Source organism: Lytechinus variegatus, chromosome 19 (genome assembly GCF_018143015.1).
Source record: "Lytechinus variegatus isolate NC3 chromosome 19, Lvar_3.0, whole genome shotgun sequence".
NCBI classification, from domain to species: Eukaryota; Metazoa; Echinodermata; class Echinoidea; order Temnopleuroida; family Toxopneustidae; genus Lytechinus; species Lytechinus variegatus.
The window spans coordinates 22,385,529-22,457,617 of record NC_054758.1 but is presented as its reverse complement, the minus strand read 5'-3'; the positions used below and the strand labels follow the sequence as shown (position 1 = coordinate 22,457,617).

General features: G+C 36.5%; 5 protein-coding genes across 6 annotated transcripts in view; 3 read left to right on the top strand and 2 right to left on the bottom strand.

The window, feature by feature from the left end:
• The window catches only part of LOC121405884 (snaclec 27-like), a 6,248-nt gene extending 4,538 nt beyond the window's left edge, over nucleotides 1-1,710 (top strand). Inside the window, exon 2 of the mRNA XM_041596872.1 lies at nucleotides 828-1,710. Coding sequence (XP_041452806.1) covers nucleotides 828-980 — 153 coding nt within the window. The 3' untranslated portion in view covers nucleotides 981-1,710. The remainder of the gene's footprint in view (nucleotides 1-827) is intronic.
• Nucleotides 1,711-17,851: 16,141 nt separating this feature from the next.
• On the bottom strand, nucleotides 17,852-19,575 carry LOC121406034 (27 kDa primary mesenchyme-specific spicule protein-like). Its single transcript, XM_041597039.1, has one exon. The coding sequence runs from the start codon at nucleotides 19,423-19,425 to the stop codon at nucleotides 18,337-18,339; it is 1,089 nt and encodes a 362-aa protein (XP_041452973.1). The 5' UTR covers nucleotides 19,426-19,575; the 3' UTR covers nucleotides 17,852-18,336.
• A 16,850-nt stretch (nucleotides 19,576-36,425) lies between these two features.
• On the bottom strand, nucleotides 36,426-41,767 carry LOC121406030 (uncharacterized S-adenosylmethionine-dependent methyltransferase Rv2258c-like). Its single transcript, XM_041597035.1, has 4 exons — nucleotides 41,543-41,767; nucleotides 39,410-39,621; nucleotides 38,310-38,432; nucleotides 36,426-37,570 (listed from the first exon to the last, which is right to left on the bottom strand). The coding sequence occupies exons 1-4, from the start codon at nucleotides 41,731-41,733 to the stop codon at nucleotides 37,008-37,010; spliced, it is 1,089 nt and encodes a 362-aa protein (XP_041452969.1). The 5' UTR covers nucleotides 41,734-41,767; the 3' UTR covers nucleotides 36,426-37,007.
• Nucleotides 41,768-52,125: 10,358 nt separating this feature from the next.
• Nucleotides 52,126-58,478, top strand: LOC121406248. 2 transcript variants are annotated; one of them, XM_041597268.1, is made up of 2 exons: nucleotides 52,126-52,948; nucleotides 56,748-58,478. In XM_041597268.1, the coding sequence occupies exon 2, from the start codon at nucleotides 56,758-56,760 to the stop codon at nucleotides 57,676-57,678; it is 921 nt and encodes a 306-aa protein (XP_041453202.1). In that variant the 5' UTR covers nucleotides 52,126-52,948; nucleotides 56,748-56,757; the 3' UTR covers nucleotides 57,679-58,478. The 2 variants fall into 2 exon arrangements, with proteins under 2 accessions (XP_041453202.1, XP_041453201.1); XM_041597267.1 differs by having other exon boundaries at nucleotides 52,127-52,948; nucleotides 56,455-58,476.
• A 5,706-nt stretch (nucleotides 58,479-64,184) lies between these two features.
• LOC121405964 lies at nucleotides 64,185-69,405 on the top strand. Its single transcript, XM_041596961.1, has 2 exons — nucleotides 64,185-64,340; nucleotides 66,804-69,405. Exon 2 carries the CDS (start codon nucleotides 66,843-66,845, stop codon nucleotides 68,994-68,996), a length of 2,154 nt encoding a protein of 717 aa, XP_041452895.1. The 5' UTR covers nucleotides 64,185-64,340; nucleotides 66,804-66,842; the 3' UTR covers nucleotides 68,997-69,405.
• The last annotated feature ends 2,684 nt before the right edge of the window (nucleotides 69,406-72,089 follow it).

The window sequence follows — 72,089 nt, the reverse complement described above, 5'->3', positions numbered from 1 at the left end:
CTTTCCATATAGCAATCAACGTCTTTTGTATGTGAAATATCACAATATGTGTAGGGTTAAAAAAAACCATGCAACCCCTTAATATTTTCTGCTACCTCATCATAGGATTTGTTATAGGAAAATCTATTTGAAGTTAAAACACCTGGTTTGCGTTAAATGCATTTGCTTGGTCACGCTTCTTTTTCGATAAGAGATTAAGGAGAGATTCTTAATCTGTCAGGATATGCAGTGGAATAAAGGTCCAAACCAGGAAATGATATACTGATAATCCTTTAAAGAAACCAAAATATTGATTAAAACTTGCAATACAAGCAAAAATAATTTATAGCTGTATTATTTTGCCTTGTAAACATCATTAGTACATTTTTGTAAAGCGAATCCATGAAAAAAAGCGCATATTTTTGGGAAACGCAAATATATGTGTGAATCCATGTCAAAGATAACTTGATATTGTTTATTGATTTAAATAAATGCGGTGCTTTATTTTATATTCAATCTTCACGAATCACATAAAAGTGGGCTCTATGCGTAAGTTGCATTTTCTATCTTAAAAATAGTTAACATAAAGAAACGGAACTGCATATAATACAAATATACTATACTTAGTTGCATTAATAGTTTTGGTTTCAGGATAGCGTGCATCCGTTCTTATTGGGCTTCCCTGCAATGTTTTAGCATCTTCCTTGCCATCAACTGTGTGAGCGGGATGAAGAACCTCAGTTGGGCCTAATATTAAACGACTTTCATGCCCATGTTCGTTATTGGCAAACCTATTATTATACAACGTTTATTACAATTTCCACATTTTTTATATCTTTTATATACAGGCTGGTAATCCCGTACGAGGACCCAATATGTGCACTGTAGCCTTCCAAAACAGATGGGCAACAAGGAATTGTAACATGAGGAGACAGTTCATCTGTGAGATGGGCGGCGAAGCTCCCCCTCCCGCCTTTTTAGTCAACCAAGAAACACCATAAATTTACCGCGGGACATCATCTTCTTCATCATCACACACCGGGCCCGTTTTCCTCGTATCCGATGGACTCTATAAGCCTTCCGAAGGACTTGAATGGGAGCCAGTAAATAAAAAACTGTTTGTACTTTATAAGACCGGTCAAAAAATTATATACTGTTTGGGGTTGATAAACCGGCCATTCCTTAACGCAAACATGATACAAGTGATTCTGTGCCAATCTCTTCACTGTAAAATAAATAGTTTTCTACCTTTACGTACCTTTTCTATCTATGTTTTTTTGTAATGTCTTGTTTCCGTCATTCTTTTTTATTTTTGAAGGAAACAACGCCTCAAGTAATAATTGTAAATTTGATTTTAGTAGCACATGTATCTTGCCGGGTTTTTTTTAAATATAGTTTTCTTGTCATTTCTGGGAAATATGTATTTACGATCAACGCAATTACAGTGTGTTCCTTTTTAATCTATCTTTGACTGGGTAATTGTCTAAATAAGAGTGTTCATGAGAAACAAATGATAAAATACCGATTTGAGGTAATTGACACCTCATCAAATAATACAAAACAAATATTACAATTTTCGTTGGAAGCTGGGTTTCGGAATTTTCATTTTGTTGGGTTCCTTATTTTAGAAAATACAAATTTATAATAGACTGTTTATAGAAAGACTGTATATTTGGTCGTTTTGATATATGTTTTTATCTGTTTTATATTAATAAAATGATTTCGATTTTACTTTTATTTTTGGTGAACAGTGTCGTGTAGTGTCATTTCATCCCCAATTTTATTTCCATCTCGCCTATTTTGGGGGGAAGATGAATAATCGATATGATCGAGCCTCAGAGTGAGTCAAAATCAGTGGTTTATGATGTGTGCTGAGGGATATTTCCCGACAAAGTATAGCAGCTTCCTGTGCTATGACGTAGTCATACGAATGAACCTTACTCCAGACCGATCAAAAATACTGCGTTATTTTGAATGGCATATTATCGATTCTTGTCTGGACTAATTTCGTTCGTGTGACTGTATCAATATGGTTTCATGACTTGGGATCTCAAAAGGGCATGACTGCGGTTTTTTTAATAGAAAAAATGATTTATCATACTTCATAGTGCGTAAGAAATTTGCATATCCACTGACATATATGAAGTATGTTTTCATCTGCCATTTTTACCTATGCTATTTCCATCTCTGTCATTTTTATTTGGTACTTTCCAAAATGATAGCAACGTCGTGCTATTTCTACGAGACAATCTCCCTGAAGAATCAAACAAAGTATGAAAAAGTCATTCCACCACAAATTCAGACTCACTCACTCATAGTCCTCACCTTTCTTTCTCTCTCTCTCGCACTCTCTCACACACACACACACAATAATGATAATAATAATAATAACAATAATAATGATAACAATATAACATTGGTAGGGCGATTGAAACAGACGTTTCTTAGCGTTAAGTTTTCTGCCTTTCAATTAAATTACCGGGGAAAACAAAATAAGGAAAAACATCCTGAAAATTTCATAAAGACCCCATAAAACAGTGTTACATTTACTCATATCCATAAAGTCTCATTCGTTCTGTCCTTTGTTGATAAATATTGACAAACTGTCCCATATTTTAAATTCAAATTTGCATGCCTGGTTTGGAAGCAGATAATAATAATAATAATCCGCTTTTATATAGCGCTTAATCCATCGGAACGACGTTTCTAAGCGCTTTACAGATATATTATTACCCCGGTCATCGGATTCAATCAGTCATTCCCGCACACAATGTGTGCACATCCTCCACTCCCTGGGGAGTATTCCAGTCAGTCGCCTGTGAGGCGCACACAATACTGGACAAGCTACAATGACTTTCACATCCTACCGGGTACCCATTTAGCACCTGGGTCGAGAGTGGCAAAGTGTGGATTAACGCCTTGCCAAAGGACGCCAGACCGCGGTGGGATTCGAACACACGACCCTCTGTTTACAAGGCGAGAGTCAGAACCACTACACCACGGCTCCTCCAGATATGTTGATCCCTTCACAAGTTTATGAAGATGAGGGTAGATGTGGTTGGTGATGGGTGTGGGAGAGGTGATGTGACTTGTGTGTGAGAGAGGGTGTGTGGGTGTATGGGAGAGGTGATGTGACTTGTGTGTGTGAGAGAGGGTGTATGGGAGAGGTGATGTGACTTGTGTGTGAGAGAGGGTGTGTGGGAGAGGTGATGTGACTTGTGTGTGTGAGGGTGTGTGGGTGTATGGGAGAGGTGATGTGACTTGTGTGTGAGAGAGGGTGTGTGGGAGAGGTGATGTGACTTGTGTGTGAGAGAGGGTGTGGGTGTGTGGGAGAGGTGATGTGACTTGTGTGTGTGAGGGTGTGTGGGTGTATGGGAGAGGTGATGTGACTTGTGTGTGTGAGAGTGTGTGGGTGTATGGGAGAGGTGATGTGACTTGTGTGTGAGAGAGGGTGTGTGGGTGTATGGGAGAGGTGATGTGACTTGTGTGTGAGAGAGGGTGTGGGTGTGTGGGAGAGGTGATGTGACTTGTGTGTGAGAGAGGGTGTGTGGGAGAGGTGATGTGACTTGTGTGTGAGAGAGGGTGTGTGGGTGTGTGGGAGAGGTGATGTGACTTGTGTGTGAGAGAGGGTGTGTGGGTGTATGGGAGAGGTGATGTGACTTGTGTGTGAGAGAGGGTGTGTGGGAGAGGTGATGTGACTTGTGTGTGAGAGAGGGTGTGTGGGAGAGGTGATGTGACTTGTGTGTGAGAGAGGGTGTGTGGGAGAGGTGATGTGACTTGTGTGTGAGAGAGGGTGTGTGGGAGAGGTGATGTGACTTGTGTGTGAGAGAGGGTGTGTGGGAGAGGTGATGTGACTTGTGTGTGAGAGAGGGTGTATGGGAGAGGTGATGTGACTTGTGTGTGAGAGAGGGTGTGTGGGAGAGGTGATGTGACTTGTGTGTGAGAGAGGGTGTGTGGGAGAGGTGATGTGACTTGTGTGTGAGAGAGGGTGTGTGGGAGAGGTGATGTGACTTGTGTGTGAGAGAGGGTGTGTGGGAGAGGTGATGTGACTTGTGTGTGAGAGAGGGTGTGTGGGTGTATGGGAGAGGTGATGTGACTTGTGTGTGAGAGAGGGTGTGTGGGAGAGGTGATGTGACTTGTGTGTGAGAGAGGGTGTGGGTGTGTGGGAGAGGTGATGTGACTTGTGTGTGTGAGGGTGTGTGGGTGTATGGGAGAGGTGATGTGACTTGTGTGTGTGAGGGTGTGTGGGTGTATGGGAGAGGTGATGTGACTTGTGTGTGAGAGAGGGTGTGGGTCCGGGATGTGTGCGAGGGTTTGGAGGAGGTTGTATGTCTGTGTCTGGAAGAATGGGTAGGTGTCGAACTTTCTGCCTACACACAAGTTATTACTTTTTCACACTTTGTTTGATTCTTCTCCCAGCAATATGGCGCAATTGAGATTTTATACCATCGTCTGGAGACTACCTTGTAGTCAGTCATGCATGCGATGATCCGTATGAAAATGATAAAAAAATGAGAGGGAAAATAGTTATATCAGCATGATCAGGACACACATGTATCAATAAACCAATGTTCATGCTTTAGTAACTTCAATCTCATTGGACATTTTTTTCTGACTCACTCGGTGATTCGCGCACTTAAAAGTGTTAAGGTTTGGGCACCAACACCAGAAAGGACAAGCTGTTACACCAGTGAGTGACACTATTGCCATGTTTACATAGTGACTCGACTCGGGGGCTCTCCACGCGAGTCGTGCTCAACACCGCAATGTGATCCCGTTTATACTGAAACAAAAAGGTGAGTTCGACACGGCTCATGGATCCCACTCATCGCGTTTACACAGAATAAACTTGCCGTGTCGAGCACGGCTCGCGTGTCGAACCCCGAGCCGAGTCACTGAGTAAACACGATGTATGTTTTACACTGCGGTCACACTGACTTCATACAGTCATTTAACTCCACACTGTGGTACGCATTAAACAACAACAAGCAAGAAATCACGTAGGCCTATATTCTGTCAGAGCAAATTGATAAGAAAAGATACATTCAATCATAAATGCATAAAAACATAAAGTAGTAGCATCCTCCCTCCTATCTCTTAAAATAGAAGTACTTGGCAACTGATATCTCTCACAGCAGGATAAGGGTGAGGTTAAAAAGTTTCAATCAGGAAGGGAAGGATATGACATATGCTCTGACCTTTCTGCTATATGTAGTCCCACCTTGTTAAAATTTATGTATGCCCTTCAAATCTACACCTTAGTCCCATATACAGGATAATCATTTAACATATTACTAGATGTTCTGGAGACGCGGTTTTTAGTTCAGTTTGAACCAGGGAAAGTTGATGTGTTCAGCATCTCTATGTGTAAAAAGCCAAATCTATTAATTTTTCGTTAGGAGAACATTTTGGCAATTGAAGTTTAGTGTAAAAAAGTCATACACTGCAGAACTACATCGACTGCACGAATTAATAATAATAATAGTCATTTATATAGCACCATCTATCTTATAAATATTCTATTCCGAGGCGCGTTGTTATTATCATTATTACCCCCGGCTTTAGCTCGAGCTGCCTCTCAGCACTCATGCATTCAAGGAATTGATCCTGCCGGGTACCCATTCACCTCACCTGGGTCGAGTGCAGCACAATAAAGATGAATTTCGTGCTGAAGGAAATTACGCCATGGCTTGGATTCGAACCCACGACCCTCTGTTTCAAAGTCAGAAGACTTATCCACTGGGCCACAACGAATACGAATTCGTATTCATCTTACCACGCAAATGTAAAAGTTTAACAATTGATAATTACATCAGAGAGGTATGGTTACTTTCATAAAGACGGATGCATGCATTATAATGGATGCCGGCGATCACTCCAAATATAGTCTGTTTCTCTCTCGTTTCGGAAAGGCGGAAAATTGCCAAAGTGTCTAAAAATACATAAAACTAACTTTTGCCAAAGAGGCGAGCCAACTTAATCTAAGAATAGACTGTGATGTAAGCTGCCCATTTAAAAAGGGAAATTCATCGTCAAAATTTAGGACATTTTTCTGGCAGTAAAATCATCAAGGAGAGTGTCAAAGTGAAGGTAATAAGCCATTTTTTTAGTTTAAAATTGACATTGCAATCTTTTAAAGGAAATCAAAAGATTTCAAAAAGAAATTAAAACAAAATGAATCATGTCGATTTGCCTTCACTTTTGAGACATCTTTCTATTACATATTTATTTTCTTTTGGAAAAATCGTCATTCTGTGATATCTAGTTGAGATCTGTTAAAAAAACGTGAATGAATTATTTATTTTTTCTCATTTTTCCTTTGATGTGCCACTTGTAGCCATGAGCAATCATCGCTTTAATGCGATGGTCCGGGATGGAAGTATTTATAACTCCATGAATAGAGTAGAATTCACTGAGAAAATGCCGAAAATTTCATCCAAATCGGATAACAAATAACAGAGTTATAGAATTTTAAAGTTTAGCAATATTTTGTGAAAACAGTCGTCATGAATATTCATTAGGTGCGCTGGTGGTGTCACATCCCCACTTGTTCTTTTGTATTCTATTATATGAAATTAGGTTTATTCAGATTTTTTCCTCAAAAAAATTGAAAAATTTGATTGACAACTGATTTAGTGCATTAGATATCTATTGCAGTGACTTATTTCAATATAAGGGAGACATATTATTCACACAAGTATGAAATAATGAACAAAATATGATTTTATGTAATATCATAAGAAAACGGAAAATGGGGATGTGACATTATCAGCCCACCTAATGAATATTCATGACGACTTATTTCACAAAATATTGCTAAACTTTAAACTTCAATAACCTAGATATTTGTTATCAGATTTTGATGAGATTTTCCGCATTTTGCTCAGTGAATTCTACTCTATGTAATAAGATATAGATATTTTCAGCCCGGACCATCCCTTTAACTTCACCATAACCCCTTAACCACCTTAAACGTTTGACGTATTTCGTATAATTTGACAGGTTGGGCCGAAAATTCACTAAATGTCAACTGCAAATGAGTAACTGGAGTTGTTTGGCTTGGTTTAGGGGGCATGGGGTTATCTTCAATAACGGAGACGGGGCAGGAAGTTCCGGAGACTCGTAGGGGAAGGATGAGGTTTATTTAGGGTATATCACGTGGGGGAAGTAAGAGGTCATAAAAGATGACAATTTTGTGACCCTCTAATCATTCGAATGTCACTACTGTACCCCCTTTACTTTGACCCAATTGTTAGAATAATATTCATTCATTTCAATATGAATGATTGCAAAATACTTTGAAATTAGTCAAGACATGAATATTATAGTAATTGAGGCTTGTAATAATATCAATGAAATAAAAAAAACCTAGATAAAGGTCATTAAAAAAAATCTGCGAAAAAAAAAAACGAGTCAGATATTATCCATTTGTCCTAGTCGATATTTCTTAAACGGAATTAATTTTTGATTTAGGGCCTATTCAATTTATAATTGGCTTCTTCATCTGTTTAAAGTGTAGGCTATTCACAAAAAATGTCATGGTAAAAGTCAATAATCCACAGTAGTTTTATACAATGCTTTATATTCTCTAGCATTATGTTCTCTTTTTTGCAACGATGATTCTAAAAAGTAAGACATCAATCTGGAAGTGGAAATTTGAGCGAATCGAGCAAAAATTAATATTTTGAAGAATTGAACCGACATTCACTCGATGAAAAGTGAGTTTCATTTGTTTATACAGTCAGTTTCACTTTTTTGAAAGTAAATTTGTATGAAACTTTTGTGTGTTCAATGTGAAGTCATTTTTTGAATATATATTCAAAAAATCGTATCACGATTACCCATTTGTCGCAGTTGATTTTTTTACAACGGAAATAAGTTTACTATACTTAAGTCATAATTGGCTTTGCATCTCTTCAAAAGTGTGATTTGATATTTATTTGAAAATATTCATTTCATTTCAAAATATTTCTTCCTTCCATCATCTTAGATGCATTATACATAACGTATTTTTTGAGGTCCTATTCACAAGCTCTGCTTTACTTTACACACCGGATATGGATTCCTCGTAAAAATACTTATACTAATTCATTTTAGAGTGAGCTTAATGTTTGATTTTTAATTGAATTTTTGGAATTGACAATTGAACAAAAATTCTAATAACACAATGTCTGCATTCCTCTGCATGCGTTGGATTGGTAAGTCATTAGAGCTTTCAACGCCCTTGCGTCACTGTTAAAGATAGATTTCGTTGAAAACCGACGAAAGATTCCTAATGATATCTCAGGTCCCAATGCGAATCTATTGTCTTTCAATCTGAACCTACTCACGAGTATTACTCATAGGCGTGATGCGCAGTATGGTGTCTCCACTGTGCCAAACCGCGGGTAAATGATTGATTTTTTTTTCTTTCGAAACTTTTTATTGATCAAACAATCGGTACGTACAACAATAATCATGATCTTGACCATGGTCATAAAATGTCAACCTCAAAGACAAGTATTCCATAGCACACAAAATACATTTCATACTCCTCTATAAATGAGACTAGATTTATTTGTGTTTCCTAATATATAAATTGTTTTTAAAACAAAGATTTGTTTTCAATATTGTTGTTATTGAAATATCATATTTATATCTGCAAATTCAATAATAGTCTCCCTAATATTGTTAAATTTAAATCCTTTGTTAAGAAACAGAAAGAAATAGAATATTTTTTAGCAAGGAAGAATCACAAACTGTCTACTCATTTTAAGAAATGGCGTTTTGAGATTTGAACCCCCTTGTAATTTTATAGGACCATCTTTCGATCATAGTAGAATGTAACATGTACTTGTATGTTTATCCCCTACCCTTGATTATAACTTTTACTGTATGTCTTGATGTCCTTCATGCCTGAAAAAAAAAGATTTGTTTTCAATTTTTTTTCTTTTAAAATCGTTACCAGAATTAACATTGTAGAAATATGATGAATACATTGTGAGTCAGATCAAAATGATGACGCTCACTCGAGACTTTATTTATCCTTCATTCTTAAAAAAAAAATCTACAATTTACAGCAGAGGAGAACGTAGAACTGTAGTTGATATTTAACCCCCCTAGACGTTTCGGCATGGGACATTTACGGCCTTTGCCAGCGTCATAAGCTTTAATTTATCAATTCCATAATCGATTAAAATTGTGATATATGACATTATAGGCAATGATTCAACAATTAAAAAAAATGCATTTTTCATGCAATTCACCACTTTCAATCTTTTATTTGTTAGAGGGAACATGGAAGAAACACTTGAATCATAAGATATTTCTCTCAAATCAATTTAGAATCGGAAAACAGTAAATAACAGTCATTTAGCCCCCTAATTTAACGGTTTCATCTGACGAATAGAAAATACATACTGTGTTTTTTCTGTGATTATTTTTAAGTCCCTCTTTTTACTTTATATTCTCCTCTCTCAATTCCCTCTTCGCCATTTCTACCTTGTCATTTTCCCCTGCAACATGAGTCATGTAATAATCTGTTGAACTTATATTGAAAACATTGCCAAGATCTAGGGTTCGACATGTTACCTTGCTATCGAGGGGGGTAACCTAGAGAGTCAAGGCGGGGCACATATGACCTCCATTCGTCAAGTATTGCTCAGCAGCAAACAAAAGGAGACCTGTCTTGAGAAAGTTTCGTTCCATTGATTATCAAAACTCCATACACTCTTAGATACTGTCCCCTTCGCCGCCAAACTTCGCCGGCGAATTTCACCGGAAAAATGCTCCATGTGTCCAACCAACATTTTTCTTTGGGCATTTGTATTAATCACGTGTGATGAAAATTTTGCCCATTCTAAAGTAATTGTTGCTTATCTTTTAACCTTACTGGATAATATGCTTCCCGTATTTGGTAAAATACTGCCCTCAATTGGTTGGACACATTACCGTAGTGCTGGTTAAAATTTTACCCAATCCTTTTTTTTACAGTGTAAATATATTTTCGGGAAATGATAATTATCCTCACCCTTGCAAAAAACGAATTCGGAAAACGAGACGGTAATTCCTAAAATTTCAGCAGATATAGCGAATATGCTAAAGCAAACCAGAACTTTTCTCTGAAGGTCTTTTTTCCGAAGATCAGAAAAGTTTTATATTATGTCTGCTAATCTGACCAAACGACCCGGCCTCATATCACAAACGTATTGGCCTCATTGACGGAAATATTGGCGTCACTTCCCAATCGTCATTTAAGTAACGAGTCCCTGTACACAGCTTATCAGGTACCAGCACATGGCGACTTTGACCACACTTCAAGCGCTGAAACTCCTAAAACAAGCCTGTAATTTAATTTCGAAGGTCTGTTGTATGAGGATAGAAGACGCTAATGAGAATTATCAATTTGACAAGTATCGTGAAGTTTTCGAAGGGGACAACGAATGCATACACACACCCACAAATCCACACGCACCCTCACCCAAATAAGATAAAACAAATACATACCATCCCACTTTACCTGAACATGCTGAAGAGGGGTAGGTTGTTCTCCCTCTGACAAAAATTAAATGACCCTATTTTATCATTACAACATATTTCTGAGGGATAATGCTTAGCAATGATTTTTTTTCTTAACGGACAAGTCCACCCCAACAAAAACTTGATTTGAATAGAAAGAGAAAAATTCAATAAGCATAATATTGAAAAGTTCATCAAAATCGGTTGTAAAACAAGAAAGTTATGACATCTTAAAGTTTTGCTTCATTTCACAAAACAGTTATATGCATATCTCAGTCGGTATGCAAATGAGGGAATTGATGACATCACTCACTCCCTATTTATTTTGTATTTCATTATATGAAATACGAAATATTTTGATTTTCTCGTCATTGTCATGTGAAATGAAGTTTCATTCCTCCCTGAACACGTGGAATTCAAATCATTTTAACATTTTGTGCTTCAGGCAAGGAGGTCCTAGTCATCAAATTCGTAAAAATCGAAATATTGTATAATTCAGACAATAAAAAACAAAAGAAATAGTGAGTGAGTGACATCATCGACTCTCTCATTTGGATGTAACTGGCTCGTTCATACAACTATTTGTCAAAAATAAGCGAAACTTTAAAATGTCATAACTTTCTTATTTTACATCCAATTTTGATGAAATTTTCAGTGTTGTATTAGTTTGATTTTTCTCTATTTATGCAAATCAGCATTTTTCTGGGGTGGACTTGACCTTTAATGAAATGTTTGGCGCTCGACGAGATTCTCCATGTACACAATAAATTGCTCCATCGAGTTCCACTCCACCACACACACATCCACACACCGACACACCAACACATGCACATATACCCAAGACGTGAAGGGATAGTATATATTTCAAAATTATATGGATTACCCTTTGCTCTTTTTGGTATCAGATCTTATCTTAATTCGCATTCATCCATTTCCAAAAGGCAAATTTGCATCTTTTAAAGTTTAAGCATTGAATTCATTCTTTATTTTGGAAATAGAAATCAACTACAGTAATATTGTAGACCTATTAGGAAATAAAATCCTTTGAAAAAAGGCTGGAAGAATGGATTTGATTTATCCTTGCCACATAGCAGCAGACAAATCCAACTTTATTCAAAATTCAATGTAGGAGTGTATATTGAAATCTCATGAACATGAGTTATCATGCAACATAGTCTCCAAAGAAATCTCATAAACTCCTGATTAACAATTTCCTTGTCTCTCTTTTCGAATTGTTTGTTAATTTTCGACTAGGAATATTATGAAAACATAAAGAGCTTGGGAGAAAAGCAATGGAATTTTAATGAAATTATGTGTAAACTAAAAATAAATGAAATTCAAAAAAAACAAATGGCAAACGAGAGTGTGTGTGTGCACGTGTGAGTGTGTATGTGAAGGAGTGTGAGTGGATAGGTGCGAGTGTGTGTGTGTGTGTGAGTGAAAGACAAAGAGAGAGTGGAAGAGATGGGAGGTAGAGAGAATGGAGGGAGTGATGGGGCAAACGAGCTTGAAAACCGGTTCGATTGTGTATTACGATCATGGTAGGGGATAATACGTCGTGCTAAAATAATCCTTCTAAAAGAGATGTGAAAATATCTACAACAAGTATTCCCAGTTATAGAAATTAACCTTAGTTGTTTTTTTTTACATGAACGTTTAGATGTTCAGCAGTGTGACCTACACAAATTTAACCAGGCTGTGACGCACAAACACCCGTGCCTTCTCGATCAAACGAGTGTGAAAATCGATTCGATTGTGTATTACGATCATGGTGGGGGATAATACGTTGCGCTAAAATAATCATCCTAAAAAGATATGAAAATATCTACAACAAGTATTTCCAGCATATGTTATAAGAAATTATCTTTAGTTATTTTTCAGATGAACATTTAGATTAGAATGTGTAGCAGTTAGACATACGCAAATCCAACCAAGCTGTGACGCACAAACACACCGTGCCTTCTCGGTCTTTGAGCAGAGCAGTCTTGTAAACCCCTCAGGGCAAATTTCATCTTCACGTGCTATATATTCAAGGGCAATCACGACGTCCATTTTAGAGTGGCTCAGGTGATAAGTCGGGCAACCTTTAAGATACCACTATTGGTCATTGGGTACGACTTCCCTAAGAAAAATGCAACATCATTTTGTGACAGCATTTACAATAGCCAGGAGCACAATGATTCTGCAAAACTTCATTAGATGAATGTGCATGTCTTAAAGCGTGGATGTCTTGAAAAAGGTGTTTTAAATGATGTTCTTTTTTCAATTTTACATAATCATTTTTTTCTCACCTCGACCAAATGATAATAACTGCGTTTTTATTTTTTGTATAAAACGAGTTTTAACTCAATTTGCCATGTTTGTATAAATGCTTGATTGATTGGTAACACCACAAATAATTAATTACATATGCGTCCAATTTGTAACTGATCCCTTTGGGAAACATTCCCTTTTAATTAGAATCCATGCTTCAGCTACAATGTAACGTAGCTGAAGCCTTAATTGCTGATTATTAAGTAGGCCTAAGGGGGAAATAAGGCCTATTCTTCCTAACTACCCCATCCTAGTATTCGGTTGATTTGAATTTTTAAAAATCTAATTAATCCGACACCGTCGACATTTTCCGCGACCTTTCCGCTGTTGCGAAATTTTTCGACTATGGTATTTGCGGATTATTACTTCTAAATCCTACGTATCTATTGACACCAAATTATAGATGTTTAGGTATACGGTTGGGAAATTACTTAACATTGGGTAAATGCATGCCAGACCCCAAAATTGCCACAAAACGGGATTTTGTCTACAAAAACAATATAAATTGAGGTTTCTTTTTCGTCATTTTTTTGTATAAAATGTGATTATTCTTACTTAAATCATCTGAGTTTATTGATTTATGCATAACTTTTGCTTCTAAAAATTTCTGCTATAAATTTGACGAAACATAAAGAAAAACATGGTCGAAAACAGAGTAATGCATAAGAAGGTACAAATTAATTTTTTAAACAAGATTTATTTTTCATTCGCAATTGTTAGCAATGCTGTAAAGAAAATCAACACCGATTATTGAAGCTTTGTTTTTAGCGCATACATTCGTAATTCCAAAGCTTCGTTATTCCGAAGGTTCGGATATTCCGAAGGTTTGTTATTCCGAAGGTTCGGATATTCCGAAGGTTTGTTATTCCGAAGGTTCGTATTTCCGAAGGTTCGTAATTCCGACGTTTCGTTAATCCGAAAACGATATGAGGTTCGTAATTCCGAAGGATCATTAATCCAAAAACGAACTGAGGTTCGGTAATTCCGGATGTTCGTTAGTCCGAAAAGGTAATGATTAACGAACCTTATTTTGTTTTCGGACAAACGAACCTCATTTCGTTTTTGGATTATCGAACCTTCGGAATAACACCACAAATGTTCGGATTAACGAACCCTTTTACGTTTTCGGATTAACGAACATCGAGGTATAGGCTGTTTACGTGTTTCGGAATTACGAACCTCCGGAATAAAGAACTGTCGGAATAACGAACCTTCGGAATTACGAAGTGTAACCGTTTTTAGTGAATTAGAGAAAAAGGTAGGTTTACGCATAAATTATCATGGTTGATTCAAATTAGCAAAAATATCATTTTGGAAAAAATAACCATACAGCCTTGTAGATTACCTCCCATACTTTCATCATGCCAATTTTCTTCTTGTTGTTTTTGCTTCTTGTTCTTGTTGTTCTTCTACATATTATTATTATTATTTCTTCTACTACTATTATTGTTATCACCACAATCGTTATCAAACTTACATTCTTCTTGATTAAAACATAAAATTTAACTTTGCAGAGTCCCAAATCACTGATACATAATACTAATTGGGTTGGAATGAGTCTGGCATTAATGCTTCAACGTTTCAGAGCACTGACTATACACTTTCGTATATTCAGCTATCGAATATGATAACGATAACTTCGTTCGTAAACCTGAGAATCGATATCATTCCAGTCTAAACGATCACAGATATGGATGGAACGATCTATCGTAACATAGTTAGTGTGTGGGAGCAAATATCATGCTGTATATTAAGAATATAAGTGTAAATTAGTCTAAAGTGAAAGTTATTTTGATCCTATGGCAAAATGTCAAAAAGTAATTGTGAAATAAGAAGAATATTGATAATGTGATAATACAATTATTTTTTAAAAATATTTTAATACATTATATTTATCATGAATAAGTAAAATGAAATGTAACATTCCATTGAAGTGTGAACTAGATATCTTATTTATTCTATTGGATAAACCTAGGTTTAATTATGAGAATGCCACACTTTCTAATTTTGTAATCATTTTAAGTGGTGAATATTATCATTAAATGGTAATTTAGAAAAAAAAAATATATAAGTGTGTAGGTAAGTATTTAAGCAAGGAAGTAAATAAGTAAATAAATGAGTGAACAATCAGTTAACTTGGTAGGAAGGTTATTAATCAAAAAAGTAGGTGATGTAAGTACATTTACGGAAGCGGATCCAGCTTTCGACAATAGGGGGGGGGCCGAAATTTTTTTCATCAACATATTTCTCGCTTGGCCGCTATAATCTATTTTTGATTGGTTTTTCACGGGGTAGTCCTAACTAAAGACTGACGTTTTAAGTATATGTTAGTCTTAACACGATAAGGTATCTAGTGTGGTATTAATATATAATATGAGCGCGAAGCGCGAGCTACATTCTTTGATATTTTATGTCCTTAGAACTGAAGATTCGAAGCAGTTTTTATAATCATGAACAAAAATAAGTATCCGACTAAACAATGCGAGCGCGAAGCGCGAGCAGTAAATTCATTATAGTAACGTGAAAATGGACTCAATAAGGACTGTTTTTAGTGATTAATAAAGAGGATACAAGTATCACCAATAATATAATGACAGTGCGAAGCGCGAGCTAAAAAAAATGATATTCCGACCTGAAAACTGGACAGTACAAGCGCTATTTTATTTGAATAAAGAACAAGCTGTGTGTCTCAAACAATTAAATGCGAGCGCGAAGCATGAGCTTATATTTTTTATATACTGACATGATAAAGGAGCATTTTGACAAATTTTGGAAAAATTTGCAAAGAAGATAAATATCTCACAAATCAAACAATGCGAGCGCGCAGAGCGAGCTGAAAATTTTGATATAACAGTTTGTATAAATCAAACAAAATAATTAAAGCTTGATGTGCCTGCTAAAATATTGTTTACAAATTGATTTTAGAACTGGATATGAAGTGTCATTTAATCCTCTTGAATGGGATTCATTATACAGGCAATGCGAGCGCGAAGCGCGAGGGAAAATTTTCATATAAAGTCTATTTTCCAATTCTTCCCCTCACCTTTTTCTTGTTTCCTTTCGGGGTCGGGCCGGCTGTCAAGAGGCTGTAAATTACATATCATTGGTATATACCTCCTTTTTACTTTTCTTTCTGTTTTTGTAGTTTCTATCAAGATAAAGAGTTCACTTTTCCTGCAGGTTGTCAAAAAATAGGGGGGGGGGGCCGGGGCCGGATCCCTCCTCGATCTGCGCCTGATTTCAGTAGGCCTAATTACGTAAAAGCCTACAAAAAGGAAGGAAGGGTGTGAGTCCTAGTTTGGATTTAGCTAACATATCAAACAAATCAGAAGACTGGTTGATATTTTAAAAAGTTATTAGTGAACGTGTATTTGATTTGGAAAAGAAAATTAGAAATCATCATGACATCATCATGACATCATCAATTTTATCATCCTCATTCCGACATGCTGGTTTAGTGGTAAGAATAACCGTCTCAGCATGAACGAAAGGTTGAGTGCAATCCCTGGCCGAGTTGTTTTAAAGACTTTAAAAATGGGATCTTCTGTCTTTCTTTTAGAGAAAATATGTTATTATTATCATTATTATAATGATTATCATTGTTGTTATAATTATTATTATTTTATTCATTGTTATTAGTAGTACTACTACTACAATTATTTTCATTATTATTCCTATTGTTATTACATTATCATTATAATACTTTCATTATTATTATTATTAACTTTTACTAATATAGCCACTTTATCATTGGGATGCACATAAGCATAATCGGCATCATTTTCACAATCTCCACCACATCTTTTATCATAATCATCATCATCATCATTATCACCATCATCATCATCACCATCATCATCATCATCATCATCATCATCACCATCACCATCATCACCATCATCATCACCATCATCATCATCATCATCACCATCATCACTATCATCACCATCATCACCATCATCACCATCATCACCATCATCATCATCATCATCATCACCATCATCATCATCACCATCATCATCACCATCATCACTATCATCATCATCATCATCATTAAAATCATCAAAACCAATGGGATGTACTTGTTTTTTGTAATCTTTTTCATATGAATCATTCTTGATAATTACCATGAACACCACAACCGCCATCATCATCATTATCACTGTCATCATCCTAAACATCACGGTCAACCCCAAGACATGTTGATAGGGGGCAATAGAAAAAATATATATATTCTATTTTCCATTAATTATACATTATCAGGAAGGATATTACATTTTGAAAGACCCCTCCCCCATTTACCTCACAACCATGATCAACAGTTGATGATCATAGTTGTTAATCCCAGGGCTATGATTATCTGGATCAATTGTTGATCATCATAATCTTTATCATCATCATCAACGCCATTACTAGGGCGATTTAATATTGTTTGTCAAAACACCCACGACTTGATCAATCATTCAACTGCCCACACACTCAATCAACCAACCAATCAATCAATCGATCAGACAAACAATCAATCAGTCAGTCAATCAATCAAGCAATCAAACGAACAACCAACCAATCAATCAATCAACCAATCAATCAATCAACCGATCAATCAATCGATCAGACAATCAATCAGTCAGTCAATCAATCAATCAATCAAACAATTAATCAACCAATCAATCAAACAATTAATCAACCAATCAATCAAACAATTAATCAACCAATCATGAAAACAAACGATCATTAATCATCAGCCAATCAAACAATTACTCATACACTCGGTCTCATAATCACTCGATCAATCAACTCGATCAATCAATAAAAAATCAATCAATCAACCAACCAACCAAACATTAAAACAATATATCAAGCATTCACTCACTCACACAAGTCACCCACTCTCTTCTTCTTTTGTTCATTCACTCACCAAATCAATCAATCACTTTTAATTAATCAATCAATACCTCAAACAGTTGATCAACCAATCGAATGCATATTATCAAAGACAATACGTCGTTCCTACCAACTCAGTCCACAATCAGCAACAAATTGGAAAACTCATACGATTATGTACAATGAAATAAATTCGTTTAATGTAATTTTACACTTGTTGCAAAATATTATATTGTACATCTTTTTCGTTCAAATGTAACATAGAAAATATCAACATCACAAAACTACACTCTGTCATTGCGTCAATTAAACTGACTATAGTTGAAATAAAAACTAATATAACAAATGAGATCATTGTTAAAGTATTCCTTGTTTAAAAAAATGAACAAATATTTATTTTCTTACTGAGAATTGCTCGAACTATCATCTTCAATTGAATTAAATATCAGTGGATAGCAAATTCTGAGAAATAACGATCAGAGAGTTGCTGGCAAGGCTAGGAAGGTGAAAATTCCCTTGTTAATAAGTTTTCACAGTTTCATTTCCTCCTTGTTTTTCTGAATGTCCTTGGGTCAAAGTTAACACGTCCGCCATTTTGGATTCTTAGGTGACGAGAATCAGGGCACATTATTTTAAAAAAAAGATAAAGAGTTTGTCAGAGTCTTATGCGCCCCCAACGTTGCTCCTCATGAGCAGACCGCTTTCAAGCTCAATGTATCCGTTGCGAATCTGAGCTGGTGTTTCAACAAGCATACCCATTCCAGGATTCGAAGGTACTGCACCGGTAAGTGGTGGACTGACTGGCATGGAACACATGGAATACATAGGCTCGTCGCATCGTCGGACAAACCACTCACCCATCCCGTTCATGGCTGCACAGTATGAGTGTTGTTGATCCAGGAGTTGATTGTTAGGTTCCCCTCGTGCCCAGTTAACGAACGGTAGAGGCTGTTGTGTTGTGCTCCAACCGGAAGGCCACTTCCACCCTTCATACCTCTCAAGAAGCTGGTTCCATTTGTTGTGAAGACCTGTCCAGAACGGGATGTCAATGCGCATATTTGTGGTTGAAAGGCTCTTAAGGTGGTTGATGACTGCGTTTGATGTTTGGATATCGGGAATTGTCATTACACCAGCGAGTACAGGGGTTCCACAAGGGGCATTCTGCTCACACATCAACTCGGCATCATTCCATTTCAGCGCTCTCGGCATCATCTTAAAACATTGCTGTCCAATGAGGAACCAGCCTCCTTTACATTTTGAACCAATAGCTTGTCCTTGTCCTTGCCCTGGGCCCATACCTGGCCCCATTCCTGGGCCCATTCCTGGTCCCATTCCTGGCCCTTGTCCTGGCTGTCCTGGCCTCATTCCTGGACCCTGTCCTGGCTGTCCTGGCCTCATTCCCGGTCCTTGTCCTGGCTGTCCTGGTCTCATTCCCGGTCCCTGCCCTGGCTGTCCTGGCCTCATTCCTGGACCCTGTCCTGGCTGTCCTGGTCTCATTCCCGGTCCCTGTCCCGGCTGTCCTGGCCTCATTCCTGGACCTTGACCTGGTTGATTTGGTTGATTTGGTCTCATTCCTGGCCCTTGCCCTGGTTGGTTTGGCTGATTAGGTCTCATTCCTGGCCCTTGTCCTGGCTGGTTTGGTTGATTTGGTCTCATTCCTGGGCCCTGCCCAGGCTGTCTTGCTCCGGGGCCTTGTTGCTGCTGGGCGATACATATCGCCGGCAGGACAAGTAATAATGCCAACAACTTCATGGCTAAAAGGTGTGCTGTTCTCTTCCTCTCAGGCAAATATCAGAATATATTGCCCTGCCCAATGTTCAAACCAAGTGAGAGTGAAATTACGGAATGTCCTACTGTATTGAGCAACCCAGCGTCGAATGCATATAGACTTGTGTTGAAGGGGTCGGGGGGATGTTTGCACACGGTCCGCAAGCAGAGCAGGCCGCGCCCCTTCTTCAAATGGGGGTGGAGCCCATGTAAATGAAGGAAATGCGCAAAGCATGAGTAATTTGGAACCGAAGTACGCACAAGGAAATCCCGAAAGGGGGGCAAGTTAGCTTCAAGAATTAATACGGCGTCAAGTATGTACATCCACATGATAACTATTTTCATCAAGTCCTGTTTTATGTTAACCCTTCATTTGATATTTAACCCCCCCCTTCCCCTTAAAAACAATATCCAAGGCATATTTGTAACATCTCATCAAAAACAAAGATGTTCATATAGTACAAGATGGTATGACAAAGTTTTTTTTTAACCCCCCCCCCCGTTAACAATTAAAGGTCATATTTAGGACATGTTTAACCTCTCCTCTTCAGTAATCGTTTCGACATCACTTTTTGATATAGTGAAACTCATCCCATTGTTCATGCCGTTAAATCCTTACTAAATAGTAAGGATAAAAATAATACTCGTGAATGAAACTCAATGTGTAATCATGTTATACTCGATATTATTGGTATGTACAAAGAAAGCGTCAAATTATAGTGAAGAGAGGGAGGAAGGGGGTGATTTTCAAAGCTTTTCATGTTACTCCCTGATTGAAAATGATTGCCAAACCAGTTATTGTAAAAATAAAGACTGTTACATACGCGTCTTTAAGAAAATTGTTAGCGGCCAAAACTAAGCAATTATTTTCCTCAGTATCTAAAACCCACCTCTAATGATCTATTCTAAAAAATTGCAACAAAAACCAAAAACTAAAACATGTGGAAAGTACAATGTGATGGTATTTTAATGAATATCATCATATTTGAAATCTAGTTTTGGGCTACTTTCTCGACATGCCAAACTTTCAGTTGTTCGATATTAAAGTCATCAGTAACTACACGAGCTTTGTTCTGAATCGCTCGTTGACAGACTGTTTAATATAGATATTATCATTGGAAAATTAACCTGTAACTCATTATAAGCTCATCTATCCATCCTCGAAGAGACCCTGCGTCATAAATACATTGTTATGGTGTTTAATATTCAAAGGTAACTCCCTCGAAATTCTTTATTTTGATATACTGTTTGGATGGTCATTGTTACCATGGTAGTCAAAATTGAGTAGCAACAAGATGACATGAATAGTAGTTTGTGTTTTTGCAGAGGAGTGCGATCGATAGGCCTAGATTACAGCATACAATAGCGTTAGTACTGTTGGGATGAAAATTGAAATGATTATTAATTGTTTTCATACGTATGATTATGAAGAAAAGCTCAGACATTCATTCCCGAACTGTCCAATACTTCTGATATGTAAAAGTAAGAATATATGGATGGAATTTCAGACTAAATAACTCACACCCCTGGACAAGAATGTACAATATTTGGATATTGGAAATTGAGCGTGTGAGATGTCAATTTAATTTGTTTATTCATACGTTTGACATAGGATGATACTGTAAAACACATCTGGAGTTTATTTAAACACACAAAAAAAATATCCTCTTTTTTTGTATTATACTTACATTTCTTGGTAAGTATAGTATAGAATGCAGATGATTATTGAAGGGGTAGATATTGCATATCAGCTATTGTCCATTTGCCTATGCTTATCCATTTACTTGAAACACAATCAAGGACTGAGCAATGGATCAATAGAAAAAAGAAGCAACTCTAAACTTCACACAAGAAAGACAAAAAATAGTGTTACTATAAAAAAAAAACATTTGCATTTAAATTATAAACAGAAGACCGGCTATTATAATAATAATATGATAATAATAATATAGGTATATTCAACCAGGGAAGCAACTTCAGTTCTGAAAACTGTTCCCCCAGCGGGCCCTGCTATTATTATGACGCCGGCTTTGTCATTTGTATAAGTTCCTGTAGCCAAGAATGCACAGTGATATTTCTTGAAAACTAATTATCAATAAGAGGGATATTCCAATCACAGGATTTAAGAAAATTTATCATTTATCATCGTATACTTATATATAGATATATGTCACCCTGCATTATTATAGTGTATGATAACGCAAAATAATGCTTACATTTGACACCAGCTTATTAGCCAATTTCCATATGGAACAATCATTTTACCCAATATTTTACTTAACAACCATGCATATTCTTTATTTATTTACATTTATTTCATTTATTCGACAGACTCATTTGTTGACAGTCCATTAATACAGCCATACAGACAAGGAACTCTCTTCTTGGTAATGCAATGAGGATGAACATGTTTCTTGGATAACTAATGACATGAATGAGTAATACGTTGTTGTTCTAAACAAGTAATTGACTTAATTTAGGGGAAGGAAGTTTTAAATCAGACAGGTAGCTATAGAACATTGCATGACCCCATTAAAGGGAGGGAACAATCGGATCCCTTAGTTTGATGAACACTTTTTCATTTTTCTATTTGATATTTAAGGCGAAACTTGCAAAGATCATTACTTGTTCTGGTTTGTGGTACTTGCCTAATGTTGGCCTACTTTTCACATGGTTATGTTTTATTACTACAAACTATTAAAAAACTGAAGTTCGACAATAATACGGGATTCGGTATAATATCTTAACAGGACGAATCTTAGAAAAACCATTACGGTGGTTTGTGACTGCATTAATTAACTATAGCAGAATCACCGAAATTTATTTGGAGGCACTACAGCACTAAGGGAGGCTCCCTCTAATGTCTAAATTGATATCCCGCGAATGTCTAATGTATTACGATATGTATTGCATTCTCCTTACGAAAAGGTATTAAAAGTTCCAGGAAAAATATCATTAACACCATTGCTCTATGATGGGGGGGGGTCATGGCAGGTGTGTTGATGGTGTCGTTATCGGATTTATCTGGTGTCAATTTAATAACGAGAAGGCATTTCATATGTCTAATAACTTTCATAAAGATACAAACGCCAAATCTTATGATTCATTATTATCATCATGATCATAACCATCAAATTCATCATTTACCTTTTTTTGCGATTATCCGATAGCTTTAGACGATCGGCTGGCCCTCTGTTTCGTTTAATGTTTCCTTCTCATGTGTTTCAAAATGTCTGTATTAACTTGCAATGTAATTTATTTTTGTACATTTTTAGTTGCAAGAGGGGTTAGGTCCACTTTGGACCATTCCGAGAAAAACCATGCTTTTTATTCTCACTTATTGCAATATTCTCAAGAGAAACTACCCTATCATGCAAACATAAAATTATGTATAAAAGAAATCTACCTGTCTTCAATTCTTTTTTATATATATTTTTTTAAAAATATATCATTGTGGACCTAACCGCTTTTGCAACTAAACTGAAAGGAATCAAATCTCTTTTGATTAAAAAAAGTGATTTTTCTTTGCCACTTTCATTCACGTTTTCATTTGAATCTCAAATTTTCTTTGGCATCATCAGAGTGACTAAAAATTTAGAGGTTTAGAAACAAAAATACAATAAAATTTATGAAATGTACCTAACCCCTTTTGACAAATGAGTTCTTCAAAAGAGTTTAGTTGCAAAAAAGGGTTAGGTCCACTCCAAAAAATATTTGTTTTAATTCTCCATATTGCAATATTCGTATGCGAAACTGAATTTTCATGATACCCTACTATGAGAATATGAAATTGGGTATAAGAAAAATCTACCAGTCTTCATATTTTTTAAGATATTCTTTTCCAAAAAAAAAATTATATGTGGACCTAACCCCTTTTCCAACTAAACTAAAATGGACCTAACCCGTTTTGAAAAAAAAGTGATTTTTCTTTTTCATTTTAGTTCACTTTTTAATAGGAATTTCAACTTTTCTCTGGTATCATCTTATAGAGCTTCTAAAAATCTATACATTAAGACATAAAAATCAAATTTGATGAATAATGGACCTAGCCCCTTTTGCAAGTGAGTTCTTCGTTTGTAAATTTGTATTTGTGTTATAGGCACTCGAAGGACAAGAGTATACCAGTTACCTATGTGGTTACCATATGAAAAGAAGATTTGTAAATGAATGAATCAATAAGCATAAATAAGTGAATGAATAACTTAATAGATAAATGATTGACAGAATAATTCAATAAATATATAAATAGGGAAAATAAATAAATAGAAATAAGAGTTGAAATCAGACCCTGTATTATATGATATCAACCTGCCAAAATGCTCTGAAGTGTATGGTAACAAATATGATGTGTGCGTATAGATGGAAAAGGTGCATCTAAGTGTGTGTTTGTGTATGTGTGGGTGTGCGTAAGAGGGGTAGGGTGTGCGGGTGTGTGTATGGGTGTGCGTGTACCGTGAGATTTGAATGTGAACATATAGGATGTGTCTAGCGTGGTGCGAGTGATTTTTTTTGTGTGACTGTTTTTTGTACTCTTTCTTTTCTATTTCCCTTTCTCTTGGATCAATCTGATTTGCAGATTTCTTTTTTTTCTGTACCCTATGCCAAAATCAAATGTTCATGAACATATTTGAATATAAAATTATGGTTTTTTTTATGTATGCTATATCTGCGTAAGTGTGTTGGCTGTGTGTACGTGTAAGTGTATGTGTTTTTGTGGGAGCTTGGTTTAAGATGGATAAGGGAACAATGATTACATAATTTTCTTTTTCAATTAATTCAATATTAATTACATGTATTATTAGGTTACATAGAGGGTCGTGGCTGAGCTCATTGTTTTTTAAAGTATAATCACATATTTTTAAGGTATTTTATTCCATCATTATTTGCTTCATTTTTTTTTTTGGGGGGGGGAATATTTAAGCATTTTCCTATTAAATGTAAAATGAAGAATTGTCTATTTTGTTGTATTTATCTTGAATTTACTTGTATGAAATCCTTGGTAAAAACATGCTGAAAAGGGGTTATGGGATTAAAGATGCATTGTGCCACCTGCTGACAGGTATATGTCAGTCATAGTTGAACAGCTGCTTGTTCTATATATGATAAGAATAATATTCCCTTGGGCTGGGTTATTGATAAGAACATATGCATTATGGGTAAGCATTTTTTTCATATTAGACATGAGATTAAAGAAAATTTGCGAAAAATCGGACGAACAACAAGAAAGTTGTGAGTATTTTAATATTGCGATCAATAATGCTATGGAGATCGTTCCACTGGCAATGTGACAAAGTTGTGTGATGTCACATGTGAACAATATTCCCGTTGATGGACTATGAAATACCCTCAAATGTATCTTTTTACTTTTTCTTATGGTGATACAAACTCTTTATCTATTATGCATGCTTTGAAAAACTGCATTACATGTACATGCATTCCTATAGAAAGAATGCATGAGCTACTGATAGATGTGATAAAAGGGCAGTATTAAAGTGAAATATATATAGCAAAGTATTGGGGCCGTGTTGTTTACATATACTTCATCACACAACTTTGTCGCATTGCCAACTGGAGGACCTATAACAATAATGATCTGAACTTCAAACGCTTATAACTTATCATTTATTCAATTTTCCCAAACTGTCATTGATTCGTTTCTTACATTTTCTGTTTTTGCACAATGTTCCAAAGGTTCCATTTTCCTTTAACGAATCAACGATTAGACACACAAAATCATTTCTTTTTTTGACGGAAAATTCAGAAAGGTAACCTCCATGATAGAAGCGAATTCAATTATAAAACGCTTACTTTTTTAACTTAGCTGTGGGTAAGGACTCCGAATCTAATTTTCTGATTTCGGGAAGATGTTCTAGCAAAGCTATAAGGTGCTGGACAAAGCAAGTTTGAAAAGTCAACACCAATAAGTTGAATGATTTGAACAAAAAGAGAAAAATCTACAATAACAGTAAAATTTCATCGAAATCGGACTTAAAATTAGAAAGTTATGCCATTTTCAAGTTTAGCTTAATTTTATAAAACAGTTACATTTACGAACATCCTCGTTGGTATGCAGAAATATTTTGATATTCTCATCATTGTCATGTGAAAAAAAGATTAATTCCTACGAAAACACTAGGAATCACCATTGTTTCAACATTTTGTAAATCAGTCAAGTTGGTTATTATTGTCAAATTTATGTTGAAAGCGCAAAGCGATTCCGCTCTTCAAGCTTAAAAGTGAGTGAGGGACATCATCGACTCTCTCATTTGCATATTACTAAATTATGTATATAACTGTTTTGTGAAAAAGAAGCGAAAGTTTAAAATGTCTCATTATACACTCGATTTGATGGAATTTTTGCTTGTTTGATTTTTCTATATCAATTCATATCAGCATTCTTCTGGAATAGACTTGACCTCTAAGAAATCTTGAAAGTTCTAACCCCAGGCCTCTAATGTGTGTAAATTGTGAGCTGATTAAAAGATCAATTATTTTCGTCGTTTTGTGGTTACATTCATTTGCTACTGAAATCTAGAAACTCAGTTTTTATAACTGAAATGGGCAGGGGGGATTTACCAGAAAGCAATAAGAGAATCATTCTGTAAATTCATAAAACAGGAATTGTTCTACAATTTATTACAACAGGTCTGTTTAAAAAGGGAAAAGGCGGTTTTCTTAAAAAAAAATTGTAAGGTGTCATACACCAAATACCAATTTCCTGATAGGATTACGCAATCTTGTAAGATTGCAGGTGTTCTCGAGACTCTGCTGCAAGAACTTCTTTTATTTTAAGGATAAGTTTTCTAATAGTGTATGTCACAGTCTCACAGTTTGTTTCTTTGTATTTTGCTACTCAGATCTTTGGGAAGGAAAAGGTCGACCTATCCTGTAGTTAATAATTATCATTTTTATTTATTGTAAAAATCACAAAATACTTTCTCATACTACCTAGAGTAAACAACTATTTTCCAATTTCCCCCTTTAACCCCCCCCCCCCCCATTATGAAAACCTGAACCTGTCGCATATTTTCACTTACGACGGCATTGTAAGTATTACTGATCATTCCATATCCTTTTTTTTTATTCGGAATAGTTTGTTGATGATTTCTTATACACATTTCTGAAAATGTGATTTATTCGCTAGCTACATTCAAAGTCGAGACCGTAATTGAGAAAAATAGGTCGTTTTGTGAGCCCTGAATAATTTGCTATTTTTGGACAATTATTTTCCTGCATAATTCCCTCACCACTGCCCCTTTCCCTCCTCTTTCCATAACTTTCATCAAATTTGGATTTGATTTAAACCAGTGTGTATGCGTCATTTCCTCTTGCACGTGTTCATTTCATCATGGTTTCGTTTTAATTCCATGCCCTAATATGTGTCCTAATAGCTTTAGGAGTTTCTGATTGAGGTTCCTGTTTAATTCTGTACTCACAACTAATAATAAAAATTAAATGAATTAAATTCATTTTCACGTGATTTGATAAATGCCTACTTCTTTAAGAAAGAATCCAGTAAGCCTTTATCGTAGAGAAAAATGTGTCACTATTCTAAGCATTAATATATGACGAATTCTCTTTGTAATATTCATTAATAAAAAAAACAAATCCTCAGACGAAAAGAGTAGATTATTAAAATAACCGCCATAACCTACTACTACTACTACTACTACAGCTACTTCTTCTTCTACTACCACTTCTACTACTATTACTACTACTACTACTTCCACTACTACTACTACTATACTACTACTGCTGCTGCTACTTCTACTACTACTACTACTAGTTCTGTAAAGATTATATATATATATATATATATATATATTCGTGCTTGATTGAAATGAATCCAATGACCGGGGTAACAATATGCTGTAACGCGCTTTGGCCACTATGGGAAAAGCGCTTTACAAAAATTGGCTATTATTATTATTATATTATTATCATTATATATATATATATATATATGTATATATATATATATAAATATATATATATATATATACATACATATATACCTTTGTGGCTTTATCGCTTCTCTTAAATTGTAACTGACTTTTATAGTATATGTGTAACTATTAATTGAATTTTCTTCTCCAAAAATTCACTGGCTCATAAAGTTATAACCCACATTATTTTTATATTTCTTGTACAGATCATTACTTCAATTTCTTCTTATTCTTTGTTTTAATTCCTTTTGAGATCATTCTTTATGATTACCATCCATGACTCCGTTTTCTATAACTATTATTATTACTATCAACACAGTGTTTCTTTAGAATCATTATCAAGTATATCGAGAACAATCCCAACCCAGATTACTGTTTCATTTAGAAATCCTTTGTATGGAATACATGTTTTCCTCTTTCAATATTACCCTAATAAATAGCTTTCGTCTGTTTGTTAACTATTATTTCATACAATTCACTCTTATATCTATTGTCATTCGTTCAGCATTGGTTAAATATATATTTGTGTTAAATGTGCATTATATGTTAAAGGTATAAATGCCTTTAGTCTATTCCTAAACTTCCCCATTCCTCCTTTTGACATTACTTGTTCGTCTGTATACATTTCTCTCTATATCCCCTTTCCAATATAATACATTGGTATACTTTTCTTCTGTTTTGTTTGTTTCTTTATTCAAATTTTGCTCTGTACAAATTTATGTAATTCAGCCTTTGGCTGCTAATTGATTTTTTTTTCACAATAACTAAATGTACCATTTATCTTCTACTAGTACTACTACTTCTCCCCCTCCAACTACTAATACTTCTATTATTTTTACTACTTTTACCCATACTTCCATTACAACTCGCTCTTCCATTACCAGAATAGTTTTTACTAAACCAAACGACTTCAAGTCGACGCCGTTTTCATGAAACGTCTCAAAGAGATTTCAACGAACAGAACAGACAGTTAGATAAACGCATTTAAACGCAATTTTTTAGGGTTGTACTCGGGGGAAAGTATGAAAGTATATGACTGAATTTGAAATTATTTTGAGACTTTGATAATAAACATAATCAAGTTAATGTGTCATTTTCCTGTTAATTTGTATAAATTATTTAGGCTAGTTGAAATATCAGAAAAAAACGGTGACGAAGCTATATGGCCCCGACGGAAGGAACGGTCGTACAGAGTGTTCTCACTGTGTTCACAGTGATTTCACAGTGTGTATACCCTGTGTGTGAAGTGATTTACATTGTTAAAATGCTAGAAGTCATCACAGCGAGCATGGTAAGTGAAATACCACACTGAGAATACCTCTAACCTCTGAGTGTCCACATTGTCGAAAATGTGTTCATATACATATGTGGAGATTTAATTCGCATTGTTAAATGTGCAATTCCAATATGTGAAGGGGATTTCAAGATTGTGTTCACACAATGAGACAATGTGAGATCATCATCAATTTTCAACAGCTTATGTGTTATGATAACAATGGCTCAAATAAAGATCTGGGACACCTTATGCGGTGATACCTTGACATGGGCATGACCAACTGACACCAAACTATCAGCAGGTCTACTCAGACAGTGGGAACGTTCCATAGACGACTTCACTGGCGGCATGGACTTCCAAGGATGCAGGCTACCGTTGCCACGCTACAAGTTGACATTCAATCCTATAGTTTTAGATATACCCCGGGAACTATTTTTGTGGGGGTACAAGCCCGGGTGACTTCCTGCTTCTTTTAATTCAATTTCCCTCTGTCTCAGGAAAGTCAAACCCTGACTCATGCCATCTTGGAGGACTTATAAAGGATATCATGAGAGTCTTCGACGGTGGGGTTTTAAAAATAGAGTTCATAGAGGCGATTGTAGGGCTTGATGTCGCAATGATTTTTTTTTTTCAGTCCCTTCAGTCCCACGTACTGAAAATAGGGTGTGTCATGAGCACGAGCTCAATGTATCCCTCATCGCGCCAAAGCAGCTCTGATGAACCTTCAAGATTTATTCTACTCTGCCCTTTAAGATTGTTTTCCAAAGGGTGTTTTTTTTCTTTTACCTTATTGCATTAACAACTTTCATAATCACGTAACTTACTTCACTTTAAAAGATCTGAACTGTGTATGGTACAAGCACTTGATTATGATGACGGTGTTATTGATGACTATCCATACAAATTGATAATAATGGCAACACTAATTATAATGATGAATATAATACATTATAATAATAATAACAGCATCAATGATAACAGCAATACAATAGCGCAAAGGCGTTATGATCTGAACATGCAGTTAACATGAAATGATATCGGCAAAACTTAAAAAAAAAAGTTTCAGAATACGTATTTCCCCAGCTACTTGGCCACCAACAATATATTTTCGACCTAGTTAAGGATTACATCCGCATTTTACAAATTACTTTAATTGTTTTATTTTTGCCGGGTATTGGTTATATAATTATGATTCACTGATCTCCAGAGGCCCGGAGAGTGTCTATGAAAAACATGAATATTAATGGAGAGGAGTGTCGAGGTATACATCCCTACTAATCTTTAGATTACGACATTGCTATCATCTCCCACACCCTAAACAGTCCCCTGAACCTCGTATCACTTACAAGGACAATTATTCCGAGAAAGAAAGAGAGGGAGCGAGATTCGTTTTGACTTATTCTTGAAATAACCGTACAAAAGCGATATTGCATCAATCTATTATGCTGCACAATTCTTCAGCACACAACAAAAACAACCACCACCACAACAGCAAATGTTTAGATATTATGACGTGTACCCGCATGAGAAAAAATTAACAGTATGCAAAACCTATTTTTTATCAATAAGGCAATTATTATTCCCGTCCCGAGCAAGTGTATATTATTTACATAAAATGATATGATATTTATTTCATTTTCAATGCCGATGACCATTTCAATGTGCTGGTGCAGTGGAAACCATATTGAAATTTCAATACATTTTGTTACCATTGTCCGATTTACTCAAATATAATCAGGAACTCGACAGGACAAGATTTTGCTGGTAAACACCACGCTGGTATATAACAAATTACCTATGAAACATTTTACGTCTAGGTTAATCAGTCATAGTAGCTGACGTTATAGACGACAGATATCACTCTCGGGCCTTTTTATCAAAGTGGAGACAATGGCAGAGTTTGGATTCGAACTCAAAGCCTTGTCCAATGCTCTAACCACTGGACCACACGACCATAATAGCTGTGTGTTATGAAAGAATATCTTACTCCTCTACACACAAATTAATAAACATTCCAGTTTGCATACTAAATGAAACACTGGCAACATGGTTTGTGCAATCTTGCATCCTATGGGGGAAGAGGTGCAAATATGCACCTTTTTGTTTTCACTTTACTGGAAAATGTTCGTTTGCAACAAGTGAGAAGGTGCACAGTTTTAGTGACATTTAGCATGTTTAGTGCCTGCATTTCGAGTTCAATAGCTGCAGACTGTGCACCTTTCCTACGGGATACAACTCTGCTCCCTGGAAGTATGAATAGTATAGTTAATTGCAATTTAATATAAAAAACAGCAGCAGCAGCCTAGGGCAAATCGTTGAACCCCAAAAGATCACCCAGCCCCCCCCCTTCCCTGTGTTGCATCTAAAGGGAGAACAAATTGTACATTCCTTTTGAATGTTTAGAGTTTAAAATATTCACCAAAAACGTTGTTGCTTGCGATCGAAATATTCAATAGAAAAGTACACGAATACACCCGCGCACTTACTAGCAAACACTGAACTAACCCACACCCACCCCGTGCATGGACAACCACACAAGAAATATGTTGAAAACAATATGAGAAATATAATACAAAGGATATATGTTACATATCACATTGTGCAAATAACAATGAATCGACTAGACACGACATATTACTCAGGGTTAAAAACGTAATCGATTCGACTCTTCAGGCTTAAGAGATCATTGATAAAATCTGCGTCTTCCCCAAACAAATAATTGGACGTTCAAATTCAGTAGTCATGGTATGAAATAGTGGACTGTTGTTATCGTCCATGTTATTTTTTATTGAAATGCTATCTTTGCGGCAAGTCACGGATGTGCCATGCGTTTGGACTGGCTCAAAATAAAAACCTAAATACTAAATCTTCTCGGATGATATCTTATCTGGCTATTTCCCATTTTCATGATTTTTGAGCCATAGGATAATTTTACGATAAAAATCTGATTCCCAACGCGTGACACACACGTAGGCTTATCTCTATAAACTTTCAAAAGAAGATTAAAATAATTTACCCAATATCGGGAGGAATGGAACAAGCATGTGTGCTGTGTAATTTATTCCCCAATATTGAGCAAAGTGCAGGTTTAAAGGGTATATTTCAACGCCACATTGCCATGATTGCGTAAAGTTTACTAAGCGTTTGGTATCATTTTACCCAGCAATCATACATGTTCCAATTTTACCCAATATTGGTTATACTTTTTTTTGACGGTGTATAGGCCTAACATTGTGCTTGCTTTTAAAATTTAGATTAAAGATATCATTTGCAAGGGTTACTCCTCTCAGTCCTAAAAAAATATTGCTCTATTTAATATAATATCTCCTGAAAAATGCAGGTATATAATTGAAACGGAAGAAAAAATTAACTGCCTAAATTCTTTAAAATAACATTCCATAATTTAACTAATAGCTTCTTAAACGCATAGTAAACCTGCCACAATTTTAATTCATTAAGGGATTTGCCTGAATACTTATTATTGATATTCATCTGTAATTCTTAAACGTGCAGTGATATATACATTATCCTAATAAATCCATAATTTCTGAAAACCATTTGGGAATGGGAGAATAAATTGCATCTTCTAGTATTCCAGATGAACATGTACACAATGACCTGCTTGTTGTGACCATGGAGCAGATTTATATACCTTCTGTTGAACAAGACAGTTATAAGAAAAGGTCTACTGAAACTATTACTATATTGATAACAATTGAAATGAAGTTAAATGAACGCAGTTTTATATTCCATGTATCTAGTTTTTGAAATTGTATACGTGCCGAGAAAATTTACTTGAAATATTACTTAATAAAGATGATCGATACAGACAATTTTGAATTTGATGAAAGCAGCATTGAAGCAAAGCAATGAGATAAACCAAATCTTATGGATGCATACAAGCAACCGATATGCGTGTCAATGGAAAAATACAACGAGCCAAAAACTCAAGTATTTACATGTATCAAAATGTATTAGCTTTCCAGTAAAAAAGTAGACAAATTTTAATGAGAATTGAAAATAAGGGGAGAAATGTTAAATACTAAGCCCTGATAAATAGACCCAAAACTCAGTTGTTGATGAAATTGATTACGATTTAAATTATGAGGAATTTAGTATAGTTTTCTGAGTGCACAAGGTGCAATGCAAGAAATAGGAAAAAATATGAAAAAACAATATATACATACTTATTTACAGTAGACAAATAAAAACGTAAAGTACCATTGCCAGACGTAATCAAAAGACGTGTAAATATATAAAAAGAAACGGAATTTCTGTTTGCCCTTCTGCTTATGCCCCGAGTACTTCAGCCAGCCCTTTCTACACCATTTTGACTCATTTTTTTGCTGGTTCCCCCCATGCCGTGACCCACTGTATATACAGACAATAATTGTCATAACGAATGAAGACCTGACATGTCGAACAGGAGTGTATCCTACTTATTAAGTAAATGACCTCGGTAGTTTCAATTAAGTTATATCACGCGAAAGGGCACAAAAGTACGGAACAATTAAAACCCAATGAGATTGGGTGGTCCTTTTCAGGACCAACACTCAAGACTGATGTCCCGTGAAACCTACCACTCTACAATAAAAAATGTTGTTATATAATAGTTTACATCGTTAATAAACATGATGAATATTTAGATTAAAAACAGTTACCGAGCTGAAGGGTGCTTTAATTTTAGCAGACTAACGTTGATGGCAGCATACCCGTATTATCAGTGGAGGCCAGATTTCGAAATATTTTACAGTTCCCTGACGCAAGTTAAGGGATTTTACTCTCACGTATGGTGACGTCAAGGAAACATTATTTAGGAGTTAACCTATAGGAAGAACAATATTTTAAAGGAAGTGACATTTTCTTCGAATTTAAGTTGTTAAACTTAAAGGGCGAAATTCACTCCCTCAGTACACTGTAAAAATATTGGGTAAATTTTTCTTTACCACATTATGTGTCCAACCAATTTGAGGCAGTATTTTACCCAATGCGGGAAGCATATTGTCCAGTATAAAGGTTAAAAAATAAGCAGCTATTACTTTAGAATGGGCATAATTTTCATCACACTGGATAAATAGAAATGCCCAATGTTGGTTGGACATATAATTACCATCATCACTGCGCACTAAACACTTTTACCCAATATTTTAGGGTGCAAAATTCACTCTTAATCCAGTGAATAATATTCACTCTCTGGGGTGAGTAAATTATAATAATAATAATAGGCATTTATATAGCGCCATCTATCTAGAAATATTCTATTCAGAGGCGCATTGTTTATTATTATTATTACCCCGGCTTTAGCTCGAGCTGCCTTTCAGCGCTCATGCATTCAAGGAATTAATCCTGCCGGGTTTCACCTCACCTGGGTTGAGTGGAGGACAATGTGGATAAATTTCTTACTGAAGGAAATTACGCCATGGCTGGGATTCGAACCCACGACCCTCTGATTCAAAGTCAGAAGACTTATCCACTGGGCCACAACATATTCCCTTGAATATGTTTGAGAGTGTATGTCAATGAAAACCCAACGTTCATGACTTCTATCAAGCAAAGTGAAGTTAGTCAGAATAAAAAAAAATGCACTTGAATAAAACATTGAGGGTTTATTATGACAGTAGATTACGGAACGTCATTATCCTGTAAATTATAAATATGAGGCGAATTTCAGTTTTTTTATTGATCAAATAATGGATTTCACTTGCCGAATTTTCAAAAGTACGAAATAGTTATAGTGTATGTTTTTAACAATGACAAATCTTTAGATTTATTTTTACTCCATTAACAAAAGTCAACAATTCTCCCAAATTTGACGTGAATTCAGTAATACTACAGTATTGTGTTATTATTTTGTATTGACATAACTTTTCAATGTTACCATCATCTTGTACGTTTTTCAAATCATCAATTAGTATGTATCAATCTCGTAATTAGTCTCTCCTACCCCCTCCCCCTCCCTAAAAAAAAATCCATTAGAAAAGTCATTGCTATGTTGTCCTATTGAGATATATATGAAAGAAAAAAAAAACTTTATCTGAAGTGGATATGAATGTAGTATAGCGCCCTCCTGTGCTAGATGATACGTTCATCAAAGAACAACAAATTCCCCTGCGGCAAGTAAATACAGCCGTTTTATTCACTTTTATTCAAACCACCAATAGGTAGCTGGTACAAAAAAAAGTTCATATTGTGATAAACTATAATCCTAAACTACATTCTACTGACAATTGACTGTATTGGTTTATAACATCTATAATAAATCATTGAACATGTTGAAGAGACTATTCTTATCTTTAGCATTCGTCTTTATATTCATCTTAATAATAATTCATTGATGTGCATAAATTTGTTATTATTATAGGCAAGCTTGGATGTTGTACATATATCCACTTGTATTTTTCAGACCGCTTCTGACGAAAGCTACAGTGTAAAGCTAGAACGGTTCCATGCGTTATCTTTTGAGCTGTCTATATATCTTAGATGTATAATTTTCCACAACTCATCGAAACTCTATTCACCCATGGACCTGTATCATCCAATTACAAATAAGTATGATACTTTTTTGATGGAGTAATACTTTATATAAATGATTTAGACACTCCAATCTTTTCTTTTGCATTATTTAGGTTCGTCATTTAATTTTAACCCCTAAAATGCTTTACTTTTCATATTCTTGACAATACATTTAAAATCCAAACCCCTAGAAAGTTTGTGTGCGTGTCTGTGTGTTTAAGTGAAGTACATGAAAGGCAGACTTTCATTCTCATTCAATTGCATGTGTCATGGATTTCTAGGAGGTAAAAGTTCATTCATCAATGGAATGCAACATTACATTAAATCCAATCAAATTTGGGACATATTTTGAGACACGCTTTATGTGAGAAAGTTCCAATAATTCCAGATGGACGGTGAATGAAAAGTCTTGACTTTATCTCTAGTATTTAGTTTACTTTAATAATAATAATATAAAATTTACACAATGAAACTCTTTTAACTGTTCTCACTCTTTTCCCATGTTTCTCCACTATAAAGGTACACTGTAAAAACTGCGGTGTTAAAACTGACACTGGTGTGAATAGAGGACCACACCCTGAGGTGTTAAAATTACAACATAGAGATTAAACATAACACCAAAGAGTGTCAATGTAACAACAAAAGGTGTTGTAATAACACCTATAGGTGTAAAACTAACACCACCAATTTAAAAACGGTGTAAAATAACTGGTGTGGTCCTCTATGTACACCGGTTAACACCACAGTTTTTGCTGTGAACAGTCATGATCGCTGGTGTGCATGCTTGCATGCAGAAGGTCCTATTTTTAAACAAGTCTTTGGTATGACCAGACCGTGAATCGAACCCACGACCTCTTTTCGTGAATTAGCATGAGTCACCATACCCGGTCACCTCACCATTACCAGTATCGACTCGGCAGAATAGCCCTACACTATACAAAAAATGGAGTGCTAATTTTGCACTTACAGTGCTTGTTTAGTGACTGCACTACGAGTGCCGATTTTCTAGTTTAAATTTAAACTAGAAAATCAGCATTCGTAGTGCAGTCACTATACAAACACTGTAAGTGCTAAATTAGCACTTCATTTCTTACAGTGTATCTATGATGTAAGAGGGTAGAATAGAATGCAACTGTACGTAAAACAGTCACGTGATTTCTGAAATATTGCGAGGAAACAAATTGAACGACTGAACACTACTGTTAGATATCTTGTAATTCTCATAAATTTCATACCCAAGCTACAGTAAATACGTGTAGATAAATGACAGGCCTATACTAGCCAAATTACATAGTAAAACAAGCTCCTATCAATCAGCCAAGTACTCATTAGTAGAGAAACCCAATATAGACTTCAATATTAAAGATGAAATGAGATTTTGAAACAAAAAAGAGATATTTTTAAGTGAGAGTAAAGTTATTTGAAAAAATATGTGAAATAATTGTATGAAAAATACATGATACGGCATTGGCATTTTTCTTTAAAGAGAAGTTGGAACTTAAATCCCATCCTCTGGTTAAAAAAGTAATGTACAATCAATGAAGAAGTAATTTATCAGTAGAAATGAAAGTAAACATTCTATCCTCAGTTTTTTTACACATATTTCTTTGGTTTTCTCATGCTAAAGCAAAACAATTTGTACGAAGTGTCAATGCGCTTGCTCCAATAATACAGAAACAGTTAATTTTCACTCAACAATTACGATATCAAGACATATTTTAGCATGGAGACTTGTAAAACACATGGTTTAAATTTAATAAAACAGTTTGTTAAGTTTGTAAACAAAAAAAAAACAAAAAAAAAACATAATACTTAATCAAATTGACTTAAACTTAGGAAAGATTACAAAGAAAATGAAATTCATTAATCTTTGGGACTTCACTAGCCGACTTCACAACAAGACCTTTCCCCACTAAGAACTCCTCAATACGCTCTCTTCCCCATACTGTCCCTAGTCCTAAGGTGTCTTGAGGTAAATAAGCCTGTGGTAGGCAGTAGAATGTGCTGATGGTGGAAGCCATCGCTGCTGCAGGGTTCCCAACATTTTCAGCGACATTCGATTTGAAGTTTAACTCAATAACAGAGAGAAGCCCGTCTCGCTTCATCACCCGTTTGACATCATCGATCACCAAATCAGGTCTCGGAATGTCGTGAAGCACGTTGAAGAACATGATGTAATCAAAGGTCGCCCCCCACTCGCTTGGCATTGCGGAAGCGTCGACGCAATGGTACGACACGTTCTTCAGTCCTAGTTGAGACGCTTCTTCCCTGGCTGTATCTACGTTGGTCTGTGCGATGTCAATACCTACAAATTGGCTCTTGGGGAACTTCTGAGCTAGCAGTCGGGTTGCTATTCCAGCACCGCATCCCACATCCATCATTCGAATTCCACTTTCTGCAATCACGAACAAGGGAAATTCATTTGTACGACACCCAAGTTTGTCTAAATGAAATATTCCATTATATGCATTGAAAAAAAAATCATTAGTTTTTTAAATATTATTGGTGTTTTCGTTAATGAATACAAAGAAGATTTACATTGTCATTAACTTTACAAAGACATTCTTGGCTGAAAGCCGTAGCGTAATTAGCAAAAGTTATAGGTTGCCAGACATGTCGTATGGAACAAAATTTCTATACAAGCGGAGCCTTTTTAATTAAAAAAATATAATTTTGTTATAAACTTTGACATACGATTCAGACAGTGATATAATATTTTACCCATCCTTTGGCTTTTAACTCCTTTTTCATCCCCCTTTTCCTTTGTGGGGAGGGGGTCGGGACCATGCGCTCCAAGCCCCCTCTCTGTACACCAGTGCCTGAATACTGGATGAAAGTGGTATAATAATTGAAGAAACAAAATCCATTTCTGGCAAGATTTATTTTCAAAATGGCTACACAGCATCGGTCCACCACTTATGAGATTTTGCAACTTCACCATATTTCGGTTTCCGGCTAACATAAGTGGAGTGAAGATCGGTTGGGTTTTTCTTTTGCGGGCTACGTAATATGAGCATTAGAGCGTAGTCCATATTTGAAAAAAAGCATTTTTTTTTATAATTCAAATAATGAATGTAGTACAAGCTTCATATTTCCACATTTTAAGTATTTGAATGTTTATACGGTTATCTTACCGAGTTTTGTCTCGATCTCGGGGTGGGACGGAATGAATTCCTGGATGAAACAATGATTGTACCAGGCTGAGTCATATTGTTCATCATATTCATGGAAAGGTTCGATAGTTGATAGCTCATGTCCTGCAAAGTATGAAAATATGGAAGGGCATGGATGGTATATTGTAACACTGCTTGACCCACAGTTCACACTATGGAAATCAGTGTGAAATCACAGTGTTTAATTTAATATTTAAACAATGTGAACTATATTTTCACTTAAGTCTACTTTGAGAAGAATGTGAACACTCACACACTGTACAGTGTAAAACACTAGTGTTAATTTAACACCAGCCCGGTATCTACACCCGAAAAAAAAACACCAGGGAAATGTTTAACGAACACTACATAAGAATCAAACAGATATATTTGTTTACACTAATTGGTGTTGCTTAAGATATGCATGTTTGGTGTTAGCCTAACGCCAGTCTGGTGTTGTTTCAACATCTGGTTGATATAAAATTAACACCGGACTTTTTACCATGCAGAGATGACCAGAGTGTGGAATTATGTCCACATTGTTAGATTAGGGTTTCTTTCACATTTGTTTGTTGACCACAAAATCTGTGAACATTCACTCTGTAGACGTATGCACAGTGCGACATTAATTTCAACCTTTCAACAGACCCATTTGGAAATGCGTGGTGTGACAATGCGTTCTTTTGGTCGCTTTGAGAGGTGCTCTCTATTATTCCATAGATAGTCAACGGTGATAATATTTTTTGAAGTAAGGCCTACAATTGCATATTTCAATATTAGAAACAAAAATATACTCTGATTTTTTTTTTGTTTCTACTTTCAAGTTCTTTGTGTATTCTATACCTCTTCATTAAAACGAAAACGTTACGAGATTTAGAACCAAATAATCTGATATTTTCCTGGTATTCTTTTTTTTTCATTCATATGATCTTGTCTATCCCAATAGCACCCTTGTTCCTCCCAAAATACGTCAATTCAATTCAATTATTTTAGCTTTCCACTTTGTCGACTCAGCCATGTGCCTAAGAAACAATCTATTTCGCCCCGCCCCCCCCCCCCACGTGCCATATTACAAGTCTTACCTCTCGGTCCATCTTTCTTTAGAATTTCCAACATATCACTGAATACACTACTAAACATTGGGATTCCAATAGAGAGAGCTGCTGATTGGCCGAGGAGGGTACCGGGCTGGAGGCTCTCCAGGCGAGAACTTGGAACGTGGTATTTCTCTGACGATTCGTCGACGTCAACGATATGGGCGATGACCATCGTAGCCAACCATTCACGGACATATCTGAAATGAATAGACACAGATATGTATACTCTAAGGCCCGTATTCTAAAGTCGGGTTTAACTTAAACTCAGGTTTAAAGTTGTGGTTTAAGTATGGACAGCCAATTCTTCCATAAATCACTAACAGTGTAGAGATATCATATTTCAGCTCATTTGGCTCTTAAATCATTCATAATTGTCTAGGAAGTACAAATAGACGATTGTCTTCACCATCAATGAATCAGGAAAGAGCACAGTAAACGTAAAAAAAATCCAACTTAATATTAATTTTGACACGTTTGGCTTCCCCATAATTTTAGCACAGAGTTAGACCACGGTCTAAGTTAAAGAAAAACTCCAGTAGTTGCAGTAAACACTGATTTCATGAGAAAGTTTGTAAAACAAGGCTTAAATATCATCGAGGATCTAGATCTGGTACAGTTACATAGACTGAACTTTGTCATGTTTGTGAAATCTTGAAATCTACGCTGAAAAATGTTCAGACTGAAGATTCCCAACACAGATAAAAAAAATTCACTATAAAATGAAAGTCATTTTGTTTACATTTTACCTTCTTTACATATCATTCCGAATTTCTTATAAATGGGTGAGAAAGGGGAAATAAATTAAGAAATGGGAAATGGAACGGGATTTTTTATTGGAAAGGGAAATGAAAGAGCAAAAAGGACACGGAGAATTTATGTATGAATGACTGCTTAGGGAATAACTGAATTGACATGATTGAAAAAAAAAGAATTTATGAACACGAGCCCTATCTTGAAAAATACATCCCTTTTTCGTGTTTTTTTTTTTGGTCACGCATGGTATCCATTCCGTTAATGTAAGTGCCCCCCCCCCCGGATAGAAATCAGAACAAAAATTGCTTTTACACAATTACATTTTAATACTCAATTCTAAATGATTGCTTGTAATTAATATAGATGCGCGGGTCGGATCAAAATTGGCCAAAATGATGAATTTTGCCCTAAAATGACAGATAAGTTCACGGTGTAATTCAGATTTTGTTTCTCTCTCTACTGCGGTTTGCTCTAACAGTGCCCGACAGCTAGTCTTCGTGGATTTTGAATTAAAGCACACATATTTCTTTCTAGTATGCAAAGACATCTTTTTACCCCCCCCCCATTTCAAACCAACCTTTGACGTAAGTTAATATTACTCCACATATAAATGTTATTCAATACACTCTGATATTGGAAATGTGGTCATAGCCCTTCTGTTTAAAACACGGGCATAAATTTTGCATTTTTAGAGCAGGTCTAGATGGTTCCATGATATAAGCCGTGGAAGAGTGGAAGAACATTGGTGTAGTGTAAACAGAGGGTCGTGTGTTCGAATCCCACCACAGTCTAGCGTCCTTTGGCAAGGCGTTAATCTACTCTTTGCCACTCTCGACCCAGGTGCTAAATGGGTACTCGGTAGGATGCGAAAGATATTGTATGTTTGAATTTGCCAGCGCCATAATGAGGCTGCGATGAATGCAAGATATTCAGCTCCCCAGGGAGTGGTCATTTTCGAGCAGGATTGAAATGAATAATAATAATATGTCCATTTATATAGCGCAGTTACTATGTGCATATACTCAACTGCGCTTTGATACTTGGTATCATATTATTACCCCGGCTGTAGCTGAGCCGCCATATTAATAGGCGCTAAAGCGTTCAAGGAAAAATCCTACCGGGTACCCATTCACCTCACCTGGGTCGAGTGCAGCACAATGTGGATAAATTTCTTGCTGAAGGAAATTACGCCATGGCTGGGATTCGAACCCACGACCCTCTGTTTCAATCCAGACTAATCCACTGGGCCACAACGCTCCACGTTGTGAATCCAATGACCGTGGTAATGATCTGCTGTAAAGCGCTTTGAGCCATTCTTAGAAAAGCGCAACAAATTATTATTATTGTTTTATTATATGAGCATACCTTTCCTTCATTCCTGCTAGATCGGCTAGTTCTTGAGAAGTCAGAGGACGACCATGATGAGATATAAGTACATCAAAGAGACCACTCTTGACCCCTAATGCGATAGAGAGACCAATGAATCCTCCACTCACTATACTAAAAATTCGTGAGGAAAACTCCTCGGGAGTCTCGTTACTGTATTGCTCCGCCATGTTTAATATCTCGACCTGTTCTGAATGGCTACTACTGCCCGTGCCGTTTTAAGTATTAGTACTATAGGGTATTTCAAAAGTAAACTAGCAAAACCATATAATTCGCACTTGTGGCTTTGTTAGAAATTTCGCATGTGAGGGCAAACTGTGGCGAAATGACGCAGACATTTTGAGGGGACCAGATGTAGAGCACCGGGCAAACCTTGCGAGATAGCGAAGTGACCGAAAAAAATTACACTACAAAAATATAATATTTATATGATATTAAGAAAGATAAAAATTTCACCATTCTCTCTTTTCTTTTATCTTTCTCTTCTACAATTGGGCTTTTAGTATCATGTTTATTGGAGATGTGCTTTGGTAACATAGCCCTCACTATTTCCCCGGTTTTATTTTTCTACAAAATATCATGGTCAGTGGTTTATGGGACACTTTGTGCAATGTTCAGACAGTTGGGTACCAAGAGCAAGTTCAACAGGTCTTCTTACCGGATATGGCCGAGTGATAGCCGGATATGCCGGATATGACCGAGTGATGGTCGGATATGACCGAGTCATGGATGGATATGGCCGAGTGATCTTCATTGACATCCATCTATCTACATTCTTGCATAGATCTAGAGGTCATTCTCAGAAGATCTTCGTTCCCTTTGCCAGAACAAATGTTTACCAGAAGAGCCTCTTCCCAGATGCAAGATGACTTTGGAACTCCCTCTCCAAAGCACCGTTAATTGTAAAACCTCGGTCACATTTGCTCTACGGCGGTCTTACGACAAGTCGAAAACACTGAGCCGTTTAAATTATTTTTTGTACCAGCTACATATAGTGGGGTTTTGAATAAAAATGAATAAAATGGCTGTTTTCGACTCGCCGTACGGCCGCCGTAGAGCAAATGTGACCGAGGTATAACTCTCTTTACAACTTCACAAAACCAAAGGTACAAAAGACCCAGCTCCGTTAATAACGGTGGTTGTTTTATTAAACTTACAGTGCACACTGCAACCTACAAGTACAACAATGGCGGCCTGTAGTCTGTTACTTGAAGATCAAGAAGTTGTGTTAAACACTTATAAAGTCGAATTAATGAGAATTCCGTAATTCACCCTGGGCCAAGTTTGGTTTTGAGTAATGCAGAAAATGATATCCACACATTGATGAAAGTTTGCAGAAAAACCCATAAACATTACCATAGTTCTGAATTTTAATAATTTCGATGATTTTGTGACGTCATAATGGGAACAGCTGCTCCAAATATCAAGCAGTCAATGAATTTCCATTTCCATTATTTTGTTTAAGATTTTTTTTTTGTATGAAATTATGTGTCCGATGATATATTGGACGCACACGAAAACATATTTTCAGGTTTTTTCGGAAAAGGATCATTTTGTGGAATTATCTTATATGGCAAATGGGGGAGCTGCTGACATGTGACGTCATATAATTACATCCTTTCAAATCCGGAGTTTTTATTTGATTTTGGTCTTTTTTCTGCATTTCAACAAAATATACCAAACACCTTTACATAATGTATCAAGGAAAATGACTTAAGTTGAAATTATTTGGAATAATCGATGTTCGAACAAAACACAACTGCATGTCCAGTTGTCAATTTTAGTTATGGCGTACGGTATGGAACGCAGGAAACCGCCAACGAGAACGGTAAGGGAGTAAGTAATAATAGGCCTTATAGTAATATCAATAATAATAATAATAGCAATAATCGTATTGAAAATACTATTCGCACTTTGTATCATAGCTCTCAAAAAAGTAACGCTGAATAGTAATAATAATAAAAAATAATAATATTCAAAAATTAAATAGCGCTCAATACAATATTTCTAAGCGCTGCATACCATTACCCCGGCTTTAGCACATAATTCAATAAGAGATAATATTAACATTATTATAAAGCCGTACAAAAAATAAATCAGGCATTAAATAAAGGGTCTTCGGGTGCTTCTTGAAGGTTCTTTAAAAACATTTCAGAGCGTTTGTCGACGAGTGCTGAGATCTATCTAGGTCTGAATAATTGACTCTAGACTTATCCATAGACTGAGGTATCTTGGTGAAATGAATCTCGCGAGCATTTTTTCAGCAGTGTATATACGTGGATAAATACTCTGAGAAAATGTATCTTTCGGTTAAAGGCCTATCAGGCTTTTTATGACTATATTGTAATGGATCTGTATAGTAATGGATTAGGGTTATCAGTATGCGTAGTTGGAAGCCAAAATGCTGCGGCATCAAAACTACTTTAAAGTACACAATTTTTATCATGTATCTTGTAAGCGTATAGTACAATCTTTCAGTTGAGGGCCAAATAATGTTTTTTTAATGGCTATATTGTATATTTTGGGGATATAAAGTAATGAATTACAATTATCAATATGCGAGCGAGTGAGCAAATTTCCAATAGACAGATTGATAGAGGACAAAAAGATGACCAATATCGTATTTCAAGGGATGTGTAATCATGAGAGAAAGGCAGCGAGTGAGCGTAGTGGGCGAGCCTTGAAAATGTTGCTTTCAGTCGTTAAAAATGATATGCATATAATTACAGAGGACGATAAACGTAAATCAAGAACAAACGCGGAAAATGATATAGAGAGCAAATAAGTATTAAACAGTCCATATTTTTTTTACAATGAAAACTCATTTGCTCACTGGTTGAAGTTGAGATTAAAAAAAAATGATCATGATTATCGGTATTAGGTGTGCTTTATGAAATGATTGAATGTCTTATCAGACCACAATACAAACTTCCAAAAAGGTGGAAATAGCACAATAATGATGCAAACTATCAGAAAAATATCGCGGAAAGTAGATATTTTGAATAATCTTTAAGATCATATGGGAGATGATGCATTGAATATTTGGAACAAAATTTCATATTTGAAATATTTATCAGATTGTTTATGGAAATAATGTGATTTAACGTCTCCTAAGTCTCCTGAAATTGTAAAGTGTGTGGGAAATATTGCTGTCCTAACTTGCCTCTGTGTTCCATTAATATCTCGTTCTCACTGTCGTGTGATCCGTTATAAAAGCCACCATTTGCCTTCCATAACTGATCGCGAACATTTTTGAAATATTCCTTTTTTCCTGCTATCGCCATGACTGATCTGATACGAACTGATAAGATCACAACGATTATTTCACGATCTAAGTCATCGTTTCAATCGTAGGGTGAATTGCAAAAGTGTGAACTAGTTTTAACGACATTGATTTGATCAATGCCATCGTTAACTCATCGTGCACTTACTATGCCTACTTTTTTATTGTCCCTCCTGCGCCTTAAAATGTTGAAACAGGAATTGGGTCTACCCACCTTAAATTTAGTCCTAAAAAGTTAATTTAAATTAAACATATTAGAGAAATTACAGGGCGTTGTGACGTGCGCCTATAATCTAAGCTGTGGGGAAGTTACAAGTTGATGCAGAGGTTCGAGGTTCGAGCCCTGATCACGTCTTTCGGATGGTGACGTTAAAGGTCGGTCCCAGACGTAAATAATCAAAACTCAAATACACACACACAATTACCCAAACCCCCTTGTATATTCGTTTAAAAAATCCAAATTATATTTTTAAAAAATATGCAGTATACTACAACAGGCCTAATTGCAAATATCACGTTGAGCAAGACATGCAAGACGTATAGTATAGCCCTATGATTTGATATGAGACCACAGAACAAGTAGTTGAGGGACGGTGGGGGGGGGGGGGGCTGGGAGGTGGCATAGGCTCTATACAGTCTTTAAAGTTGCTAACACCCTATTGTATAGCTTAAAAGGGAGTATTGACATGATAGATGTGAAAGGACAAGTCCATACACCCCCACAAAAAATTGATTTCGATAAAAAGAGAAAAATTCAACGAGCATGAATTAACACTGAAAATTTCATCAAAATCGGATGTAAAATAAGAAAGTTATGACATTTTAAAGTTTCGCTTCATTTCACAAAACAGTTATATATGCACATCTCGGTCGGTATGCAAATGAGGAACTGATGACATCACTCACTCACTATTTCTTTTGTATTTTATTATATGAAATATGAAATATTTTTATTTTCTCGTCATTGTCATGTGAAATGAAGTTTCATTCCTCCCTGAACACGTGGAATTCCATTATTTTAACATTTTGTGCTTCAGGCAAGGAGGTCGTAATCATCAATTACGTAAAAATTAAAATATTGTATAATTCAAACAATAAAAAACAAAAGAAATAACGAGTGAGTGACATCATCGACTGACTCATTTGGATGTAACTGGCTCGTTCATAAAACTATTTTGTTGAAAATAATCGAAACTTTGAACTGTCATAACTTTCTTATTTTACACCCGATTTTGATGAAATTTTCAGCATTGTGCTTGTCTGATTTTTCTCTATTGATTTAAATCAACATTCTTCTGAGGTGAACTTGACCTTTAATTTAGAACAGGAGTGTGGTGGTGGTGGGTGTGTGTGTTTTTTCATGTGATTGCTAAGAAAGCAAAAATCCTTGTAAACAAGCAACAAGAAAACCGGAGGCTGAACATGCTGAATGTCCTCTCCAAATCTACGAGCACGAGGGGCGACTTACAAGTTTTGAGCTTAACATAGAACGCTTTAAGATATGAAACCCGAATTTGGTCCATAAAAAAATTCACATTTCTTAATCGTACGCACTAAATTCTCGGGTCATCTTGCAATAGTTAGTTACAAGTTCCTGTATCGAAATGAAAAATGGACAAACTTGAGTTGGCGTACTTTGAGGTTGGTGACATGGATTGCTTCCGTTGCTTGACTGCTCCTTTGTCCGAGGATAATCAACCTATGTCTCATCCACAGTCAAAAGTCATCCCAAGAACTCGGATGGTCCAGCATCAAAAAGTGCCAATTAAGGTCTTGGGTCATGTCTTTCAGCTGCAGAAACTTGTAACAGCTCAATGATACTCGGGTTCATTTTTTTAAGAGACACCTGATACATGAATGTAGGAAACTATTTCAGCTGCAGAAACTTGTGACAGCTCAACGATACTCGGGTTCATTTTTTTATGAGACACCTGATACATGAATGTAGGAAACTATGAAATAGGACTAGATATTGCTATGACATAGAAATTCAATGGGAAGGATTAAGTAATACGAAAGATGTAATAGCACAAATTCGGTTATTTCTTCATCCTTTCTATTTCTAGCTCGAAACCTATTAGTCTAGGTGATTGGTGAAAAAAATGTTCAGAAAATGGTAAAAGCATGAAAATTGGCACAGAGGTAGAGTAAGTTATTCTAATCACTTTTAGCAGGGGGTGCCAACGTGAATTTCCCAAACATAGCAACGGTTGCTAGGTAACATATTTACCTTAGTAACTGAGCTTTATTGGGCTTAAATAACATTTTCATGAGCGATGTGTTGCATGAATTTTAACCTAAAGCATGTTCCTTTGTATCACAACAGTTTTGATCCATTTATTCACAGCAACGGCTTCTAAGGGACCATTTTCCATAGCAATAAACTGTGTATCATTGTTCAGATGAATATGATCAATATTATTTACTCAGAATAGCTCAGAAATTAAATATTGCCATAGATTTCTCTTGTGATGCATTTTCCCTTTGGTATACCTAATGAGCACCATAGGAACGGTTGCTAGGTAACATTATTTCCACAGTAACCAATTCTTTTTTTTCATGATCATAATTCATATGAACCATATCTTTTCTATTAAAGCATTAATACATTAATCACAACAACCCAGGAACAATTATACCATGTATACACGCCCATGCGAAATACCAGATGATGTAACATGTTTTCCGTACCAACCAATGGTTAAAGGTCTTGATAGGTGATTATTGATTGACGTAAAATCTTGCACAAATTAAACTACCTCATGATATGGTTCATATTTCCGAAGACGATGTCAATGGGTTCCATATTGTTGGTAGAGTAATGCTTGCTGCATGTTTAAAAAAAATCACCCTAACACCAATTTTCTCCATTTGGGAACATTAATTATTATGGATTAACATAAATACATATAAAAGATCGACCATCGATTTAAATCATTTGGTGTCTTTCATAGTTATTACTATATAATCTAGTTACAAATTTATCATTGAATGATAATAGACCTTATGTTTACTTATCTGAGTGATTGGCAATGGAGGTAGAATTGATCGAGAATTTGTATCATCGAGAATTAAAAGTCTAGAGTCTTGACATTCTGGAAATTTGTGGCTATGTATTTGCCCCATGAATATCCTTTAAGACCCTTTATAACACCTACAAATGCCCTTGGAAAGAATTCCACAAAACCAACATTTAACAAGAGAAGAACGGTTACAAGAGCTCACCAGGAGGTCATGGGTGCTTACAAGTTGAATATCTCTGATCTTGGAGCAATGAAAAATGACCGCCAAGAATTGATTGAGTCAACTAATTAGAAATTGCTCCAAGATCAAACACCAAAATCCCGCCAGAAAGTAATTTTCAAATGAGTGCTTGGATACCACTTCATCTCTAGCTAAAAGTAGTCGTTCTCTTAAAAGCCAACAAACTCTGCCGTGGTTTATCCCCTCCCTTTTGAAGCCTGCAATGAAGAGCATATTAGCTTTACATACCGTTTCCGGATCGACCTAACGCCATGTGCAGGGGTTGATTTTGACATGTCAATTCCGTCTCCAGTTGTTTTGACTTGGATCAATCCTCCAGCTCTGTGATCTATCACGACGTGAAAGATCCTGCATGCGAGAGAATTGATTTGGACCGATCAGTTCCGTTTCTAGTCATGTTGGCCGGATCCTGAAGCTACATGATTGATCTATCACAACTCGACCATGCAGAAGTTGATTTGGACCTGTCCGTTCTGTTGTAGGTGTTTTGACCTGTATCAATCCTTCAGCTTCAGGATATCATCACGTGAAAGATCTCCCAAGAGTCGATTTGGACCGACCATCAGTTCTGTTTCCAGGCTTGTTGGCTTGGATCCTGCTGCTCCGGCATCTATCATGACTTCAAAGCTCTCGCAGAAGTTGATGTAGACCAGTCAGTTCCGATTGCAGGTGTTTTGGCTGGGATCCTCCACCTTCATGTATCATTACTTGAAAGATCTTGTAGGATGTACATTATGACGCACTTGTGATATTTGGGGCCCGTTGTAGAAAGAGTTGCGATCAAACGCAACTCAGAAAATCTTGTGCAACTTGATTTTCAGCCAATAAAGCACCCATGTTCGGGACTTGCGTTTAAACGCAACTCTTTCTGCAACAGGCCCCAGGTGGGCTGGACGTGATCCATACTCGACCACAAAACCCCGGCACAGAACAGTAGCATTCAGTTCTGATATGCTTCTTCCTTCAAAATACCTCCAATACATTTTTGCATGTCCAATTTAGAACTCAGATGGAGATGAATTTGCTGATTGCACTATCACCTTATGTAATGTCCTTATGTGGAGAAATGTCTCTCACACTCTGATTGACGAACAATTCATTGTTACACCGAAGATGGTGATGGCTGTAACTTTCTTGATGTATTCCTCTGTTGCCTCTAATATTCTTTGTCGAGCATATATGTGCTTTACAGTGGACTTATAATCAATCCAGACAGTCTTAACCTAAATTTTGGACTAGATATATGCCCAACACTGTGAAGGCATGTGCGACACATAAAACGTACATTCTATTAATTCGCTAGAATGGTGCACAAAGTCCCAAACTACTGGAAACTGCACAGTTGTACATAATGCAAATATTTTTTCTTCATTATCTAGATAGAAACTATGAAAAATAAATGACTCAACTGTCCAGCATTATAATCAGATTAAAAAAAGCGCAACATACATACATACAGACAATGATGCTTGAGCCGTTTCAGGTCTACTGCAAATGTTCTGCAGTGCATATACAGGAAATTGTTCTTGAGGCTGTTTCAGGTATACTGTACATGCTCTACAGTGCATATACAGGAAATGATTCTTGAGGATTTTTCAGGTCTACTGAACATATATATTTAAGTCAGTCAATATATCAAAATTTTACTGACAAGTGTGATGCATTACTCGCATTTACTTCCAAAGAAGGTTTGTCATTTAATTGGGAGCGATTAGTTAATGTCAATAAAATTTCAGCTTCCCTTTTCCCTCAAGGTTCGGTGCTTTTCACAAGAGTGTTCCATGCTACATCTACTACAATACCCTGTTTCATTTTCATAACAAGAGAGATCCTATCTGCACATTCAATGACCCAATGATGATTCTTGTCTGTGTGTTAGCTTTGTCATGTGTAAGTAAAAAGAATGCAAAAATAGTAAAATTATGTATATGGAATTTAGGTTTGTTACCTAGATAAGATTAGGCCTACTATGTAGGCATTATAATTATTTGTACTGTCTCTGAACTTTTTAGGGATCTGGTATATTTTTTTCACTCCAAAGTCATACCTTGACAAATTTTCTAACCACTTTCATTCAAACATTATGTCCAGATGTTGTATTAAGTAATATTATCTATAGTTGCTATGGAAAATGTGTTGCTTAGCAACTGTTGCTATACATGGTTGGAATGTTTCTTGATATGTCATTGAAAAATGGGAGCTTCGAAGTCAAAATATAGTTTTTGAAATGTAGATAAACCCCCAAAATGGTTGTTGTCAAGGTAAATATGTTACCTAGCAACTGTTGCTATACAAGAAGAGGTCAGTATGGCACCCCCTACTAAAAACGTTCAGCACTATTTTCTCTACCTGTCAGCCAAATTTCATGCTTTTACCATAATCTGAACAATTCTTGCTATTTTTTGCACCGATCATCTAGACTATTTCAGTCGCCCTCTTATATCGATATGTTGTTATTTGGCGCGCCACAGCACACATTTTATAGTAGAGGAAGCACCTATTCTGTTACTATGTACCTTAGTGTTCACCTGACCAAATAAAATTAATCCTTATCCGATCAGAATAGTAGGAATTTAATCCAACTGTGTACTTAAGAACACCTTGAATTGAAACCTTTTGACACGAGTGTTCAAATGTATCAATGTTTGTAAACATGGCTCACCTGAGAAATCTTTCAAGCGATGTGAGCTTTTGGAGAAAGGTTGAGGCCAGGGATGGTGTCAGGATGTTTTCATAGGGGGGGGGGGGGGCAAGACGACCTCAATGTGACGATATGATAATATTTGTTAATTGAACTATAGGGGTAATATTGACGACCTAAGTGCAAGGTATTTTCTTTCCTTTGTTTAATTATTGGGATGTGACACAGCCACACGGCCCAGATCTCTCTTACCCTTCTTTTAAAGGGGAAGTTCACCCTGACAAAAAGTTTATTGTAAAAATAGCACAAAAAATGATAAAAAATATTGCCGAAGGTTTGAGAAAAATTCATCAAATAATTAAAAAGTTATTAGAATATCAATTATTTGATTTGTGACGTCATATGCGAGCAGCATCCCTACATAGCGAATGGTAAAAAATCAATGAAATTTCATTTTCTCAGAAAATTGAAAATGGTTTTCGCTGTACCTTTTGTATATCAATAGACAAATCATTTCACATCCGATCGTGAATAGAAAACAAAATTAAGTCATAAGGAACCATACAAAATATGAAATTCATGCATTTTATATTACATAACACATGGGGCAGCTGCTCGTTTATGACGTCACAAATCCAAAACTTTGAACTCTAATAACTTTCTTACTCTTTAACGGATTTTCCTCAAACCTTCACCAATATTTTTTACTATTTTTTCTGCTATTTTTACAACAAAGTTTTCTTCAGGGTGAACTTCCCCTTTAAGTCGAAAGAGGTGGCTAGAAACTGAGTTAGAACAGAACAGGGATAGATAAATGGAAAGAGATAGAAGGGGAGAGACAGGGGCTGGAATGGGGAGAGGGGGATTGGTTAGAATATGAGTTTGAAAGAGACAGTTCCAAGATTAATCGAACAAACCACGTCATTTGGTTTGAAGCATTTTACAAATATGTGTTAGGGGCAACCCTAAAATGAAAATTCGAAAAAAGGAGACTCGGAAAATGGCAGAGGTTTTGATGGTAGAGGTGGGGTAGTGGTGATGGGGGGGGGGCTTGAACAAAAGACGGCATAATAGATACAGACGGATTGCTCACACTTTACCGATCAATAATATCGATACAAAGGCGCTAACCGATAAAACCACTCTGTCAGTCAAATCCCTTCATTCAAGGTTACTCCATTTCCCCCATGTAACTGTCTTTAACATGTAACATAAATATAACAGTCCGTAGTCTCATTACCAACCAAACTAAAAAAAAATCAATATGCAACGCACTTGTGGATACTACCCTCTATCACGATTAACAAAACAATAACGTAAAAACGACTGTTGAAAGAGAAAACGAAATTAGGCATTCAAAATGCTACACATGCGAAAAGTAGGATGGGCGAAAGTCTTTTATTTAAAGCGGTGTTTGCAGTACAATTTGCTCCAACAGATAACGAAGAAGCCCTTACACACAGGCAAATATAAATTGTTTTACCTGAGCTAATACTAGTCTATTCATTAGTCTCAAAGCAAATAGTACGGACTTAAGGATGTTCCGGGGGCTGTTGAGGAGAAGAAACAAGTTTTTATTGTTCCTCATCTTCATGGACCGTAACGAGGTAACGAGACCCGTGAGGTCTGGCATGTTTGGGTCTCTTTTGTCAACAGAACAGTTTTGATTGTACGGGGATCGGACGGAGCTCCCATTGGATCGCACCTTGCTACTCTAGGCCTAGGACCAGAAGATGGACTTGTAACATGTCTTATAGAGTCGTAGATCAGATTGACGAATAAACTTTGTGGAGTTCACGCACCAACTAATATTGCTATAACATGCATGAGGAAGTCTGAGCTCATGTTTTGAATGTTTCTTTTGAAATATTTTTTTTATTAATAGCGAAAAGCGATAACGTCTAGAATCACCAAGAAATGCTTCCTCGTATTTCTGTTTGGCTTCCACTTCACAGGACCTGATCAGGCGAATTTATCCGTTGGCTTACTGAGGACATTCTCTGTCTTGTCTCATCATTGGAACAATATTCTATCCAACCTGATATAAAAGTCTACTAGATTTTAACGTATGCGGTATAAGAAGAGACGTTTCATTAGCAGAATTATGAATGACAAATTGACAATCAACTCGGACTCAAAGAAAGATGAAATTGGTCATGTACTGGAATTATTGTGGACAACTAAGAAGTAAATCCTGGTAAGTTGTTAGAGAAAATAACCATGCAGTGAAATATTAACCTAATCCTTCTTTTAGACAGTAACTACGAGATGCAAGAAATCACAAATATTTCGTAATCACTATATAGCTTTAAAAACACATGATGAAGAACGTTTTAGAAGTTAGTTTTGATCTTTTTTTAAAGAAATCAGTCTGCGCAACTAATATCAGAAATAGTTGCGTTGCAGTCACACAATTTTTCTTGGTCTGTTGTAAATATTGACCATAAGTACGTGCATGTCTGCTGGAGGTCTGTCGTCGTCTTTGAAATAGATAAAGAACAGATCAAGTTCTTGAAAGGTTTCCTGCTCCAAGCTTGACAGAGAGAATTAAGTTGGATTTGATGTGCGACAAAACCAGCAGGACCAAGGTGTCGAAGTTTTGTTTAGCACACAATAAAAGATGGTGAGCCGTGCCGATCTTTGCCCGAAGAATGATGGTTTCAACACATACATAGTATATCGCCGATCCACTCAGAATAAGCTGTCCTGATATGATTCCTTTAAGATATGTATACGTCTTACTTATGATCATTATCTTGATGTATAATTTAAGTATGCATATTTATTATCACTGGTAAAGGTTGATATCAGCGTGGATAAATTAATCTGAGCTGTTGGAAATGACATTTTGGGACACACTCTTAGACATAACCTCTTAAGACTTGTGCATTCATCAGTTTATATTTACAAAATAAACCAATAGCCATTGTGTCAAGATTTGCAATTTGTGTGTTATTAAAATATGAATTCTTATGGATATCTTATGAATATTATTTACTGGTAAAAATCATAGTAAAAATAATAGTAGCAGAAACAACAACAGCAGCAGTGTTTTTAGTAGTGGTGGTATAGTCGATGTAGTACAGTAATAGTTATGAAGCTGTAGAAGAAGTAGCAGGGGAAGAAAAGGAAGAAGAAAAAAAAGAATAACAAGAAAAAAGAAGAAGGAGAAGAAGAAGAAGGATGAGGAGGAGAAGAAGATGAAAAGAAGAAAAACAAGAAGAAGAAAAGAAGGAGAAAGTGTAGGATAATAATGATTATTAAAAATGGAGATGAATGAGAACAAGATACGTCATTATTGGCAACAGTAGATATTTTATTTATAAAATCACAGATCTATACAGTGAAGGGTATTTGTCTCACTGCGGTCTAAATCTGACAATGATCAAAGCACCTAATTAAATTCCCTTTTAACAATATAAAATCTGTCATAGAGACAAAGCAAACCACAATAATGAGGCAAGGTTAGAGTAGGTAGATGGATTGGTGCGGGGGGTATTAAAGTCCCCCCCTACACACACAAAATGGAAACAAATTTAACGAAGTAAATGCAAGTGATATGATATGTATATATATATATATACATATAGATTTTTTTTAACAAGTGCACTCCTAGTTACCAATAATGCATATAGCATTTCCATTTATTTGAAAGCAGGATAAAAGAGCATTGTAGATAAGTGCCTTGCTCACGGGCATAGGGATCGAACTCCGGACTTTCCATGTATAGCTAGGCGCCTTAGACCACTCGGCCGCGGCACTTCCACCATGTCCACAGATAGAACAACACAATCGATTCAGAATAGATTTATTTTCTGTGAGATATTTCCACGATGGGATTAACTCTTAGTTGTTATGGCAATCTCACTACGTAGGAGAGTTTTACCTTTTTATTTATGTTTGTCATTTTGATAATTTTTTCGTTTATTACCTTTTAGAAATCCATCAAAGTCAAAGCTTTTAGAATAGTAATCGTGTAGAGGGTTGTGGAATCTCATAAATAGATCTTCTGATAAATACCTTTGTGACCATGCTGGCCACTTTGTAAAGGTTACACTTCCTAATTCCGAAGGTCCGTAATTCCGAAACACGTAAATTGCCTATACCTCGATGTTCGTTAATCCGAAAACGTAAAAGGGTTCGTTAATCCGAACATTTGTGGCGTTATTCCGAAGGTTCGATAATCCGAAAACGAAAAAAGGTTCGATGTTCCGAAGGTTCGTTAGTCCGAAAACGAAATGAGGTTCTTTGTTCCGAAGGATCGTTAATCCGAAAACGAAATAAGGTTTGTTGTTCCGAAGGTTCGTTAGTCCGAAAACGAAATAAGGTTCGTTAAACATTACGTTTTTTGGACTAACGCACCTTCGGAATTACGAATCTCATTTCGTTATCGGATTAACGACCCTTCGGAATTACGAATCTCACTTTGTTTTCGGACTAACGAACATTCGGAATTACGAACCTCATTTCGTTTTTGGACTAACGAACCTTCGGAATAACGAACCTTCGGAATATCCGAACCTTTGGAATAACGAACCTTCGGAATAACTAACCTTCGAAATATCCGAACCTTCGGAATAACGAAACTTCGGAATTACGAATGTATGCGCTTTGTAATGACAACACTGTCAACACACAATTTAGGCTTGTTGTTTGAACCTGTCTCTCTAACAACTTCTGTTCATCGTTTTAAGCAAGTTTAAAAAGTATCAAACAATTTCAAAACTTTACACAGTAGTTCTTTCTCTACAATCATGCAAGCATACCAATTTGATTCGGTACATCAATTCCCTCTGACTTCGTCGCAGCTGATTTAACTGTTTCTTAAACTGGACCCTACTTTAAAAAGGTGTAATTTCAACAGACCACCAACAAATAAGGCAAGCCATGAAATAAGTATCAATGGATCGACTGGATATACCAGGTTGAATTCATCAAAACCTAGAAATGAAATCCATAGCATTTATCGATTTACAAGGAAGTATCAAAGAACTAGATAAAGATTGATCCCTGCAAAGGGGATATATAATAAGTGTCGACGCACCCGATGTTTTTTTTAACACCCCTCACCGTAACGAAGCCATCCTTTTGTATTATTCATTTTATAGATTTTAAAGGTATAATAGGTGTCGGCTATGTGTTTAAGAATGTTATGTTTATGGGGGTCTAGTAAAATCGACCTGTCTCGGCAGAATGATTTAGTTTAGGTGTTTCTTTTTTTTTCAATGTGTGTAATATAGTTACCGTTACATCACTGGATGATTTAGGTTGCAGAATAATTGGCCTACACTCTTTGTATTATACACAAAATAAAAATACCTCTCAACTTCGGAACATTTGGGCCTAAATTAACTCTGTACATTCGTCATAGTTAGTTTCTGTATTGTATTATGTTGATTGGAATGCCTGATAACTAGTACTAGTATACAATATTAATGTTTCATTACACCATGATTTTTGTTTCTTCTGACATCGAAGTTCATGGTGAGATTTGTATTATAACGCTTGCCATGCAGTAGGATAATTTCGCTTTATGTTGAATTGTTGAAATTCATCCAACCGGTTGTGTCTTTGATTTAAACTCAGGCTGTTCCACAAATCTTATCGCTTTATTTACTTTATAAGATCATCTCCAAATATTTAATGATTTTATCGTTTTACAGACCCAATCCTCGCTTATTTCATTTTCTGCTTTTCCTACAGCCCTGAAACTCGACAACGACAACATTGAGCCTCGAGGAGAATGTGTTGGTTAGAGAAAGAGCGTCATCTGTTGACAATGTGACGTATAGTCTGAGGATACCCTTCCCTATTGAGATCTGAATGTAAGCAGCGGCCACTTTCAAAGAGTTAAAGGACTACGTGCATCACTTCAGAACAATACTGTATAGGCTTTCTGATTGAAAAGTGGAATATATTTTCATCTCAAATGGAAAGATATAAATCAGTATGTCGAACAACACTAAACTCATGTTTATTCCAATTCACTCTCCTAGACGGCCAACAATGCCATCGACGACAGGTTCTATTCGATCGCTTGGGACATCGAGGGGAGGAAGTATGAACAAGAGTGGGGATTTCACGTCTCCGAGGACTGGTGATAAGAGGAAAGATGGTAATAGTCCTGTTCGGCCAGCGTTGTGCCTCAAAGATATCACGAAATTCGATTTGATGAGTCCAGTTGCAGTACAGCAACTGACCGGAAATTTCCAATCGTCCTTCCCCACGATCACTGGGAAAGAGACGAGTAACATCAAGATGTTGAACTTACAATTGCCAAAGAATCCTTACGCAACTTTGCCTCGACTAGCACTGACTAAAAGGGATGAGGGTAGAGACGTTGTACAGACGTCGAGTTTCACGCATGGACTCGCGAGATCGCATTCCGAACTGTCGCACTACAGAACGCGCGATTCGCACCGCGCGTTACTGCAAGACAGACCGCATACGGAAAGCAGGCTTACGCGCAGGGCACAACATGGTGGACCGGTGTTTTTCTCGAGCAGAGCGAGTACCATATCGGAGGAAAGCAGAGCACCTGTTGATTCTGAAGTGTCATCAACCTCTGGGACCATTAAGGAAACCGATAAAACAAACAATCGTGTGGGAGATTACCCTTTAGAAACCGATAAGTCAAGTACATTTAAAGATCTGGCCCCACTCCGTCGAGCGAAGATGCGATCTCAGACCAAATCGACTGCATTCGGTTCTAAAAGAATGCGGTCTGGCCATGCGAACACGGCTGAAAAGGTGGCGAATCTGGCAATGAGTGCATACACAGAGGTACACGCTAACAATGGTGAAATAAATGGTCAGGTTTGGGGAGGAGAGAGTCCGGGGAGGAATACACCTGATGGATCAAGACTAGTTCGTTTTAACACACAGAATGACGTCTTTGAGTATACTCCTGGTCAATGTTTAAGGTGAATGATGGATAATTCCGTCCAAAATGTTAAGTAATAACTCTTCTCCACAATATTGGGAAAATCTTTTAAACAATAAATGATGTAGTATAATAGCACGCCTGTCCACCTTGCTAGGTGTTCAAGGCGCTCCTAGATGCTCCTATTAGTTTTACCCAGATTACAAAATATATATTTGGAAACTGTTTTATACCTAACAGTGATGTATCTTTTGTTCTTACCCAACACATAGTGTTTTTCATAGAGATGTAGTTGTAATTCTTCATTATTAATTGTCTTCAACTGTGTTCTCTTCATCAACCTGGTCAGTCATTATTCACACAGAAGCCTAAAATGCACATGTGCACAGAGATTATGAGATAATTCAGGGCCAGAAATAGGCGACATAATAAAAACTTGAGTACACATTATGATAGGGTAGGGTGTCGGCTTGATGAGGCGGGATGAGAAATTAAGATACCTAAAGATGATGAGAACATACACAAAAATCAGATTTCGTATCTCATGTTGTCGATTGAAAAAGCAAAAGGCAAGATGCTGTATCTCAGAAGCCGTATTCCATCAATTAGTGTTGAATAGAACACAAAATAACAAAATTCCCCATCTACTCGTGTCAACTTGGTGATGACTAAATGACAAGAATATAAGATGGGATATATACTCCTACTCAAGTCGACATAATGGGGACGAGAATTAAAAAAAAATGACTAGATGATGAAATGTTCTCAAATTGACTTGATAAGTATTAGTACACGAGATGACGAAACTCCATAGACAAAAATGTATGGAAGCTTAAAAGTGCCACCGAGGTGTTGAGATAATCATCTTGGGAAGTCGACATGTTGATAGAAAAGATCAGATGACAAGATCTTTGATCCATGATCATGTCATCTGATCATCTCTTCTAAAAGATGTAGACATGACGAGTTACGAGATCATGACATCTGATCATCTCTTCCACTGGATGTAGACATGACGAGATCCGGGATCTTGTCATCTGATCATCTCTTCTGAAAGATGTGGACATGATGGGATCTGGGATCTCATCATCTGGTCATTTCGCTCGCAAGATGTCGACTTCCCAATATAATTATCTCGACATCTTGGTGGCACCTTTAAGCTTCCATAAAAATGTCGTATCTCCTCAAGTCGATTTGATGATGACAATGTATCTTGTCTTGTTGAGTCTATTTGATGAAAACAAGAATCCAAGATGCTGTATTTCGCCAAGACGATTCGAAGAAGACGAGATGGTGGGCTACCGCATCTCCTCAAGATGACTTGATGTTCATGACTAAGATAAGTCGAGTTTGAGACAAACCGTATGTCGACGAGTCGATTTCATGACAAACAGACGAAACGAGTGAGGGACTTGATGAAGTACCCCCAGTCAGCAATTTTAACTTAGTTATTAAAGTGCTAAATATTCAATTAGAAATTAAGGGGATAAGTCATGCCAGTTTTTCGAACTGTTACAAGATGATTACTTTTTCCGGGACGTTCCCATGTCTATTAGTTTAGTAATTATTTTCTATTCCACTAGACGTTCTGAGTTTCAATATATATAGTGTCCATGTGCATTATGGTAATAGTCATTCCATATTGCTCCAGATCGGAAACGCAATTGCTGTCAATAATAATGATACAGTTTAGAAATAAATGGTTACGATCGTCATAAGTACAACAAAAATAGAATTCCAAAATAAATCTCTTGAAGCATTTTTTTTCAAGAATGATTGGGATTTTTTTTTTAATTAAACTTTCATTACCCTTTTTCTCATTAGAGCATTCTCTATTTCGCTTAGTATCATCAAGTTTGACTTCTTTTTTAAAGTTATTTTTCGAGTGAATGACATATGTGTACTTAAATATTATGATTTACTCTACAACATGTGCCATTTTTAATACTTATTTCTTTGCATGCTTGCCAAACATTTCATTATATACTGTATATCCATTGGTTTGATATTCTCATATTTCAATAATAATAGAATGATATTATGTTCTATCTGATGACATTAAATTTCATATAAAAACAAATAATACTGATTTATATTTGTTATGATTTTGTTATGTATAATTAGTATGTAATAAGAAAAAAAATGCTTCGTTTGGGATAACTAATAGGGCCCTACACTCTAAAAATTATTGAGTAAAAATTTACCCAATAATGTGTAAAAAGGGAACATACACGTTTGTTGGGTGAAATTTTGTCACATATTTCGGCGAAATGCACGTCTTATGGCTACATTTCAAACGAAACATTGGGTAAATATTACACAATATTAGGTATCATTTTGCCCAGCAAACATAAATGTGCCTTATCTATTGGGTACAGTGTTTTTAGAGTGTACACATTTCAAGAAAACACCAATAAACACATCAATATAATTCCAGCGAACATAACATTGAACATTTCATATTGAGTGGGTGGTATTCCCGCTTGTTACAAATACCCACTGTTATTTTGCTTATTTTCTATCAACCATAAAAATATTTACGTTTTTATGTTAGGAAGTGAGATCATCTTGATGATCTTGTCATAACTCTGCGTATTTATTAATGAACTAAATGCCTCGAAAGATTTCAGTTTCTGCTTGGTTTCACCCTTCTTTTCATTCTATATATTAAAACATATTTAAAGGGGAAGTTCACCCTAACAAATAATTATTGTAAAAAGAGCAGAATAAAAATTGTGAAGTTTTGAGGTAAATCCATCAATGATTAAAAAAGTTGATAACTTAATTTCTGATTTGTGACATGTCAATATTATGCCTGCAGCTTTCCATGTATCGTGAATTAAGAAAAAACAATGAAAAATCAGTTTCTCCAAGGACCCTATTTTTGGTACCTTCAGTATATTCAAATAAATCATATAGGGTAGCTGCTCGTTAATGACGCCACAAATCCAAAACATATAGTTCTAAAAAAAACTGTCGTAATCTTTGATGGATTTTTTTTTACCTTCACCGAACTGTTTTATTTATTTTGTTTACCACATTTTATTTCTTTTAAATTTCTTTTTATTTCATTTCATTTTATTATTATTTTTTGTGGGGGGCTGGGATTTTTACAGCAAACTATTCGTCAGGGTTAAATGCCCCTTTAAAAAGTACTCTATCATCTTATGATATAGTAAACTGAAAGTGAAATCTGAGTGCCGTATTTCGATCGCCAAAGTTTAATTCTACTTTTAAGAGAATGCATGCGCCTTCCTTTTGTTTTCTTGAGAGTCGATGGGTTGTTGTTTTTATTTTAAATAGGCAAACTAGTCAGTTTTTGTTATAATTGCTGTCTTGATAATTCTAGTAAGAAAGGTTAAAGGTTCTCAGGAAATCGTGCAAGACCACCACATCTTCCCTATTTTAACACGTTATCCTGACAAGCACGCTCGAGTAGAGATTATGTGTCAGGACATGAAGAGGGGGATTTGAAAAATGAAGGGGAAAGACAAATAAAAAGAGAGTAGGAGAAATAGAAGGGGAGCGAGAGAGAGAAAAAGAGAGAGTGAGAGAGAGGGTGAGAGATGGGGGGGAGTGAAGAGAGAGTTAATCAGTGTAGTAAAATAACGAGAAATCGTCATTACGGTGTAGCGTTAATTTCGGTGAAAGTTACGTAATCTTCGCACACCGAATTCGCATAGCGGCAGCATGGTCGAGTGATTTTTGTAGCCTGTTATTAGTCGTTTCGCGCGTATTTGACACACAAGCTTGCACCGTGCAATGATGCACACAGCACCCACGCTCTTGACCGAAGAGACGACCCAACATGCCCAATGAACTTACACACAAACTAAGGCCTATACCTCGGCTATCTTTCCTTGTATGCACACGTTAATGCACACACTAAACCCCATCTCCCTGGTATACACATGATACATGTAATGATAAGCATGATAAGAGAGGATTGAGATGAATGAGGGAAATTGTTCTCTGACCATCGACGTGATCATTGTGAATGTAGCCTTGTAGGCCTACAAACACGCACGCTAACTGACCACGGGACCATACAGCCAGTACCAAATTATTCACCGTTTCCCCCTTTTCTGCACTTAACAGTCATAAGCCAAAGGAAAAATAAGGGATATTAATGATTCATGCGATATTGGACAAGTCATGTAAGTTTTATAATTTCATCATGTTCATCTGTTTTGTAATTGACGATTCTGATCCTTCACTGTGTCGGTGAACTGCATCAAGGACTCATCATTTTTAAATAGTTTTTACTGGTTTTTATTGTACATGTCAATCTTATGTTCCCCGTTGCTATCACCTATGAATATTAATACTATAACGAACCTTCAAGTACGACGTTGTGTGCATATTGATCAGTACACTACGTGTAGAATGAAAGTTTACATATCGGATACAAAAGTTTACGTGAATGACGGCTGTCATAAACGCCTATCAGTCGTTTTATTCAGCTCGGCAAAACTGATGTACAGGTTCTTTTGGTAATTTATAACAAAATGCCACGGTAAAAAAAAAAATCGGCGCGGATAGATCGAATGCTAATAAAGTTGAAAAACAAAGTATCGTACTTTGCAGAAATCCTTTTGTTTTGGGACAAATCGCCGGGAAGGGAAAGAAGGGGGAAGAGCTCGTGGAATCGTTCGCTCTCGCTCGTTTCTCATAGGTTTTGCGTGCAAATCTCCGTGAACCGCTGGCAATGTGCAGCGCTCTCGCTGTTATCGATTCACTGTGGTGACCTCATTTTATTACATGTTTGCGTAATGACGATTTCGCGTGATTTTACTACACTGTTAATTAAGCAATGTATCTGTTGGACGGTGTGTGTGTGTCGCGAATGGAAGGGGTATTCAATACACACAGTAATCACTGTTTGACTAGAAATCAATCAAGCAAATAGACTCTACGATTAACAAGACAGTGGACTAAAATGTATGATAAAGAAGGAAAGGATTTCTCAAGGGATGGTAAAAACGACAGACTGTGACCCTTTCTTATACCGAAGAGCTTTGGTGGTAGACGTGAGAAAGGCATTTTAATCGAGGGTGCTCTTTCAGAATTTTTTCACCAAAATCCAACCCGAATTTCATCGATGTGCTCCAAATCCTTCAATTTCAACTTGCACAAATGACATCCTCGCTAGCTCATTCGCTTCGATCCCTCGATCTGTAATATTAAAGGACATGTCCACCCAAACAAAGAGTTGCGTTATAAATCAAAAGTGAAAAATCCAACAAGGACAACACTGAAAATTCATCAAAATCGGATGTAAAATACATGTAAGAAAGTTATGACATTTTAATGTTTCACTTAATATGCACATCCTGGTCAGTACGCAAATGAGGGGACTGATGATGTCATCCACTCACTATTTCTTTTGTATTTTATTGTATAAAATATGAAATATTCTAATCTTCTCCTCATCATGCTCATTGCCAAGTGAAAAAAACCCATTTAATTCCTCCCGGAACATGTTGAATTAGCAATGCAGTATATTTCAGTCAAGTTGGTCCGTATTGCCATATCTGTAAAAAATGAAATACTGTTTAATCTGATGATTAAAATAATAAAAAAGCAACAAAAAATAGAGAGTGAGGGACATCATCAACTGTCTCATTTTCATGTCACTGGGTTGTACATAAAGTTTGTGAAAAATAAGCAAAACCTAAAATGTTATAACTTACTTATTTTACATCCGATTTTTATGAAATTTTCAGCAGGATGCCAGATTTATTTTTTCTCTATTTATTTTGATCAACATTTTCTGGGGTGGACTTTATTTCCCCCTTTCTCTGACTCCGAAAATAAAACAATTATTTGCATGACAAATCACAAATTAAGGACGAATTCAACTTTACAGATCATGCATGTAGCATACAGCTTCAAATCACACAATTTAATAACAAATTTGATCACAAATGAACTTTTTTCAATGAATAAGTTCTAGTAATGCCTTCCTTACAAAATAATTCGTGTACGAACGCCTTTTCAAATATACTTCATCTATACAGTGATAAAAAAATATGTTTAATAGAAAGAAAACATGGCATGTGGCTTTGCTAAGACAACAATAACAAATTACAACTCACATCACCAATTAAAATGTTCTTAAGATGGTCAGATCTAAACATCGAGTTTTGGGGGCCTGGATGAGTTGAATCAAGGGCAGAGGGTTCGTGTTTACATACTATTGAATATCATACATTTTTAATAGCTAGTACCTCATTCATTATACAAGCTTTTTGTCCATGAACATTATCCACCTTGTTCTTTTCCTTAGAGTGTTTGTAAAGTACCTGGAATAGCGGTTTTCATCATTTGTTTTCTAACTTCTCTTCAAAGGGGTACAACCTTCAACTCGAGCAGACGACAAAAAAGCACTATCGGTATCGTAATAATCGCGATATCGGTAACCACGCGTTATTGATTTTCTTTTCACCCTCAATAAACCACAGACCGCCAAATAAACCCGTACAATTCTATAGAGTCATCTATTATGACAAAAGGTCGACCCCTGCCTCAAAAGAGGTCCATATTCAATAAGATCCCAGTCTCTTACCTGTACGGTGCGGGAGGTGTACTGTATTTGTACTGTATAGGCTGTATGACTGCTCGCTCAGTAAACACACTTCCAAACTCTGGATATCGAGACAAACAATTTCATATTTCTTAAGCTCCTTGACACCACCAAACTCATGTAAGTAGTGACAATATTTATGTGCTGTGAGATTATATGACCGATATGAATATTATGTTAAATTGTATATTTTAAAAGCATGATACGGGATTTAGGGAAAGTGCGTCCTTAGTTACCGTGCGAATAATGTCCCATTCATTCATTTTGTAACCGGACGTTTCTTGAAAGTCCCCGTACATTATTACACGAGAAGACTAAGGGAGTATTTACATGTATTTCTCTTCTACATGAACACAATCCCGTTCAGCGCTTTACTTTTAATTGCCCTGCCTTCCAAATTTATGGAAGATAAATCTGAAATCAAATAAAGTGAATGGGTCATTATCATAAGGTAGGCCTGTCGTCTCACTAAAAATGTTGGACAATATTTATTATAGGCCTAATATGAAAGTCGCGGAGGAGGTATACAATCAATGGTATTATTTTTCAACTTGTGTTCAAGACACATTGAAAAATTCGATTGACGATGATTTATAATGATTTTTGTGTTAGGTCAAGTCCATCCAAGCAGAATGTTGATTTGAATAAATAGAGAAAAATCAAGCTAGCATGACACTGAAAATTTCATCAAAATCGGATGTAAAATAAGAAAGCATTTTAAGATGGCATTTTAAAGCCTTTCGCTTGATTTTCTCAAAACAGTGATATGCACAACTCAGTGACATGCAAATGAGTCACTCGATGATATCTGTTTTTTTTTTATTGTTTGAATTATACGATATTTAATTTTTTTGAGAGTTGATGAACCAACATGGATGTGCGTATAACTGTTTTGTGAAATTGAGCGAAACTTTATAATGTCATAACTTTCTTATTTTACATCCGATTTTGATGAAATTTTCGGTGCCATGCTGGTTGGATTTTTCTCTTTTTATTCAAATCATTTTTTTGGGGGGTGGACTTGTCCTTTAAGTAGTAATATGAATAATTATGGTAGAATTGCCAATAGTTTGTATTAGCTAATATTACTCCGAACTAAGTTGTTTTCTTCTAGTTTAGATATTTATCGACAATCGATATACTACTACTAATAATAAGAACTTAAGGACAATCAATACATCATTAATGATCATGATGATGGAGGTGCTGATAACGATAATAATCAAAATGAGTGTATGGTTGTAATGATGATGATAATAGAAATAATTTCAATAATAAGAATAATCATAACTATGATGATAAAAAAGCAGTAACAATAAGTTTAATAACCATATTAACAATCACCGAAGTTGAAATGAATAATAATGCCAACACAGGTATTCACAAAATTCCCAATGACGTTTTACATTATATTCCTCATGTTTAACATTTCTGAAACATGATTGACTAAATGTCTAATGGTAGTATTTTCAAAGGTTTTCTCCAAGATATTTCAATATCTTCCATAAACAAAACATTTTCGTGTTTTTTATATCTTAATAACGCTACCAACTTACATTTCAATTAGTATTTATAATATTATACCTAAACGTTTCGTAAAAAAAATAATATTTTGATAATAACATGACCATTAACATTTACGGTGGTTTGATAACCTTTAGGTTGGCGGACGACTTATATATAATGTTTTCTATTAGACCGGATACATGTAGTTATAGTATTACATTGATAGGCAAAGTGATATTCATGATCAGAGTTATTGCAGTATGTAGATTTGAAATTTACACTACTAACTTTATTTCGAATGGTTATTCATATCATTGATAACCTCTTATTGTGATGTTTAATCTGTGTTTCGAGTTAAGGAGGAACTTTGGACTATGAAATATCGTTGATTACACGTACCAGTGATCAATGAGTAACGGCTATCTTTGTCATATTTGATCAAAATGTGGATACATAGTGTCAATGATGTTTTGATGATAAAATAAAAATGATTATAACGATATCAATATAAATACTTTTTACGACCCGGTATGCATCATGAATGCCATATAAAATGGGACAAAATACCATATTAAATATGAAATAAAAATAAGTCACTCCTGCAAACTTGATAAAAGGTCCAGTTTTCAAAAAGGGGAAATTAGCTACTTAATTTTCACATAGTTATTGTTTTCTGAAATAGTTCCAGAATTTCCACCAGGTCTGTTCGAACCTATTGCGAAGCATGTAATGGTGCTCGTGAGGTATTTTTTAATGGTTTCCTTTGCATGTAGAGCCACACAAATTAGATTTTCCAAACCTCCATAAAGTTACTCAATGGCCCGTATTCTGAAGTCGGGTTTAACTTTAACTCAGGTTTAAAGTTGTGGATTAAGTATGGATAGCCAATTGTTAATACATCACTGACAATAAAGATATCACACTTGAGCTTATTTGGCTCTCATATCATCCATAATGATAGAAGATGGTTGTCTTCACCATCGAAAGAGCACAGTAAACATAAGAAACATACAACTTAATATTTTTTCATATATATATATAATCTAGCTGTCATTATCATTATTATCATTCCTTCAGATTTCGAGATGTCTTGAACGCCGGGTCTGATACACTACTATGCTGATTAAAGGAAGAGCCAGCCCTAGGACAAGCTCTCGAGTTGATGTCCCCCAGCCGAACCTCAGCAGACCATGCCGAGCACCACCTCCAGAAGAAATACTGTCCTTCGAAGATGATGTGGTCTTCGAATGGTCAAAGAGCATATCCCCAGACTTCTCAGAGTCACGAAAGGCACGGATGCAAGCTGAAGAGCAGCGTAAGACGACAGAGAGTCTCTTCCCAGGACTTCTTTCTGAGGTCATCGATGATTCTTTGTCTCAACGACCAACCTCTGGGTCAATTTCAAATTTTGGCTCTCCTGTAGTATTCTCAAGTCTGTTCGACCTAAGAGGAAGTGCTGATGATGTCAGCACACGGAATGCATCGCGCTGTGAATCAACGAGACTGTACTCTGGAGTTCGGACCTTCTTACCAGACCGATGCCAGACTGCTCCCCTTTCCAAACATGTTGATGGTGAAGCTGAGAATGGTATGAATGGAACCCAGGTCATTGATCTGGCAGCAAAACATGAAATACAAACACGGGAGAGGAGCAAATCCTGTCGGTTATACGGTGAAGGCAACAAACGGCGTCCAGATGCTTCGCAATCTAGATCAGCTCGTAAGGTCCGTAAACCAAATGAGGAGCGTTACCTCATGCGGAGGTATCGGGAGAGACCATGTTCTAGAGCTGAAAGTTATATGAACGAAGAAATATTTGAATCAACGAGTGATTTGTCTCGAGAATGTTGCGACGTCCTTGGCCCAAGACATTGTTACGACTGCTCCAAGATAACACAGAGGAACACTTTCGTTGACCGTAACACCTCTTCCTTCCCAAGCATTCACATGACACCAAAGAACATGTCAACAATCACCTTAGTTCAGAGACTCTTCCCAGAGTTGAGCCAATTGGATATCCTAGAAGGAGTAGCTGATGGATATATATCATCTCGATCGTTTTCTCGTGATAGACTTCTTGAACTTTGCGAGCGAAAGAAGGCTGATGCTCGGAGGAAAGAGGTTAGGGAAAAGTGGAAGGGCGCTGCCAAACGAAGAATAAGTGCGTTCTCTATTCCAGACAAGCTTCACTTCTTCAGTAACTTCACTGATTTGAGAGCTCAGATACTAAAACAGCGGGGGAGCTACACGGGTATGAAAGATCTTGTGTCTCCCGTTAATAGTCTTAACACTATGCCACCTCCAACCGAAATCGAACTCATCATCAGGAAAGAGGAGGACCGAGAAAATCCTGCGAATTACTTCTGCCCACCACTCATGACGCGCGAGGAAATCCAACGACAGAAGAGTCAACCGCGATTTTACGCAGGAGCGAAGCAAGAGTACAAACTTCCCGACGCTCCCCCTCTCACAGACATTCTCCAGAAATCAAGTATGACAATACGAGACTTGGATGCCGAAGGAACTGTCAAACCCAAAGTAGAGAGAACAAAACCTAGTAGCCCACGCATTTGCGGAATGGGTGATCCCAAAAGAAAGATTCCGAAAGTTGGCTCCTTTGGTGGCAGCAGTGGGATGTTAAGTAAGACACCCGGGAGATCGCGGCCTCCAAGGATTGGGCGACCGGAAGTGGGCGGAGGTCTTGCATCTCTCGCGGCATCATCGTCATCATTCACAAGACCGCTGCAGATGGAGACGCTGGCTGAGGACGGCAGCCAGAGTGAGCGGGAGGATGTGATGGAGGAAGAGGAAGAAGATGATGAGGCTGGTAGAAATGAGAAGGAGAAAGGGGGAAACCCCCTTAGCTTTGGACAACGGCCTCATCCTCGCATGAAATCTCATCATAACACAGGGTACAACCGAAGTAGTTTTGGCGATTTAAACGTTGAGGAAGAGGAGGAGGATGAAAGCGATAACATTGATGGTCAATATGAAATGAGGATTGATGAGGCAGAGGAAGAGGCTGACGAAGATGACGAAAACGAGGAAGACGCACTTGGAGATATTACACATGGGACGAGGAACCTACAATTAAGTAGCAAAAATGGATTTGGTAACGAGGGTAGACAACATGATGAAACAGGGGAGCTTTACCAGACATCAAAAATGACTGGCATTGAAAGGCATCAAGAAAAGGAAGATGAGGATGACTTTGAAGTAGGTTCACTAGATGGTGTCTCGCTGTCAGAAGATGAAGTTGAAGAACTTTGAGCTTATCATCTGAACCTTACATTTCAACGGATGTTCCATACTTAGTTATTTAATTTGTCCGTTTGCATTTGGAAATGTTTACTCTATCAACTTTGGAAAGTCGTGTGAACTTTTGATGAGAAATATCCTACAGTCATACTACATGCCGACTGTATGCCATTCAAAATAGGCTTTCAACCCCCTGTGGGTCATTTACTGTACCATGATATCACTTGCAGGGTTAACGCACGAAGTGTGTCGTGTGGTGAAATCACAGTTTTTTTTTTCTTGCCAAGCGCGGATAATTCATAAGAACTAGATGTTTCAGGGGGTGTTGCAAGAAAACATCTGCAAATATTATGTTGTTCAGAAGAACAGCCGTTAGGCTGAAGAGGGCTATCCAGCCCATGTGTTGGAAAATGAATAAATATTTTTTTTTTTACAATTATACTTATATCAATTCTAACTCTAGCAAATAAGATCACACTGTTTGTTACAAGAAGCAGATTAGTATTCAATTGCAAATTTGCAAATAATTTCAAATCTAATGATTGATTTAGGGACTGAAAATGGACTTGCAATTGATCGCAAATTTTTACAATGTTAAAAATACCCTGATTTTACAGAAAAAAGGGATTTTGCAGAAAGCAATCATTCTGTAAATTCATAAAACAGGAACTTTTCTGCAATTTAACAGAACAGGTCTGTTTAAGAAGGGGAAAAGGGTGTTTTATTAAAGGAAATTTGTAAAGTTCCATACACCAAATACCAATTTCCTGTAATTTTACATGATCTGGTAAGATTACAGGTCTTCTCGAGAGTCTGCTGCAGGAACTTCTATTATTTTAAGGATAAATTTTCTAACAGTGTAGCAACACCTCATTAGATAAACGTATATCTATATACGCATTCAGAATCATCTGGTAAAGTCAGGGTAATTTCCAGGCGAGGATAAGCTACAAGAACTCTATTTGTGAGACATATTCAGAATTATTTCAATGTTACAGTCATTCCAGTGGAATGGATTCCAGATCGACATGAACGATCCAAGTTTTAACGTTATTACCAATGATGTGCTATTGGTGGATGCGGAATCGTTTTGTTGGTGTGACTGTTATATATAAATATAAATCGACCTTGTGTATCAATGCAAGTAAACCAACTACATTTAAGCGGACATGCTGGTTGAAGATGATTTACTAATTACTCCTACAAATAAGAACATGTCGCATGTGAGGAGGCGCGATAGCTCAGTCGGTAGAGCGGGGGATTCGTATTTCGGTGACCCGGGTTCGATTCCCACTTGGTGCGCTAGTTCCCTTTGGTAAGGCATTATTCATCAGTACCAGGTCCTTCGGAGAGGACCTTAAGCAGTCGGTCCTCTGGTTGCTTGCTTACAAGCATTCATGCTTTCTTAGCAACCAGGTACAAATCATCACCATATATGTGCAATGACGTCGTTATCAATCAATTCTGGTCTAAGTAATAGAAATGCGTTTCATGTTTATTCAAATTTCAATCAGTATATTTGAAATATAAAAGTAAGAAGGACCGATAAGTATCTTATAAGAATATGTCATGCGAAAAGCAATTCCTGGGCCTCGTTGCGTGTAGGTTACCATTACGGTAACTTTACCAACCAACAGTAACTTGCATGAAATTCTTGGTTCTGATTGGCTGATGACCATCGTTACCATGTTAGTTACCATTGGATGGTAAAGTTACCAAAATAGTAATTTTTATGCAACGGGGTTATGTAAATACAATAAAGCTATGTGTATGCTACCTATATAGTGGTTAATGTTCAGCTGTGTATTCTATTTAAAGCCCAGCGCACACTATGCGATCCTATACGATCCGAATTTCAAAGGATTCTATTTACCTTTGATATGAGCATTCCAACCAGTAGAATCTTAGCGATCATCGTTCAGAATAGTGGTAGGACTAACTGAAATCGAAATTCAGTTAAGTTCGAGCCTCCTTGTTTGAATAAAAGCAAATTCAATTGCAAATCGTGATGACGTCACCATCGGATGCAACTTAAAGTCGATTTGTACATTACTCTGACCACAGGGCTTACCACAACGTAAAATGATTATTATTCCTAACATAACATTATGGAAAAACTTCATATAAATCAATTTTACTTCTACAGTTCTAGGAATTGTCACATTTAATACAAAACGCGAATTATTTTTTTTTTAATCGCGTTGTATGGGATCACATAGCGTGCGCTGAGCTTGATAAACGGGTAACGGTAAGATTGTCCAACTGATGCAACGAGTGTACTTAATTTGATTTCATATTATAAGCTATTATTACGCCTGCCATGGCGTAATTTCCTTCAGCAAGAAATTGATCCACAATGTGCTGCACTCAACCCAGGTGAGGTAAATGGGTACCTGGCAGGAATTTATTCCTTGAAACGCAGCGAGCGTAACAGCTGCACTGCTAAAGCCAGGGTAATTATGCTGCATATAGACCAATTTCACAACGTGAGAGGGCAGCAGACTGGTCGCCATGCTGCGGTGGGCGAATCAACTTTTATAGTACACAAGTCAATAGGGTATTTGGTACATTCGTTCGATTTTTTTTTATTTTGAAACCAATTGAGCAGATTTCTTGTAAGATTCACAATGAGCATTAATCGGAGAAGATCAGGTCGCAGCTGTGCTGTGTTCAATTGCCACAACAATTGGAGAAAGCTTCAGGATTCGAAGCAAAGTGAATGTGAAATTCACTCGCCTTGGACTCATGAAGCCTGTTTGTGTGTGAAGCCGTACTTCCTGCATAGGTTTCCAGGCCGTGATGAAGGAATGCGTCGCCAGTGGATAGAAAACATCAACAGAAAGGACTTAGATGGAAATATCAGTCCCTCTCTCTCTCCCTCTCTATCTCACACTATCCCTCTGTCTCTCTCCCTCTTACTATCCCCTTCTCTGCATTACACTATCCCTCTCTCTCCCTCTCTCACACACTCTCTCGCTAGACCCCCCCCCCCTTCTCTCTCACTACCCCCCCCCCTTTCTCACCATTCCCCTCTCCCCTCTCACTATCCCCCTCCTCTCACACATATACTCTCTCCCCCTCTCCCCTCTCTCACTCTTTGTCTCG

What these genes read in the sequence shown, in the direction of transcription:
- LOC121406248 (XM_041597267.1), top strand. Translation starts at nt 56,701, where the DNA reads ATGTCGAACAACACTAAACTCATGTTTATTCCAATTCACTCTCCTAGA.
- LOC121406030 (XM_041597035.1), bottom strand. Translation starts at nt 41,733, where the DNA reads ATGGCGGAGCAATACAGTAACGAGACTCCCGAGGAGTTTTCCTCACGA. An exon ending in CTAGCAGGAATGAAGGAAAG is followed by an intron (nt 39,622 to 41,542) that starts GTATGCTCATAT and finishes TATTCATTTCAG; the next exon opens with ATATGTCCGTGAATGGTTGG. An exon ending in CGAGATCGAGACAAAACTCG is followed by an intron (nt 37,571 to 38,309) that starts GTAAGATAACCG and finishes TCGTGATTGCAG; the next exon opens with AAAGTGGAATTCGAATGATG.
- LOC121406034 (XM_041597039.1), bottom strand. Translation starts at nt 19,425, where the DNA reads ATGAAGTTGTTGGCATTATTACTTGTCCTGCCGGCGATATGTATCGCC.
- LOC121405964 (XM_041596961.1), top strand. Translation starts at nt 66,843, where the DNA reads ATGCTGATTAAAGGAAGAGCCAGCCCTAGGACAAGCTCTCGAGTTGAT.